This window comes from Arachis hypogaea, chromosome 7 (genome assembly GCF_003086295.3).
Source record: "Arachis hypogaea cultivar Tifrunner chromosome 7, arahy.Tifrunner.gnm2.J5K5, whole genome shotgun sequence".
Classification (NCBI taxonomy): Eukaryota; Viridiplantae; Streptophyta; class Magnoliopsida; order Fabales; family Fabaceae; genus Arachis; species Arachis hypogaea.
Genome location: NC_092042.1, coordinates 58,897,055 through 58,969,143, shown reverse-complemented (window position 1 = coordinate 58,969,143; position 72,089 = coordinate 58,897,055). Strand labels below are relative to the sequence as shown.

The window sequence follows — 72,089 nt, the reverse complement described above, 5'->3', positions numbered from 1 at the left end:
TTTAACGCTGGGAATTCTGAGGGTGACATTGAACACCGGTTTGGGCCATCAAATATTGGGCAAAGTATGGACTATCATATATTGCTGGAAAGCCCAGGATGTCTACTTTCCAACGCCGTTGAGAGCGCGCCAATTGGGCTTCCGTAGCTCCAGAAAATCCACTTCGAGTGCAGGGAGGTCAGAATCCAACAACATCTGCAGTCCTTTTTAGTCTCTGAATCAGATTTTTGCTCAGGTCCCTCAATTTCAACCAGAAAATACCTGAAATCACAGAAAAACACACAAACTCATAGTAAAGTCCAGAAAAGTGAATTTTAACTAAAAACTAATGAAAATATAATAAAAACTAACTAAAACATACTAAAAACATACTAAAAACAATGCCAAAAAGCGTACAAATTATCCGCTCATCACAACACGAAACTTAAATTGTTGCTTGTCCCCAAGCAACTGAAAATCAAATAAGATAAAAAGAAGAGAGTATGCAATGAATTCCAAAAATATCTATGAAGATCAGTATTAATTAGATGAGCGGGGCTTTTAGCTCTTTGCCTCTGAACAGTTTTGGCATCTCACTCTATCCTTTGAAATTCAGAATGATTGGCTTCTTTAGGAACTCAGAATCCAGATAGTGTTATTGATTCTCCTAGTTAAGTATGATGATTCTTGAACACAGCTACTTATTGAGTCTTGGCCGTGGCCCAAAGCACTCTGTCTTCCAGTATTACCACTGGATACATACATGCCACAGACACATAACTGGGTGAACCTTTTCAGATTGTGACTCAGCTTTGCTAGAGTCCCCAATTAGAGGTGTCCAGGGTTCTTAAGCACACTCTTTTTGCCTTGGATCACAACTTTATTTCTTTCTTTTTCTTTTTTTCTCTTTCTTTTTCTTTCTTTTTTTTTTCGAAATTTTTTTTGTATTCACTGCTTTTTCTTGCTTCAAGAACCATTTTAATGATTTTTCAGATCCTCAGTAACATGTCTCCTTTTTCATCATTCTTTCAAGAGCCAACATTCATGAACCACAAATTCAAAAGACATATGCACTGTTTAAGCATACATTCAGAAAACAAAAGTATTGCCACCACATCAAAATAATCAAACTGTTATAAAATTCAAAATTCATGCAATTTTTTTCTTTTTCAATTAAGAACATTTTTCATTCAAGAAAGGTGATGGATTCATAGGACATTCATAACTTTAAGGCATAGACACTAAGACACTAATGATCACAAGACACAAACATAAGCACTAAAATTCGAAAAACAGGAAAATAAAGAACAAGGAAATTAAAGAACGGGTCCACCTTAGTGATGGCGGCTCTTTCTTCCTCTTGAAGATCCTATGGAGTGCTTGAGCTCCTCAATGTCTCTTCCTTGTCTTTGTTGCTCCTCTCTCATGATTCTTTGATCTTCTCTAATTTCATGGAGGATGATGGAGTGTTCTTGATGCTCCACCCTTAGTTGTCCCATGTTGGAACTCAATTCTCCTAGGGAGGTGTTTAGTTGCTCCCAATAGTTTTGTGGAGGAAAGTGCATCCCTTGAGGTATCTCAGGGATCTCATGATGAGTGGGGTCTCTTGTGTGCTCCATCCTCTTCTTAGTGATGGGCTTGTCCTCATCAATAAGGATGTCTCCCTCTATGTCAACTCCAACCGAATAACAGAGGTGACAAATGAGATGAGGGAAGGCTAACCTTGCCAAGGTAGAAGACTTGTCCGCCACCTTATAAAGTTCTTGAGATATAACCTCATGAACTTCTATTTCTTCTCCAATCATGATGCTATGAATCATGATAGCCTGGTCTATGGTAACTTCGGACCGGTTGCTAGTGGGAATGATTGAGCGTTGGATAAACTCCAACCATCCTCTAGCCACGGGTTTGAGGTCATGCCTTCTCAGTTGAACTGGCTTCCCTCTTGAATCTCTCTTCCATTGGGCGCCCTCTTCACATATGACTGTGAGGACTTGGTCCAACCTTTGATCAAAGTTGACCCTTCTAGTGTAAGGATGTTCATCTCCTTGCATCATCGGCAAGTTGAATGCCAACCTTACATTTTCCGGACTAAAATCCAAGTATTTCCCCCGAACCATAGTAAGATAATTCTTTGGATCCGGGTTCACACTTTGATCATGGTTCTTGGTGATCCATGCATTGGCATAGAACTCTTGAACCATTAAGATTCCGACTTGTTGAATGGGGTTGGTAAGAGCTTCCCAACCTCTTCTTCGGATCTCATGTCGGATCTCCGGATATTCACTCTTTTTGAGTGAGAAAGGGACCTCGGGGATCACCTTCTTCAAGGCCACAACTTCATAGAAGTGGTCTTGATGCACCCTTGAGATGAATCTCTCCATCTCCCATGACTCGGAGATAGAAGTTTTTGCCTTCCCTTTCCTCTTTCTAGAGGTTTCTCCGGCCTCGGATGCCATAAATGGTTATGGAAAAACAAAAAGCAATGCTTTTACCACACTAAACTTAAAGGGTTTGCTCGTCCTCGAGCAAAATAAGAAAGAAGAGAGTAGAAGAAGAAGAAATGAGAAAGAAGGGAATGGCTTTGTGTTCGGCCAAAAAGGGGGAGAAGTAGTGTTTAGGTTGTGTGAAAATGATGGAGTGAAAATGGGTTTATATAGGAGAGGGGGAGGGTTGATGTTCGGCTATGTATGGGTGGGTTGGGTGGGAAAGTGGTTTGAATTTGAATGGTGAGGTAGGTGAGATTTTATGAAGGATGGATATGAGTGGTGAAGAGAAAGATGGGATTTATAGGTGAAGTTTTTTTTTTTTTTGGGAAGAGGTGTTGAGTTGATTGGTGAATGGGTGAAGAAGAGAGAGACTGGTGGGGTAGGTGGGGATCCTGTGGGATCCACAGATCCTGAGGTGTCAAGGAAAAGTCATCCCTGCACCAAATGGCATGCAAAAATGCATTTTTAGCCATTTCTGGCGTTAAACGCCGGGCTGGTGCCCATTTCTGGCGTTTAACGCCAGCTTCTTGCCCTTTTCTGGCGTTTAACGCCAGTCTGGTGCCCCTTTCTGGCGTTAAACGCCCAGAATGGTGCCAGACTGGGCGTTAAACGCCCAACAGCTAGCCTTACTGGCGTTTAAACACCAGCACGCTCTCCTTCAGGGTGTGCTGTTTTTCTTTCTGCTTTTCATTCTGTTTTTGCTTTTTTTATTGATTTTGTGCCTTCTCATGATCATCAACCTACAAAAAATATAAAATAACAAAGAAAAATATATAAAAACATAACATTGGGTTGCCTCCCAACAAGCGCTTCTTTAATGTCAGTAGCTTGACAGAGGACTCTCATGGAGCCTCACAGATACTCAGACCAATGTTGGAACCTCCCAACACCAAACTTAGAGTTTGAATGTGGGGGTTCAATACCAAACTTAGAATTTGGTTGTGGCCTCCCAACACCAAACTTAGAGTTTGACTGTGGGGGCTCTGTTTGGCTCTGTTTTGAGAGAAGCTCTTCATGCTTCCTCTCCATGGTGACAGAGGGATATCCTTGAGCCATAAACACCAAGGATTCTTCATTCACTTGAATGATCAACTCTCCTCTATCAACATCAATCACAGCCTTTGCTGTGGCTAGGAAGGGTCTGCCAAGGATGATGGATTCATCCATGCACTTCCCAGTCTCTAGGACTATGAAATCAGTAGGGATGTAATGGTCTTCAACTTTTACCAGAACATCCTCTACAAGTCCATAAGCTTGTTTTCTTGAGTTGTCTGCCATCTCTAGTGAGATTTTTGCAGCTTGCACCTCAGAGATCCCTAGCTTCTCCATTACAGAGAGAGCCATGAGGTTTACACTTGACCCTAAGTCACAAAAGGCCTTTTTGAAGGTCATGGTGCCTATGGTACAAGGTATTGAAAATTTCCCAGGATCCTGTCTCTTTTGAGGTAGTTTCTGCCTAGACAAGTCATCCAGTTCTTTGGTGAGCAAAGGGGGTTCATCCTCCCAAGTCTCATTTCCAAATAACTTGTCATTTAGCTTCATGATTGCTCCAAGGTATTTAGCAACTTGCTCTTCAGTGACATACTCATTCTCTTCAGAGGAAGAATACTCATCAGAGCTCATGAATGGCAGAAGTAAGTCCAATGGAATCTCTATGGTCTCATTTTGAGCCTCAGATTCCCATGGTTCCTTATTGGGGAACTCATTGGAGGCCAGTGGACGTCCATTGAGGTCTTCCTCAGTGGCGTTCACTGCCTCTTCCCCCTCTCCAAATTCGGCCATGTTGATGGCCTTGCACTCTCCTTTTGGATTTTCTTCTGTATTGCTTGGGAGAGTACTAGGAGGGAGTTCAGTAATTTTCTTGCTCAGCTGACCCACTTGTGCCTCCAAGTTTCTAATGGAGGACCTTGTTTCAGTCATGAAACTTTGAGTGGTTTTGATTAGATCAGAGACCATGGTTGCTAAGTCAGAGGTATTCTGCTTAGAACTCTCTGTCTGTTGCTGAGAAGATGATGGGAAAGGCTTGCTATTGCTAAACCTGTTTCTTCCACCATTATTGTTGTTGAAACCTTGTTGAGGTCTCTGTTGATCCTTCCATGAGAAATTTGGATGATTTCTCCATGAAGAATTATAGGTGTTCCCATAGGGTTCTCCCATGTAATTCACCTCTTCCATTGAAGGGTTCTCAGGATCATAAGCTTCTTCCTCAGATGAAGCTTCTTTAGTACTGCTTGGTGCATTTTGCATTCCAGACAGACTTTGAGAAATCATAATGACTTGTTGAGTCAATATTTTGTTCTGAGCTAATATGGCATTCAGAGTGTCAATCTCAAGAACTCCTTTCTTCTGACTAGTCCCATTGTTCACAGGATTCCTTTCAGAAGTGTACATGAATTGGTTATTTGCAACCATTTCAATCAGTTTTTGAGCTTCTGTAGGCGTCTTCTTCAAATGAAGAGATCCTCCAGCAGAGCTATCCAAAGACATCTTGGACAGTTCAGAGAGACCATCATAGAAAATACCTATGATGCTCCATTCAAAAAGCATGTCAGAGGGACACTTTCTAATTAATTGTTTGTATCTTTCCCAAGCTTCATAGAGGGATTCTCCTTCTTTCTGTCTGAGGGTTTGGACTTCCACTCTAAGCTTACTCAATTTTTGAGGTGGAAAGAACTTTGCCAAGAAGGCATTGACTAGCTTTTCCCAAGAGTCCAGGCTTTCTTTGGGTTGAGAGTCCAACCATGTCCTAGCTCTGTCTCTCACAGCAAAAGGGAATAGCATAAGTCTGTAGACCTCAGGGTCAACCCCATTAGTCTTGACAGTGTCACAGATTTGCAAGAATTCAGCTAAAAACTGATGAGGATCTTCCAATGGAAGTCCATGGAACTTGCAATTCTGTTGCATTAGAGAAACTAATTGAGGCTTAAGCTCAAAGTTGTTTGCTCCAATGGCAGGGATAGAGATGCTTCTCCCATAGAAGTCGGGAGTAGGTGCAGTAAAGTCACCCAGCACCTTCCTTGCATTGTTGGCATTGTTGTTGTTTTCGGCTGCCATGTGTTCTTCTTCTTTGAAGATTTCTGTTAGGTCCTCTACAGAGAATTGTGCCTTAGCTTCTCTTAGCTTTCGCTTCAAGGTCCTTTCAGGTTCAGGATCAGCCTCAACAAGAATGCTTTTGTCCTTGCTCCTACTCATAAGAAAGAGAAGAGAACAAGAAAATATGGAATCCTCTATGTCACAGTATAGAGATTCCTTGAGGTGTCAGAGGAAAAGAAAAATAGAAGGCAGAAGTAGAAAATTCGAACTTATCAAAGAAGATGGAGTTCGAATTTTGCATTAAGGAATAGTGTTAGTCCATAAATAGAAGGATGTGAGAAGAAGGGAAGTAATTTTCGAAAATTAAGTAAAAGGTTTTAAAAACCTTTTGAAAAACACTAATTAATTTTCGAAAACCAAGAGTGGGAAAGAGATCAAGTGATTTTTGAAAAAGATTTTGAAATTAAAAATAAAAAAGATTTGATTGAAAACTATTTTGAACAAGATGTGGTTAAGAAGATATGATTAGTTTTAAAAAGATGTGATTGAGAAGATGTGATTTGAAAAACATTTAAAAAAAATTTGATTTTGAAAATTAAAAACTTGGCTAACAAGAAAAGATATGATTCAAGCATTAAACCTTTCTCAACAGAAAAGGCAACATACTTAAAATATTGAATCAAATCATTAATTGATAGCAAGTATTTTTGAAAATGGAAAGAAATTGATTTTGAAAAAGATTTGATTGAAAAGATTGATTTGAAAAAGATTTGATTTTGAAAAATTTTGAGAACTTGAAAAAAAATTTGCATTGAAAACAAAATCTTCCCTCTTGTGCCATCCTGGCGTTAAACGCCCAGAATGGTACACATTCTGGCGTTTAACGCCCAAAACTCTACCCTTTTGGGCATTAAACGCCCAACCAGGCACCCTGGCTGGCGTTTAAACGCCAGTCTGTCCTTCTTCACTGGGCGTTTTGAATGCCCAGCTTTTTCTGTGTAATTCCTCTGCTGTATGTTCTGAATCTTCAATTCTCTGTATTATTGACTTGAAAAGACACAAATTAAAAATATTTTTGAATTTTTAATAATGAGGAATAATCAAAATGCAACTAAAATCAAATAATAATGCATGCAAGACACCAAACTTAGCAAATTGTATACTACTGACACTAATGAGAATGCATATGAGATACACAAACACTCAAGTCAAGAGGAATTAAAGATCAGAGTAATGAAATCATCAAGAACATCTTGAAGATCACTAAGACACATGCAATTGACACCAAACTTAATATGAGACACTAGACTCAAACAAGAAATTTTTGGATTTTATGATTTTGTAATTTTTTTGTGCTTTTTTCGAAAATTAAGTGGAAAAAGAAAATAAAGATATCAAAATTCTTAATGAGAATTCCAGGAATCATGCAATGTTTAGTCTAAGACTCCGGTCCAAGAATTAGACATGGCTTCACAGCCAGCCAAGCTTTCAAAGAAAGCTTCGGTCCAAAACACTAGACATGGCCAAAGGCCAGCCAAGCCTTAGCAGGTCACTGCTCCAACAGCAAGATTGATAGAAATCAACAAGCTCTTGTGATGATAAGTTGAAACCTCGGTCCAATGAAATTAGACATGGCTTCACAGCCAGCCAGATTTCAACAGATCATCATGAAACTCTAGAATTCATTCTTAAGAACTCTGAAGAAAAAATACCTAATCTAAGCAACAAGATGAACCGTCAGTTGTCCATACTCGAACAATCCCCGGCAACGGCGCCAAAAACTTGGTGGACGAAATTGTGATCACTACAATTTCGCAAATCAAATAATCCCTGGTAATGAATCCAAAAACTTGATGTTCAATACCATGGCATAAACACAACTTTGCACAACTAACCAGCAAGTGTACTGGGTAGTCCAAGTAATAAACCTTACGCGAGTAAGGGTCGATCCCACAGAGATTGTTGGTATGAAGCAAGCTATGGTCACCTTGTAAATCTTAGTCAGGCAAACTCAAATGGGTATGGTGATATACGAATAAAACATAAAGATAGAGATAGAGATACTTATGTAATTCATTGATAGGAATTTCAGATAAGCGTATGAAGATGCTTGTCCCTTCCGTCTCTCTGCTTTCCTACTGTCTTCATCCAATCCTTCCTACTCCTTTCCATGGCAAGCTTAAGCAAGGGTTTCACCGTTGTCAGTGGCTACCTCCCATCCTCTCAGTGGAAATGTTCAACGCACCCTGTCACGGCACGGCTATCCATCTGTCGGTTCTCGATCAGGCCGGAATAGAATCCAGTGATTCTTTTGCGTCTGTCACTAACGCCCCGCCCTCAGGAGTTTGAAGCACGTCACAGTCATTCAGTCATTGAATCCTACTCAGAATACCACAGACAAGGTTAGACCTTCCGGATTCTCTTGAATGCCACCATCAGATCTAGCCTATACCACGAAGACTCTGATCTCATGGAATGGCTGGCTCGGTTGTCAGGCGAGCACTCGGTTGTCAGGCGATCAACCATGCATCGTGTATCAGGAATCCAAGAGATATTCACCCAATCGAAGGTAGAACGGAGGTGGTTGTCAGTCACACGTTCATAGGTGAGAATGATGATGAGTGTCACAGATCATCACATTCATCAAGTTGAAGAACAAGTGATATCTTAGAACAAGAACAAGCGGAATTGAATAGAAGAACAATAGTAATTGCATTAATACTCGAGGTACACCAGAGCTCCACACCTTAATCTATGGTGTGTAGAAACTCCACCATTGAAAATACATAAGAACAAGGTCTAGGCATGGCCGAATGGCCAGCCTCCCAATGATCTAAGATAGCATCAGAACAAAGATAACTACCCAGATATCTCAATACAATAGTAAAAGGTCCTACTTATAGAGAACTAGTAGCCTAAGGTTTTACAGAGATGAGTAAATGACATAAAAATCCACTTCCGGGCCCACTTGGTGTGTGCTTGGGCTGAGCAATGAAGCATTTTCGTGTAGAGACTCCTCTTGGAGTTAAACGCCAGCTTTGGTGCCAGTTTGGGCGTTTAACTCCCATTCTTGTGCCAGTTCCGGCGTTTAACGCTGGGAATTCTGAGGGTGACTTTGAACGCCGGTTTGGGCCATCAAATCTTTGGCAAAGTATAGACTATCATATATTGTTGGAAAGCCCAGGATGTCTACTTTCCAACGCCGTTAAGAGCGCGCCAATTGGGCTTCTGTAGCTCCAGAGAATCCGCTTCGAGTGCAGGGAGGTCAGAATCCAACAGCATCTACAGTCCTTTTTAGTCTCTGAATCAGATTTTTGCTCAGGTCCCTCAATTTCAGCCAGAAAATACCTGAAATCACAGAAAAACACACAAACTCATAGTAAAGTCCAGAAAAGTAAATTTTAACTAAAAACTAATAAAAATATACTAAAAACTAACTAGATCATACTAAAAACAATGCCAAAAAGCGTACAAATTATCCGCTCATCACTCCCTCTATGTCAACTCCAACTGAATAACAGAGGTGACAAATGAGATGAGGAAAGGCTAACCTTGCCAAGGCAGAGGACTTGTCCGCCACCTTATAAAGTTCTTGGGCTATAACCTCATAAACTTCTATTTCTTCTCCAATCATGATGCTATGAATCATGATGGCCCGGTCTATAGTAACTTCGGACCGGTTGCTAGTGGGAATGATTGAGCGTTGGATAAACTCCAACCATCCCCTAGCCATGGGCTTGAGGTCATGCCTTCTTAGTTGAACCGGCTTCCCTCTTAAATCTCTCTTCCATTGAGCGTCCTCTTCACAAATGTCTATGAGGACTTGGTCCAACCTTGACCAAAGTTGACCCTTCTAGTGTAAGGGTGTTCATCTCCTTGCATCATGGGCAAGTTGAATGCCAACCTTACATTTTCCGGACTAAAATCTAAGCATTTCCCCCGAACCATTGTAAGCCAATTCTTTGGGTTTGGGTTCATACTTTGATCATGGCTCTTGGTGATCCATACATTGGCATAGAACTCTTGAACCATTAAGATTCTGACTTGTTGAATGGGATTGGTAAGAACCTCCCAACCTCTTCTTCGAATCTCATGTCAGATCTCCGGGTATTCACTCTTTTTGAGTTTGAAAGGGACCTCGGGGATCACCTTCTTCATGGCCACAACTTCATAGAAGTGGTCTTGATGCACCCTTGAGATGAATCTCTCCATCTCCCATGACTCGGAGGTGGAAGCTTTTGCCTTCCCTTTCCTCTTTCTAGAGGTTTCTCCGGCCTTGGATGCCATAAATGGTTATGGAAAAACAAAAAGCAATGCTTTTACCACACCAAACTTAAAAGGTTTGCTCGTCCTCGAGCAAAAGAAGAAAGAAGAGAGTAGAAGAAGAAGAAATAGAGGAGATGGAGATGGCTTTGTGGTTTGGCCAAAGGGAGAGAAGTAGTATTTAGGTTGTGTGAAAATGAGGTGGTAAGGATGGGTTTATATAGGAGTGGAGAGAGGGGTAAGGTTCGGCTATGTGAGGGTGGGTTTGGGAGGGAAAGTGGTTTGAATTTGAATGGTGAGGTAGGTAGGGTTTTATGAAGGATGGATGTGAGTGGTGAAGAGAAAGATGGGATTTGATAGGTGAGGGGTTTTTGGGGAAGAGGTGTTGACGTGATTGGTGAATGGGTGAAGAAGAGAGAGAGTGGTGGGGTAGGTGGGGATCCTGTGGGGTCCACAGATCCTGAGGTGTCAAGAAAAAGTCATCCCTGCACCAAGTGGCGAGCAAAAATGCTCTCTATGCCAATTCTGGCGTTAAACGCGGGGCTGGTGCCCATTTCTGGCGTTTAACACCAGCTTCTTGCCCTTTCCTGGCGTTTAACGCCAGTCTGGTGCCCCTTTCTGGCATTAAACGCCCAGAATGGTGCCAGACTGGGCGTTAAACGCCCATTTGCTGCCCTTACTGGCTTTTAAACGCCAGCAAGGTCTTCCTCCAGGGTGTGCTGTTTTTCTTTCTATTTTTCATTCTATTTTTGCTTTTTCAATTGATTTTGTGACTTCCCATGATCATCAACCTACAGAAAACATAAAATAACAAAGGAAAATTAGATAAATATAACATTGGGTTGCCTCCCAACAAGCGCTTCTTTAATGTCAGTAGCTTGACAGTGGGCTCTCATGGAGCCGCACAGATACTCAGAGAAATATTGGAACCTCCCAACACCAAACATAGAGTTTGAATGTAGGGGTTCAACACCAAACTTAGAATTTGGTTGTTGCCTCCCAACACCAAACTTAGAGTTTGACTATGGGGGCTCTGTTTGACTCTGTTTTGAGAGAAGCTCTTCAGGCTTCCTCTCCATGGTGACAGAGGGATATCCTTGAGCCTTAAATACAAAGGATTCTTCATTCACTTGAATGATCAATTCTCCTCTATCCACATCAATCACAGCCTTTGCTATGGCTAGGAAGGGTCTGCCAAGGATGATGGATTCATCCATGCACTTCCCAGTTTCTAGGACTATGAAATCAGCAGGGATGTAATGGTCTTCAATCTTTACCAGAACATCCTCTACAAGCCCATAAGCTTGTTTTCTTGAATTGTCTGCCATCTCTAGTGAGATTCTTGCAGCTTGTACCTCAAAAATCCTAGTTTCTCCATTACAGAGAGAGGCATGAGGTTTATGCTTGACCCTAGGTCACACAAAGCCTTCTTAAAGGTCATGGTGCCTATGGTACAAGGTATTGAGAACTTCCCAGGGTCCTGTCTCTTTTGAGGTAGTTTCTGCCTAGACAAGTCATCCAATTCTTTGGTGAGCAAAGGGGGTTCATCCTCCCAAGTCTCATTACCAAATAACTTGTCATTTAGCTTCATGATTGCTCCAAGGTATTTAGCAACTTGCTCTTCAGTGACATACTCATCCTCTTCAGAGGAAGAATACTCATCAGAGCTCATGAATGGCAGAAGTAAATCCAATGGAATCTCTATGGTCTCTGAGTGAGCCTCAGATTCCCATTGTTCCTCATTAGGGAACTCATTGGAGGCCAGTGGACGTCCATTGAGGTCTTCCTCAGTGGCGATCTCTGCCTCTTCCTCCTCTCCAAGTTCGTCCATGTGGGTCATGTTAATGGCCTTGCATTCTCCTTTTGGATTCTCTTCTGTATTGCTTGGAAGAGTAAGGAGGGAGTTCAGTAATTTTCTTGCTTAACTGTCCCACTTGTGCCTCCAAGTTTCTAATGGAGGACCTTGTTTCAGTCATGAAACTTTGAGTGGTTTTGATTAGATCAGAGACCATGGTTGCTAAGTCAGAGTGGCTCTGCTTAGAATTCTCTGTCTGTTGCTGAGAAGATGATGGAAAAGGCTTGCCATTGCTAAACCTGTTTCTTCCACCATTATTGTTGTTGAAACCTTGTTGAGGTCTCTGTTGATCCTTCCATGAGAGATTTGGATGATTTCTCCATGAAGAATTATAGGTGTTTCCATAGGGTTCTCCCATGTAATTCACCTCTTTCATTGAAGGGTTCTCAGGATCATAAGCTTCTTCTTCAGATGAAGCATCTTTAGTACTGCCTGGTGCAGCTTGCATTCCAGACAGACTTTGAGAAATAATATTAACTTGCTGAGTCAATATTTTGTTCTGAGCCAATATGGTATTCAGAGTATCAATCTCAAGAACTCCTTTCTTCTAATTCGTCCCATTGTTCACAGGATTCGTTTCAGAAGTGTACATGAATTGGTTATTTGCAACCATTTCAATGAGTTCTTGAGCTTCTGCAGGCGTCTTCTTTAGATGAAGAGATCCTCCAGCAGAGCTATCCAATGACATCTTGGACAGTTCAGACAGACCATCATAGAAGATACTTATGATGCTCCATTCAGAAAGCATGTCAGAGGGACACTTTCTGATCAATTGTTTGTATCTTTCCCAAGCTTCATAGAGGGATTCAGCTTCCTTCTGTCTGAAGGTTTGGACTTTCACTCTAAGCTTACTCAATTTTTGAGGTGGAAAGAACTTTGCCAAGAAGGCATTGACTAGCTTTTCCCAAGAGTTCAGGCTTTCTTTAGGTTGTGAGTCCAACCATATCCTAGCTCTGTCTCTTACAGCAAAAGGGAATAGCATAAGTCTGTAGACCTCAGGGTCAACCCCATTAGTCTTGACAGTGTCATAGATTTGCAAGAACTCAGCCAAAAACTGATGAGGATCTTCCAATAGAAGTCCATGGAACTTGCAATTTTGTTGCATCAGAGAAACTAATTGAGGCTTAAGCTCAAAGTTGTTTGCTCCAATGGCAGGGATAGAGATGCTTCTCCCATAGAAGTCGGGAGTAGGTGAAGTAAAGTCACCTAGTACCTTCCTTGCATTGTTGGCATTGTTGTTGTTTTCGGCTGCCATGTCTTCTTCTTGTTTGAAGATTTCTGTTAGGTCCTCTACAGAGAATTGTGCCTTAGCTTCTCTTAGCTTTCGCTTCAAGGTCCTTTCAGGTTCAGGGTCAGCCTCAACAAGAATGCTTTTGTCTTTGCTCCTGCCCATATGAAAGAGAAGAAAACAAGAAAATATGGAATCCTCTATGTCACAGTATAGAGATTCCTTGAGGTGTCAGAGGAAAAGAAAAATAGAAGGAAGAGGTAGAAGAATTCGAACTTATCAAGAAAGATGGAGTTCGAATTGTGTATTAAGGAGGAGTGTTAGTCCATAAATAGAAGGATGTGAGAAGAGGGGAAGAAATTTTTGAAAATTAAGTAAAAGATTTTAAAAATATTTTGAAAAACACTAATTGATTTTCGAAAACCAAGAGTGGAAAAGAAATCAAGTGATTTTTGAAAAAGATTTTGAAATTAGAAATCAACAAGATATGATTGAAAACTATTTTGAAAAAGATGTGAGAAAAATATATAATTGAAAAGATATAGTTTTAAAAAGATATGATTGAGAAGATATGATTTGAAAAACAATTTAAAAAGATTTGATTTTAAAAATTAATGACTTGGCTAACAAGAAAAGATATGATTCAAACATTAAACCTTTCTCAACAGAAAAGGCAACATACTTGAAATGTTGAATCAAATCATTAATTGATAGCAAGTATTTTTGAAAATGGAAAGAAATTGATTTTGAAAACATATGATTGAAAAGATATGATTTGAAAAAGATTTGGTTTTGAAAAATTTTGAAAACCTGAAAAAAAATTTGAATTAAAAACAGAATCTTCCCTCTTGTGCCATCCTGGCGTTAAACGCCCAGAATGGTGCACATTCTGGCATTTAACACCCAAAATACTACCCTTTTGGGCGTTAAACGCCCAGCCAGGCACCCTGGCTGGCGTTTAAACGCCAGTTTTCCTTCTTCACTGGGTGTTTTGAACGCCCAGCCTTTTTCTGTGTAATTCCTCTGCTGTATGTTCTGAATCTTCAATTCTCTGTATTTTTGACTTGAAAAGACACAAATTAAAAATTTTTTTTGGATTTTTAATAATCAAAATGTAACTAAAATCAAATAACAATGCATGCAAGACACCAAACTTAGCAGTTTGTATACCATTGACACTAACAAAATGAGAATGCATATGAAAAACAACAAAACACTCAAGACAAGAGAATTTAAAGATCAGAACAAAGAAATCATCAAGAACAACTTGAAGATTAATGAAGACACATGCATGAATGCAAGAAGAATAGAAACATGCAATTGACACCAAACTTAAAATGAGACACTAGACTCAACAAGAAACATAAAATATTTTTTTATTTTTATGATTTTGTAATTTTTTTGGATTTTTTCGAAAATTAAGTGGAAAAGAAAATAAAGATATCAAAATTCTTAATGAGAATTCCAGGAATCATGCAATGTTAGTCTAAAGCTTCAGTCTAAAGGAATTAGACATGGCTAGTCAAGCTTCAGCAGGACATTGCATTCAAGAGCTAAATTGATGAGAATCAATCAGCTTTGGTGATGATAAGAACATCACCTTGAAACACTAGAATTCATTCTTAAGAACTCTGAAGAAAAATACCTAATCTAAGCAACAAGATGAACCGTGAGTTGTCAAACTCAACAATCCCCGGCAACGGTGCCAAAAACTTGGTGCACGAAATTGTGATCATCAATGGCGCCATCAACATGGTACGCTCAATTGCAATCTCAACTATTTATCACAATTTTGCACAACTAACCAGCAAGTGCACTGGGTCGTCCAAGTAATAAACCTTACGCGAGTAAGGGTCGATCCCACGGAGATTGTTGGTATGAAGCAAGCTATGGCCACCTTGTAAATCTTAGTCAGGCAGATTCAAATGGTTATGGATGATATACGAATAAGGCATAAAGATAGAGATACTTATGTAATTCATTGGTGAGAACTTAAGATAAGCGTATGGAGATGCTTTGTCCCTTCCGTCTCTCTGCTTTCCTACTGTCTTCATCCAATCCTTCTTACTCCTTTCCATGGCAAGCTGTATGTTGGGCATCACCGTTGTCAGTGGCTACAATCCCGTCCTCTCAGTGAAAATGTTCAACGCACCCTGTCACGGCACCGCTATTCAGCTATCGATTCTCGATCATGTCGGAATAGAATCCAGTGATTCTTTTGCGTCTGTCACTAACGCCCCACAATCGCGAGTTTGAAGCTCGTCACAGTCATTCAATCCTTGAATCCTACTCAGAATACCATAGACAAGGTTTAGACCTTCTGGATTCTCTTGAATGCCGCCATCAATTCTAGCTTATACCACGAAGATTCCGATTAAGGGATCCAAGAGATAAACATTCAAGCCTTGTTTGCTTGTAGAACAGAAGTGGTTGTCAGGCACTCGTTCATAAGTGAGAATGATGATGAGTGTCACATAATCATCACATTCATCATGTTCTTGGGTGCAAATGAATATCTTAGAACAAGGAAAAGCTGAACTGAATAGAAGAACAATAGTAATTGTATTAATACTCGAGGTACAGCAGAGCTCCACACCTTAATCTATGGTGTGTAGAAACTCCACCGTTGAAAATACATAAGTGATAATAGTGATCATTGGCTTTGGCCCCAGAGAGGGAACCAGAAGAACCAAGATCTAATCTAAGATAGCATAGTACTGATCAAAGATAGCTATCAAGATGAAAATACAATAGTAAAAGGTCCTATTTGTAGAGAACTAGTAGCCTAGGGTTTACAGAAATGAGTAAATTACATAAAAATCCACTTCCGGGCCCACTTGGTGTATGCTTGGGCTGAGCATTGAAGCTTTCATGTGTAGAGACTTTTCTTGGAGTTAAACGCTAGCTTTTGTGCCAGTTTGGGCATTTAACTCCCATTCTTGTGACAGTTCCGGCGTTTAACGCCGGGCAGTTTTGAGCTGATTTGGAACGCCAGTTTGTGCCATCAAATCTCAGGAAAAGTATGGACTATTATACATTTCTGGAAAGCCCAGGATATCTACTTTCCAACGCCGTTGAGAGCGCACCAATTGGGCTTCTGTAGCTCCAAAAAATCTACTTCGAGTGCAGGGAGGTCAGAATCCAACAGCATCTACAGTCCTTTTCAGCCTCTGAATCAGATTTTTGCTCAGGTCTCTCAATTTCAGCCAGAAAATACCTGAAATCACAGAAAAACACACAAACTCATAGTAAAATCCAGAAAAGTGAATTTTAACTAAAAACTAATGACAATATAATAAAAACTAACTAAAATATACTAAAAATATACTAAAAACAATGTCAAAAAGCGTATAAATTATCTGCTCATCAATGGTTTAAGTTCTTTATTTATTTATTTTATTCTAAGCTTGAATATCCGTATTCGATGTGAAGTTTTAGGATTTCCTTCGGCATCCCGGAGCCTTACATCTTACATATTGGTCATTGTTACCATATTGAGAACCTCCGGTTCTCATTCCATACTTTGTTGTTCTTTTTCAGATGCAGGTCATAATTCACCTCGGTGAAATTGCGGACATGGTAGCAGAGCAGAGTATGGTTTCTTCCTAGTTTATTTCTATTTTATTTTGTTGTAGTACTTTCTCTCGCCCTTTTTGTTTTAGACTTTATGGCCTTAGAGGCTTACTTGAGAGATAAGTTGTATAAGCTGTTTTAACTCCAAAACTCTGTATTTTTCTATTTGTAACTAGTCGGCTTAAACTCCGCACGCTGCAGCTAGTTCCCTATGATTATTATACTCTTATATCTATATATGTTCTATTCTCTTGCATCTATACCTTGTGTCTTGTGCGTTAGCTTCGTGTGAATGTTTCGCACTTTTGTAATTCTATTTTTGAGCTTAATCCTTCATCGAGCTTCTAGAATATATTATTTCCTTCTATATAAATATGTATAAGCCTTAGAATTGTCGTAACCTCTGATTAACTACCTTTGCTTTACGGATAGAGATAAGGCTTAGGGTAATTAGGGTGTTACAGGTAATCAATTTGCACAGAATTATCTAATACAGTCGTGTTTTCAGTAATATCCTTAACTTCTTCAAAAATTCTTAAAAGATTTATAGCCAATTCCTTTAACAATGATTTTCTTTATCTCAAGTTTCTTTCTTTTTCAGCTGCGCACATTTCTACTAGTTCTTTGATATCTAAATTTGAATTAGATGTAGTTGCCTCTGTAATCATGAGAGATGATATGTCAACTACTTTATATTATAAAAAAATTAATGTATCCTTAGATTTAAAAGTAAACTATATTATATTACCATTGCTATTGGCTATGTTGGTAATGTTTCTACATGACATCATCATATCTGTAAAATGTCCTTACATTCATGTATTACCTGCTGAAAGTATTATGATTTGGTTAAATTTTTGAACCAGCTGAATTATGAATATATATTATGAAGGTAGTATTAAAGGTAGAAAAAGTAAAACTTTAGCTTTGTGATAATTTCAATCTATCATGGTTATCTTACCATGACTCTTTTAAAGTAGCATAGTCTTCCTCTTCAATCTCGCATCCTTTTGCAATCTAGTTCGATTTGTGTACTCCAATGAATCTATAAAAATTATATAGCATATACCAGATTATTTTAGTAGACCAATGAATCATGGGATACTTGACATTTCTGAAAGTATGTGCACATCAGTACGTTGGTTTAGATTAACCACATACTCATGATGGATAGTATTAAAGTTACCTATATTGAGCCTAACACCAAAATATCTTATTTGAGAAGATATTCCTTCTCTTAGCAAATTTACAAATTGAGACACAAGAGCCTTTCTAATTGAGGCGTGTATTTTTTCTTCCTAGAATTGATAAACAAAATTCAAAGAACAATTAAATAGGGATAAACAAACAAATTTAAAATATGAATAATATAAATTTAATATTATTTAAGAAATTGGTAGGAAACTCACGTCTTCATCAAGCCAAACTATCTCAATTGAGTATGGCAACGGAGAATTTCCATTGCTTGGTTGTGTCCATTGTAACACCCTCACTATAAGAATGTCACGCTTCCGGTGGCGTCACTCTGATAGCAAGAAGTATTACGACGACTCTTAAAATATTTAATACTAAAATATGAGCCTGTTTGACACTTAAACTGAATTTTTCAAAAATACATCCATACTTAAAATACAAATTATAATACTCATAAAGAATACATATATATACATATTATTAATTTACAAGCATTACATAATCAAATTCCTATCCCTCTTATAAAAACTTGTACCGATAAAGGCGAGGGAAAAAGTAACTAATACAATATAAAACATCATTTGAACAAAAAAGAAATAAAATAGGCTCTTCCGAACTTCTTCGTCCATAACCTGAAAAGAAAAGACTGGAAGGGGAGTGAGAACATCGTCCTCGCTAGTTCTCACTATAGGTTTAAAGAATTAATATAATAGGATACGTGAAATAAAACTATTTTAAAATACAGTGATTAATAACTGCCTTATGCTTCTTTTCAAAACCAAAGATTTAATGTTCAAAATCTGAAATCCTTTCTGAAAGGGAAAGTTGTTAATTTCTCAAAAATCCAAAAGCCTTTTTAAAAGTTTTTTCTAGACAGTATGAATGACCAAGCTGTTTCAAACATAGGTTTATTAAGTCTATGCTAAACCAGCTTGATTTTTCATACTTTACTAATTCTCAATCAGAAGCCAATCATGCCATCAACCAACACTATCATTAATTCAACACCAAAACTTAATCTCACAGTATTACACTAGAACAAATAAAGGCAAAATAGACAAGAAAAACACAGGTATAGATAGCAATTACAGCAAGTAGCTCAGATAGCAATTAAAGACAGTTAAACAGTTAGGCAAACCAAAACAAATTCAAAACCAAATAAAGCATAAAAATGCATATGATGAATGCCTATCCTATGGCTGATGATATCATCTGTCGGTTATATAGCCAACTGGACATATCCTAGTAGCAAACCATAGACTGAAACATCCATTGCGGAGTAAGTGAGTTTAAGCTACAACCCCTTTGCTACTACCCGCTTAACCCAGAGCCAGTGGAATAACCACTACTGCGGCTACTACCTAGGCGGATGTTTAAGAGCTCAACCTGGAGCAAGTGGAACAAACCACAACTCTTGCTACTGCCCAGGCATCACAATCACTGACCTAGAGCAAGCAGGTCGAACCACCATCCTTGCTACTAAGTATCTCAAGCATTAACCTGGAGCAAGCGGGACGAACCACAATCCTTGCTACTGCCCAAGTATCTCAATCAAATACAATTTCATTTTCACATTCATTCTCATTGTCATTCAATTATTCAAAAATCATACTCAAAAATCAATCTTCATTCTCATACTCATTTTCATCATATCTCTTATTACTTTCTTCAATAATTCAAATTCAAAACATAATTCATTCGTTTCTAAATAAATCAAACTCCAAAAGGTAACCCTTTTCTTGATGCTACAAAAATCAACTTATAAAATCCTTAAAAAACTAAATCTTTCTGAATAACCATTTTAAACGAAGTCTCTAATTTTATAAAAATTTCACCAGCATCTCCTCTAAAATTCAGACTATGCAACCCTTATCGGTCCCATCAAAACCACGTTTCCAACCCCTTCCCAACTAGCTTCAAATATCAAAACCTTTCCAAAATCAAACCAAATTCCTGTTTTGAATATTTTCTAAAATCAAACATTTCCAAAATTAAACTAAATTCCAACATTAAACCTCTTCCAAGGAAAGCCAATTCAATAATGACCAACTTAACAAACCAAAATAGCAAACCAGAATATATATATATATATATATATATATATATATATATATATATATATTTCCTATTATTATAGACTTATAACAACTCTTGAAAGTAAATAAATTCAAGAAAACGCCCCTACCTCAACTCGTCGAAACTCACAAAACCCAAAACGCATCCAAAAAACCTTTTTTTTCGGCCCGCAACAACAACAGTCACCACCACGGCTCCATTCCATTCTCACGGCAACAATAGCGACTTAAATTGCAAGATGCAATATCCAAGATTCAACCCTATGACATTTACGTCTCTAGAACTTGAGCAACATATAACGAAATATTAATTAAAAGGGTTTTCGAAGCAGAGACACTTACTGTTCCAAAAAGGAACCAAGGATGGAGCGGCGGCAGCTCCGATGCACTCCATTATTGGCGGTCTTTGCTGGTGATAGCCCAGACGGCAGCAACGGCGGCAGAACCACCTCGCGATGCCTTGATAAACCCCAATTTTGTGGTTGATCTTGTGCTTAATTTAAAGGAATTTATCAACTTATCTCACATTTATTCTATGAAATAGCATGCTTTTGTAATTCTCCCTAATTTGTGCTTAAGAGTGAAAAACATGCTTTTTGGGCCTTTAATTAGCTAAAGTTAATTCACTTTAATTCCATTCAATTTCTTGATATATTTGTTGAGTGATTTCAGGTTTATAAGGCAAGGATTGGATGGAAGAAGTGATAAGAAAAGCATGCAAAGTGGAGAATTCATGAAGAAATGAGCATTTGGAGGATTCAATGCCACGCGCACCCGTCATTCACGTACACATGAGGAGAACGTTCATGGTCACGCACATGCTTCACCCATGTGTACGTGTGAGGAGAAAATTTGCCAGTGATGAGCGGATATTTTATACGCTTTTTGACATCATTTTCATATAGTTTTTAGTAGCTTTTATTTAGTTTTTATTGAGTTTTTATAGGTTTTAATGTTAAATTCACATTTTTGGATTCTACTATGAGCTTTTGTGTTTTTGGACAATTTCAGGTATTTTCTGGATAAAATTGAGGAGCTGGAGCAGAAGTCTGATTCAGAGACAAAGAAAGCACTGCAGATGCTATCCAAATTTGACCTGCCTGCACTCCGAAGAGCTTTTCAGAAGCTACAAAAGTCCAAATGGAACGCTCTCAACGAATATGGAAATTTGACTTCCAGAGCTTTCCATCAATATATAATAGTTTATACTTTGCTTCGGATCAGAAGGCCCAAAACTGGCATCCAACGCCAGCTACCTACCCCCTTCTAGGCGTCCAGTGCCTAAAGAGCAGAGGCCAATCTACAAACGCTCAGAGAGGTCCCCCTAGCTGGCGTTCCAGGCCCAAGGAGCCTCATAGCACGTACATCTCATCAAAGCTCAGCCCAAACACTCACCAAGTGGGCCCAGAAGTGGATTTTAGCACTAAATAGACTGTTTTACCCTTTCTGTGTAATCCTTAGTCATTAACTTAGTAATTAAAGAACCTTTTACACCTCTCACTGAGGGAGGTCTGCCATATTTTCATTTTTACTTTGTATTTTACTTTCAGTATGAGTTTCTAAACCTCCTAGGTTGAGGGGAGGAGCCTTGCTGAGTCCTATGAATTAATAAAAGTACTACTATTTCTCTTCGATCCGTGTTTGATTAATTCTAAGATATATATTCGTACTTCATCGTGGTGAATAGGATGATATAACCAATTAGCTCTGTTAATCACATTAAAATGAACGTGCCTGACAAACACCTGCGTCTACTTGGGTCAGAATGCGTCTTTCACCAGACTAGGACGACCAACAGCTTGAATATACATCTCTTAGACGGCTAATCCACGACTTCGTTGGGGACTTCTCGAGACATCAGTTCAGCCAATTTGCTGGGAGATTAGGGTCTCTGTGGTAGAGGCTAGAACCCAAAGATGTAGCATTCTCTGATCCGGAAGATCCGACCTTGTCTGTGGCATTTTGAGTAGGATCAAAAAGGAGAATGTACTGTACGCGCTTCACCCTCAAGTAGAAATGGATCCATATTAAACACTACTAAAAACTAGTTATTATAGATGGATATTTTTGATGGATTTTATCCCACAGAAATACAGACAAAATTTCAGAGGGATTTTTGTCGGATAACAAAAAAATAAATTAGCATAAATTATAGAGGGAAAAAAATCCATCGATAATTTTGTCGGAAAAATTAATTTTTTTTGTAGAGAATGGTTACAGACGAAAATTCCATCTGTAATTACATGAACAAAAATGCTGCAATTATTAAATTATTACAGACAAAAAATCTGTCTGTAATTTAAAATATTCCGTCGAAAAATGTTCATTTAAAGTTTAAACCTAACTCTATCTCCCCTCTATCGAGCTCCATTCACATTATACACACCTAAAACGAGCTTCTTCCTCTCTCCTTCCATGAGCTTCTTCCTCTCTCCGTCCACGAGCTTCTTTCGCCGCTGCCGCCACCGCTCGCGTCGCACGATCTCTCTCTGTCATCCCTTGCGTCGCACGAGCCCCCTCCTTGTGATTTTGTTGTTTAGGGTTCAATTTTCTGTGCCAATTTTAGGTTTATTAATTTTTCTTTGTAGTTTCTATCTTGTTGTTGTTGTTGATGCTGATTGAGCTTCTTGTTCCTGTTGCAGTTTCTATCACATACTGGTATCTCGAAACCGATGATAATTTTGCCTTTTCCATTCTCTTTCTTCTGTTTAAATGTTTCTAATTTCCAGCTTAGGGATTCGATCACCTGTACTGAGCTTGTTTCACGATTCTACTCTATTTGTGATTTTTTGTGTGTGGATAAATGCATTGCTTTCAATCATTCATCTTAGTATTTTTCGTTCTTATACAATGTATGAAACACTTGGATTTAAATTTTATATATATAGCTTGAAGAGGCTATTGAAACTTTTTCAGCTTCACCATTGTAACGCTGGTTTAATCTATTTCCTCTCATATTGTATACATGTTTGTTTATTCTGTTTGTTGATTGTTTTTGGGACCCTAGAACTGTGCATTCTTAATTAATCAGTGTTCAATTCCTATGTTTATGTATGATGTATTTTTCAGGTGATTAATGTATTAGTTAGCCTCTTCTGTCGTTCTATTATATCTGCAGAGACGCTGTGTGATGGTGGTTGGCTTCTATGCCAGTTGCTTTCTTACAATGAGTCAGAGTTCAATAGCAACCACCTTAAGATGGTGTTTTGCTCTTAATAGGTACATCAGTGTTTTGTTCTTAATACGCCAGTTGCTCTTTATAGATTTGGGTTCCATGTTTCTTATTTATTTGTTTCTTTATTTACTTATTTGAAGATTGAAATTGGATTGCAAGACAAGTAGAATGCTTGAGGAAAAGGGGTGTTACAAGTTACAGGCAGGAGAGACAAAGCCAAGCCTCTGCCATTCAAGATAAATTCTAGCGGCCCATGGGGCTTTGCCGGAGCTAATGAAGGGAACCCAAGAGCCAGATCTAAGTTTATTGCACCATGTTATTATATGAACAAGTAAGGTACTTACTTTCCTTCTTGCTTTTAAATTCAATTTTGACTATTTAAAAGATTATTAACTGGTTCAAAGTAAGAGACTTAACATAATTTCATGACTAAGCTAGGTTTCTAAAATGGAAGTAAGAAATTATTACGTCTCTGCTGTGTTATATATTTCTCTTAATCTTCCCGAAAATAAAAGCAAACCAACCCATTGATCAAATTTAAATGTTTTTCAAAGTTCAAGCATGCAATGTATGTTTATCCATTTATTTTTATTATCTCTCATCAACAATAATAAGAAAGCAATATTTGAATTTGAAATCAATATCTACAATTTCATGCGGCCAGTAAATCATTTATTCATGATACTATATTACTATATTCCTAGCTAGTATAGGTTTAGTGTTCACTTGATTGCAGGGCTTGTTAAGTTATTAATTAATCATACTTGTCACAGCCTTTTCTAACAAATTTCACTCCTTCTCTGTCTGCTGTAAGTTCTAACACAACCTTTTTAATAAACTGAGATCATAATATATATTTTCTAAATAAATTAAGCGAATGAATATAGTCTTCAACCGTGAACATAAATAGTTAATTAGTTGTTGCTTGTATGATAAATGTAGTACTCATGAAGCTACTTAATTATAAGGATAATTTTAAGATTTGTGTGTTGTTGCTTCACAGAGGAAGTTTTAGAAAAGGATACAAACCACCAAGTTTTACAGAGGAAGAAGACATTTAATGTAGATGTAGCTGCTGCTTTTGATGATTCTAAGGTACTACTTTATTTGATTAAAAGATTTAATTTGCTTATCATAAGAGAGTTTTGATCTGTAGAAATGTCATTAAGTTAATTCTCTTTAATTATTAGTGGAATAAATGTTGCTTCTTTTTCTCAACTAATAAGTACCTATGCTGCAGCACCAAACACACAGCTCTATGATCGTTTAAGCTTAACTGTTTCTCAATTATTTATGTACTAATTGCATTTATTCTTAAATAGGGTCCTCACTGCCCTCCCTAGTTCATTTCCACATCATTTCATTTATTCTTACTTATGTTTATTATTATTAGAATCGAGTTTGGTAGTGCTTACTACTTCAATAGTTTTAGCAAGATAACTGATAAACCCCATTTTTAGGGTTTATCTTGTGTTAAATTTAGAGCATTTTGTAGACCTTTTCTCACATTTGACCAATGAAATAGCATAGTTTTGTGATTGTCTCTTAGTTGTGCTTGAATGTGAAAACATGCCTTTAGACCTATAATTTGATGATTTTTATCTTCCTTTGATTTTACTAGATGCCTTGATATGTTTGTTAGTGATTTCAGATTGGAAAAGGGCTGGAAATGGATCAAAGGAGTGAAGAGAAAACATGCAAAGTGGAAAATCATGAAAAGCCAAAGATTTGAGACGCAACCATGGGCGCGCACGCGCACTAGCCGCTTACGTGCGGATTGCGTAATGTTCCAAGGGCGCGTACGCGCCGATGCCGCACGTGACTTTTTGAGTGAAAACGTGCCTGGTGATTTTTGAGGAGGCTCTGGCCCAATTTAGAACTGAACTTTGGCAGGAAAAGGCTTAAGAGACCAAGGAATGAATGGGAATGGATCATTCACTCCATAATTGAAATTACACACTTTAGATCTAGTTTTTAGTTTAGTTTTTAGAGAGAGAAGCTCTCACTTCTCTCTAGAATTAGGATTAGGATTAGGATTAGGTTTAATTCCTCTTTAGATCTAGGTTTAATTCATGCTTTAATTTACTTCTTCTTTATCAATTCTTGCTCCTCTACTCTTCTTCCATCTAGTTTTGTGTTTTAATTCTTGTAATTCTCATACTTTGTTGTAGATCTACTTTTGTTCTTTTTATTTTCCTTTTAATGCAATTTGAGGTAATTCATGTCAATTGTGATTTTCTTGATTGTTGTTGTTAATCCCTTGCATTCAATTGTTGTTAGGATTTATTCTTGTTATTGAATTACTATGCTTTTTATTTGTGCCTCCCAAGTGTTTGATGGAATGCTTGGAAGGATTTTAGAGTAGAATTTTATGTTCTTGGCTTGGGAAGGTAACTTAGGAATTCTTGAGTTACTAATGTCCAAGTGATTGATGATTGATAGCCATTAACTCTAGTTCTCACTAATTCAATTAGTGGAAAGCTAGGATTTATGGACTTGGGTTGATATAGCTCACTTAACTTTCCTTTACTCTTAGTTAGAGGATGACTTAGTGGGATTAATTCTTGCAATTATCATATTGTGGTTAGTAATAGGGATAGAGATCGTTGATCACCAATCCTTGCCAAGACCGTTTTCTCATTTGAATTCCGTTGTTATTTACTTTTCTTGTTTCTTACCTCAAAACCCCAAAATATATAAACTCATAACCAATAACAAGAACACTACCCTGCAAGTCCTTTGAGAGACGACCCGAGGTTTAAATACTTCAGTTTATAGATTTTAGGGGTTTGTACTTGTGACAAACAAATTTTTGTATGAAAGGATTAGTGGTTTAGAAATTATACTTGCAACGAGATTTCAATTGTGAAATTCTATACCACACAAAAATCCTATCATAACCGTGTTCTAACTTGTAATCTTGGTTGAATCTTTCAGGTTTGCTATGCAGAGATATAAGTCTGGATGGATTTTGTTTCTATATTAACCTGACTTCAGAGATTGCTGAGCAAGCAAAAAGACGTGCTGAGGTTGCAAGGTAAGCTTTCACTTTAGTTCACTACACTTGTATTATATAACGTTGATTAATGATTGAATAAAGGACAAATTACACTTAACTTTCTTGAGATTACACAAGACCCTATGAAAATATACTAAATTAGAGATTTTATTTGAATTGATTAACAGGCTGAGGGAGCTTCACACTCTAAATTATAGTAATTATATCTCTTTCTCTGTATGTTTCCTTTACTTTTCCAATTTAGGAAAGTCCCATCCTTCAAACCACAAGGTGGCCAATTAGGGGAAAATGATATAAACTATGATACTGATGAGAAATCAATGGCAACACTTAGACGTCATCTTCGGGGAGCTACTGAGGAGTACTACATATATAAAAGGTAAGCAATTATCAGTTTAGTATTCTAAGTGTGTTTATTTGGAAAATTGCTCTTGAATCCTTTACATGCTTTGTATATATTCTTCCAAGGAGGATAAACTAGTAATAGAACATTAGTTGTATGTTTAAAATCTCCTTTAGATTGAAGAACACATTACAAATACTTCTACTAGGTTCTTTTTCTTTTTAACCTTATTTGAGTAATCAGTCTTTCTTTCCATATTCATGTTTTTCTTGCCATAATGTCCATTTGACAATGCTTTTATCATCAGCTCTTTCATAGGATAAGAATGATACATCGCAAAATCCACAAATGGGGCAAAGTGGTGGCGGGAAAAGGCAATATACATTATTTCAAGGTCATTCAGGGCCAGTTTATGCAGCCTCTTGGAGAGTTTATTCTTTCTTCCTCAGCAGACTCAACTAGTATGTACTTGATTATTTCATGTTCTTCCTCAATTTGTTTCTTCACTTTAGGTCGTAATGTAGGTTTTGTTTATTTTATGTTTAAATTTGAACCTTATTCTTAGACATGATGTTTTGGCAGGGCACTTGTCTGATGTTGATGTGAGTTATAGAGTCCAATATTTTTCAGTTATAATATGCTTTAGAAGCAAAGCTTACCCGTTTCATGATCTTATTTAGTGTGTGCAATGGCATGCCAACTGCAACTACATTGCAACTGGTTCAAGTGACAAAACAGTTCGACTATAGGATGTTCAGAGTGGAGAGTGTGTCTGAGTTTTTGTTGGTCACAGGAGTATGATCTTGTCATTAGCAATGTCTCCTGATGGACGGTATATGGCATCTGGCAATGAAGATGGCACGATCATGATGTGGGACCTCTCTAGTGGCCACTGTCTCACCCCCTTGATTGGTCACACATCATGTGTCTGGTCACTTGCTTTCAGATGATTCCTACCTTGATGAAAATAGTTCAACTTTATCATTGTTTGGAAGGAAACCAGCTCCAATTATCTTATAATTATAAGAAACTATAAACATACTTAATTGATCATTGGTGTCAACATTTCAAACTTTTCACTTTCATCCCCCCCCCCCAAAAAAATCAAATCTTTTTCTTGCAGTCTTTCTTCGCTTTTTTCTGCATTGGTTATTGAGAGATTTGGCCAGAGGATCGGGTTATTTTGCCTGTTTGCACTCATTTTTCCTACCTTTCTTTGTGTAGTTTATGAATGGTTAGTTCTTCTTTTCCTTACATACTTTAAAATTGCTGTTTCTGTATTTGAATTCATTCTTCAAGTCAAGGTGCTGAAATAGTATCATAGTTTTCGTCTGAATTCTGTCTTCTAGTTGGTTGCAGAAATTATAACGACATTCGATTCTGCATGATATTCCAGTTGACTCTTCCTCTATCTATTCCAGTAATAGCATTTATGTATAGCTCCAAGCACACTCACTCAAGATATTGGTTTCTGGCTACAGGTAATCTCATAGACGTTTGTAATGCTTTAGTTTTAATTTGCTTTATTTAGTGTTTGCTAACTCTGTCGACTGCCATCACTGCCTTGAGGAATAGCAGTAGGAATAGGAAACTCTGTCGACTGCCATCCCTGCCATAACTACTGACTGCCATCCCTGCCGTAACTACTTAGTCAAATGCAATTCATCAAAATTGTACTGTTATTGTGGAGTTTCTCTTTCTGTTATAAATTTGTAGCTGATTCTATTACACTAAACTTCTATTAGTTATACTGCACTAGATGAAGAGAAAAGTCCAAAGAACTTAAAATTGTTGTCCTGTTTTGCTCATTCAAATTGGCAATTAGGTGACTGGTGTCTCTTGCCCTCATCAGCATATTCATCACCGATTTCCATGGAGAAAGGCATGTCAAAATTAGAACTTCATGGTTCTATTTATAATGAACTAAATTCTAATCCAACAGGAAGTGGATGTGATTCAGAGGAAGCTGTTGTTGAGGAATCTAATGGGAATAAGGATGCTATGGACCTTGAGATTCGTTCAAAAGAGAATGTGGTGGGGAAACTAGTAAGAACAAAGCACCATAAGGAAATTACTTTTCCTTTGGTGATCAACTCTTCTGAATCAAAACCTATCAGGTTCAAGAAGAATTTATGCACATATGGCTGATGGATGCTTATTCATGTCCATTTTTTGAGAAAGAATTCAGCTAATCTTTCTGTAATATATGTAAAATTGTGTAAAATTTAGTATGGTTGAACAATATACTAAGGATTATAGTTGATAATACACTTTGTTTATGTTTTGAATTATATTGACTTGCTTGTTTATAATAATTTTCTTTTACTTTTATAATACGATGAATTTGTTTATTTTTTGTAATATTATAAATATTCGAATACAAATTAGATAAAAGTTTGTATTAAATTTATATTTATTTTGTATGAAAATAAGTTTATTTTGTAATTGGAAAAATAAAAAAATTCTATTTTACCTTACTGATGGATTTACAGACAGATTTTCTGTCTGTAATCAAAGTGTGAGATGATTTTTCAAGGTTCAAATTATAGACGAAAAATCCGTCAGAAAATTCGTCTGTAATTACCGATGGAAAATCTGTCGAAAATTTTGTCGTCTTCAAGAAATGGATGGAGAATTTACAGAGGAAAAATCCGTTGGCAATTGGTAAAAATTTATCGGTAATTTTTCGACGGAAAAAAATCTGTCGGTAAATAATTTCTGATGCTTTTACAGAGGGACAAAATCTGTCGGTAATTACGTCGGTAACCAAAAATCCGTCTGTAATAAAGACTAAATCTGTCTGTAAATCTATCTGTGTTAATCCATTTTCTAGTTGTGAAACCTGGGGTTCAGATCCAGAAGAGTATTGGCAGCTGCTCAAACCAGTGTCAATCACTTACAGCTTGCCATAGAAGAAGATCATTCACAAGCAAAGAAGATAGTAGTACCAGAGTTAATTCAGAAACACAAAGCAACTCCGACTCTCAACTCAATTCCCATCATATAATTCCTATTATTTAATCGAATTGATTTTACCCCTGTCAACGTTTATGACATATAATCATTCAAGGTTTACGTAATATTCTAACTCCTTCTGATTCCGCCTGACTAAGACCTGCAAGACAACCATAGCTTGCTTCAAGCCACAATCCTCGTGGGATCAACCCTGACTCACTAAGATATTACTTAGACGACTCAGTGCACTTGCTGGTACTGTTGCTGTATGAAAAGGTGTGGGGGTTTTGCGTACACGCGCACCAAGTTTTTGGCGCTGTTGCCGGGGATTGTTGAGTTTGGACAAACTGCTGGATTGTCTTGCCCCTAGATCAGGTAATTTTTATTTTTTTTTGTTTGAGTCTTTTACTTTTTGTTTTCTTCTTTTCAAAATTTTTGAAAAATTTTAGAAACCTTTTTAAAAATATTTTTCTTTTCTTTGTTCAATTTATGTTCTTGTTGAGTCTTTGATTTTTGCAAGAGTATAACTTTGATTAAAGTCTTCTATTTTTATTTTCTTCTTCTTCAAAATTTTGAAAGTTTCAAAACCTTTTTCAAAAATATTTTTCTTTTCTTTGTTCAATTCTTGTTCTTGGTTTGAGTCCTGCCTGTTCATGCTCTTCAATTCCAAAAATTTTAAAACTTTTCAAAAACCTTTTTCATATAGTTTATTTTTGGCATCATAAGAATTCTTTTTTGAGTCCTTCTTCCAAAAAATTTTCAAAAATAAATTTTCTTTATTTAAATCTTGTTTCAATTTTTAAGTTTGGTGTTTTTTTGTTTATTTTCTCATGTTTTTCGAAAATTTCTTGTTAGTTTTCTAAAAATTTTAAGTTTTGTGTCCTTTTTATGTTCTTGAGTTCTTTGAGTCTTTAAATTTTGTTCTGTGTTCTTATGTTTATTCAAAGTGTTCTTGAGTATTGTATGTGTCTTTATCTTAAAATTTTTAAGTTTGGTGTCCCTTGGTGTTTCCCTCCAAAAACTTTCGAAAAACAAGGGTGCTAGATCTAAAAATTTTAAGTCTTGTGTCTTTTGTGTGTTTTTCTCTTTCATCATAAATTCAAAATAATCAAAAAATATCTTTTTTAACTAATTTCTAACTATAATTTTCAAAAATTACATATAAAATTCAGATTTTGATTTTTAAATTTTTATCTTATCATATCTTAGTTGTCAAGTTTTCAAAAATCAAAATTTTTCAGAAAAAAAATCATATCTTTTTCAAAAAAAAAAAACTTATCTTTGTCAATATCTTATCATATCTTTTTCAAAATTTAAAAATCTTATCTTATCTTTTTCAAAATTCAATTTTTAATCTTATCTTTTTCAAATTTCAAATTTTTAAAAATTATATCTTTTTCAAAATCAATTTTCTAATCTTATCTTTTTTGTTTCTTTTCTAACTTCTAATTTTTAAATCATATATTTTTCAAAATTTTTTAAAATATTGTCTTATCTCTTCTTAATGTTTGAAAATATCTCTCTTCTTCTCTCTCTTCTTTTTCAAAACCACCTAACTAACTCTCTTCTTTCTTAATTTTCAAAAACTTCTTCTTCTCTTCCCTCCTCTATTTTCGAAAATTTAACAATTAAAATTCAAATCTTTTTAAATTAATTTAACTTAATTTTCGAAAAATTAATTAAATAAATAAATAAAAATAAAAATATTTTAATTGTTATTTACTTTTTCTATTTATACTTCTTTTCTTCTCATCTCTATTCATTCAACTCTATTTCTTTCAACTCTTTGCCTACAATTCTTTATCTTCTTTCATTTCTTCTTCACATCTCACTGGAAGTTCTTTGATCCAAGTGGCACAAAAAGCATTGTTGGGATTTCATTTTTTTATCTTCTCTTATTTACTTCTATATTGTCTTTTCAAGGTAATCTTATTTTACTTCTTTTATTTATTTATATTTTTATTTTTTATCTTCTTCTTCTTTCTTTACTTCTGACTCTAAGGAGGAGCTTCTTGTCTATTGGAAGTCTCTTTCTTTTCTTCTTTTTCTTCTCTTCTTGTTTATGACCAGAAACAGGGATAAAGAACCCCTCTTGATTCTTTATCCTAAACCTGAGAAGACTCTAAGGAGGCGTTTACAACAAGCTAAAGCACAACACTCCATAAGAGACCTTTCAGAAAGTTTTGAACAATAACTGGAGGACATGGCCGAACCACAAGAGGAGCTGATGAGCGGATAATTTATACGCTTTTGGCATTGTTTTTAGATAGTTTTTAGTAGGATCTAGCTACTTTTTAGTATATTTTTATTAGTTTTTAAGCAAAATTCACATTTTTGGACTTTACTATGAGTTTGTGTGTTTTTCTGTGATTTCAGGTATTTTCTGGCTTAAATTGAGGGACCTAAGCAAAAATCTGATTCAGAGGCTGAAGAAGGACTGTAGATGTTGTTGGATTCTGACATTCCTACACTCGAAATGGAGTTTTAGGAGCTACAGAAACCAAATGGCACGCTCTCAATTGCGTTGAAAAGTAGACATGCAGAACTTTCCTGCAATATATAATAGTCCATACTTTGCCTGAGTTTAGACGACGCAAACTGGTGTTTAACGCCAGCTTTTTGTCCTATTCTGGTGTTAAATGCGAGAAACAAGTTGCAAGCTAGAGCCAAATGCCAGAAACAAGTTACAAACTGACGTTTAACTCCAAGGAAGACCTCTACATGTGAAAGCTTCAATGCTCAACCCAAGCACACACCAAGTAGGCCCAGAAGTGGATTTCTGCATCATTTACTTATTTCTGTAAACCCTAGTAACTAGTTTAGTATAAATAGAACTTTTTACTATTGTACTAGGGAGCTTTTGGAATATCTTTGGATCATCTTTTGATCTCTTGATCACATTTTGGGGGCTGGCCATTCGGGCATGCCTGGACTATTTTCACTTATGTACTTTCAACGGTGGAGTTTCTACACACCATAGATTAAGGTGTGGAACTCTGCTGTTCCTCGAGTATTAATGCAAAGTACTACTGTTTTCTATTCAATTCATACTTATTCTTATTCTAAGATATCCATTCACACACAAGAACATGATGAATGCGATGATTATGTGACACTCATCACCATTCTCACTTATGAACACGTGATTGACAACCACTTCAGTTCTACATGAAAACAAGCTTGAATGTATATCTCTTGGGTTTCTAATCAACGATTCACATCGACTCCCCTCTGACAATGGGGAATCTAAATCTGAGATTAGAGTCTTCGTGGTATAGGCTAGAATCCATTGGCAGCATTCTTGAGATCCGAAAAGTCTAAACCTTGTCTGTGGTATTCCGAGTATGATCTGGGATGGGATGACGGTGACAAGCTTCAAACTCATGACTATAGGGCGTAGTGACAGACGCAAAAGGATAGTAAATACTATACCTACACGATCGAGAACCAACAGCTGATTAGCCATGCGATATCTGTGCATGGTATTTTTAATCCGAGACGAGCAATCCGACAGTTGATTAGTCCTACAGAAACCGTAGATGACTACTTTCACTGAGAGGACAGGAAGTAGCCATTGACAACGGTGACACCCAACATACAGCTTGCCATAGAAAGGAGTATGAATGATTGGATGAAGGCAATAGGAAAGTAGAGATTCAGAAGGAACAACGCATCTCCATACACTTATCTGAAATTCACACCAATGAATTAGATACGTATCTCTATCCTCATTTTATGTTTATTTATCTTTTAATTTTCAAAACTCTATAACCATTTGAGTCCGCCTAACTGAGATTTACAAGATAACCATAACTTGCTTCAAGCCGACAATCTCCGTGGGATCGACCCTTACTCATGTAAGGTTTATTACTTGGATGACCCAGTGCACTTGCTGGTTAGTTGTGCGAAGTTGTGAAAAGGAGTTGAGATGACAATTGTGCATACCAAGTTGTTGGCGCCATTGAGATCACAATTTCGTGCACCAAGTTTTTGGCACCGTTGCCGGGGATTGTTCGAGTTTGGACAACTGACGGTTCATCTTGTTGCTCAGATTAGGTAATTTTCTTCTTGTTTCAACCTTTATTTTATTTTCAAAAAGTTTTCAAAAATTTTTCGAAATTTTTTTCTTTGTTTTTGTTTCTCCAAAAAGATATTTTCGAAAAATCCAAAAGAAAATCTAATAAAATCATAAAAACAAAAAATTTTGTGTTTCTTGTTTGAGTCTAGTGTCAAATTTTTAGTTTGGTGTTAATTGCATGCTTTTATTTTCCAAAAAAAAATTCTGAAAACTCATGCATGGTGTTCTTCATGATCTTCAAGTTGTTCTTGGTAAGTCTTCTTGTTTGATCTTCATATTTTCTTGTTTTGTGTCTTTTATTGTTTTTCATATGCATTTTTGAATCCTTAGTGTCTAAGCATGAAAATTTTCTAAGTTTGGTGTCTTGCATGTTTTTCTTTTCTTGAAAATTTTTCAAAAATAAGTCTTGCTGTTCATCTTGATCTTCAAAGTGTTCTTGGTGTTCATCTTGACATTCATAGTGTTCTTGCATGCATCATTTGTTTTAATCCAAAATTTTTATGTGTTGAGTCATTTTGTGGTTTTTCTCTTTCCTCATTAAATTCAAAAAAATAAAAAATATATCTTTCCCTTATTTCTCTCATAAATTTCGAAATCTTTGGGTTGCTTAGTCAAAAATTTTTAAAATAAGTTGTTTCTTGTTAATCAAGTCAAGATTTCAATTTTAAAAATCTTATCTTTTCAAAATCTTTTTCAAAATCAAACCTTCTCTTTTTCCTTTTATTATTTTCAAAAATTCTTTAAAATTAATTTTCAAAAATCTTTTTCTTAATTTTATCTTCTATTTTCGAAATTAATACTAACAATTAATGTTTTGATTCAAAAATTTCAAGTTTGTTACTTTCTTGTTAAGAAAGATTCAAACTTTAAATTTTAGAATCATATCTTTTGATTTCTTGTGAGTCAAGTCATTAATTCTGATTTTAAAAATTAAATCTTTTTTAAAATAAATTTCAATCATATCTTTTCAAACATATCTTTTCAAATCATATCTTTTTCAAACTTTAATTTCAAAATCTTTTCTAAGTTCTTATCTTTTCAAAATTGATTTTCAAATTTTTTTTCAACTAACTACTTGACTTTTTGTTTATTTTACTATTTCTTATCTTTTTCAAAACCACCTAACTACTTTTCACTCTCTAATTTTCGAAATTCCTCACCCTTTTTCAAAATTCTTTTAATTAACTAATTGTTTCAAATTTTAATTTTTATTTTATTCCTTTTCTTATTTTTTGAATTCTAACTAAGTTTTAAAATAAAAACAAAAATATTTTCTTTTTCCTTTTAATTATTTTTGAAAACTCCCCCTCTCTCCTTCTACTTATTTTATTTATTTACTAACACTTCTCCTCCACTCATCAAAATTCGAACCCTCTCCCTCTCTCTGAGTTCGAATTTTTCTTTCTTTTCTCATTCTTATTCTTCTTCTCTTCTACTCACATAAAGGAATCTCTATACTGTGACATAGAGGATTCTATACTTTCTTTGTTTTTATCTCTCTCATATGAGCAGGAACAAGGAAAAAGGCATTCTTGTTGAAGCTGATCCTGAACCTGAAAGGACCTTGAAGAGGAAGCTAAGAGCAGCTAAAGCACAGTACTCTGAAGAGGACCTAACTGAAATTTTTGAACAGGAAAAGGATATGGCAGCCAAACCCAACAACAACAATGCAAGGAAGATGCTTGGTGACTTTACTGTACCAAATTCCAACTTCCATGGAAGAAACATCTCAATCCCTGCCATTAGAGCAAACAACTTTGAGCTAAAGCCTCAATTAGTTTCTCTGATGCAACAGAATTACAAGTTTCATGGACTTCCATCAGAAGATCCTTTTCAGCTCTTAAGTGAATTCTTGTAAATCTGTGATACTGTTAAGACCAATGGAGTTGATCCCGAGGTCTATAAGCTTATGCTTTTCCCTTTTGCTGTAAGAGACAGAGCTAGAACATGGTTGGATTCTCAACCTAGAGATAGCCTGAACTCTTGGGATAAGTTGGTCACGGCTTTCTTAGCCAAGTTCTTTCCTCCTCAAAAGCTGAGCAAGCTTAGGGTGGATGTTCAAACCTTCAGGCAGAAAGAAGGTGAATCCCTCTATGAAGCTTGGGAAAGATACAAGCAATTGACCAACAAGTGTCCTTCTGACATGCTTTCAGAATGGACCATCCTGGATATATTCTATGATGGTCTGTCTGAATTGTCTAAGATGTCATTGGACCATTCTGTATGTGGATCTATTCACCTGAAGAAAATTCCTGCAGAAGCTCAGGAACTCATTGACACGGTTGCAAATAACCAGTTCATATACACCTCTAAAAGGAATCCTGTGAGTAATAGGACACCTCAGAGAAAGAGAGTTCTTGAAATTGATGCTTTGAATGCCATATTGGCTCAGAACAAAATGTTGACTCAGCAAGTCAATATGATTTCTCAGAGTTTGAATAGTTTGTAAAATGCATCCAACAATACTAAAGAAGCATCTTCTGAAGAAGAAGCTTATGATCCTGAGAACCCTGCAATGGCAGAGGTGAATTACATGGGTGAAGCCTATGGAAACACCTATAATCCCTCATGGAGAAATCATCCAAATTTCTCATGGAAGGATCAACAAAAGCCTCAACAAGGCTTTAACAATAATAATGGTGGAAGAAACAGGTTTAGCAATGGCAAGCCTTTTCCATCATCTTCTTAGCAACAGACAGAGAATTCTGAGCAGAACCCATCTAGCTTATCAAATATAGTCTCTGATCTATCTAAGGCCACTCTCAGTTTCATGAATGAAACAAGATCATCCATTAGAAATTTAGAAGCATAAGTGGGCCAGCTGAGTAAAAGAGTCACTGAAACTCCTCCTAGTACTCTCCCAAGCAATACAGAAGAGAATCCAAAAGAGAGTGCAAGGCCATAACCTTACTTGCTGTGGCTGAACCTAGGAAGGAGGAGGAGGACATGAATCCTTGTGAGGAAGACCTCATGGGACATCCTATGGACAACAAGGAGTTCCCATTTAAGGAACCTAATGAATCTGAGGCTCATCTAGAGACCATAGAGATTCCATTGAACCTACTTCTGCCATTCATGAGCTCTTATGACTATTCCTCCTTTGAAGAGGATGAAGATATTACTGAATAGTAAGTTGCTAAGTACCTTGGAGCAATCATGAAGCTGAATGCCAAGTTATTTGGTAATGAGACTTGGGTGGATGAACCCCCCTTACTCACCAATGAACTGAATGACTTGGTTAGGCAGACATTACCTCAAAAGAAACAGGATCCTGGTGAATTCTTAATTCCCTATACCATAGGCACCATGACTTTTGAGAAGGCTCTGTGTGACCTGGGGTCAGGCATAAACTTAATGCCACTCTCTGTAATGGAGAAACTGGGAATCTTTGAGGTACAGGCTGCCAAATTCTCATTAGAGATGACAGACAAATCCATGAAAAAGGCTTATGGACAGGTAGAAGACGTGCTAGTAAAGGTCAAAGGCCTTTACATCCCTGCTGATTTCATAATCCTAGACACTGGGAAGGATGAAGATGAATCCATCATCCTTGGAAGACCCTTCCTAGCCACAGCAAAAGCTGTGATTGATGTGGATAGAGGAGAGTTGATCCTTCAATTGAATAAGGACCACCTTGTGTTTAAAACTCAAAGATCTCCCTCTGTAACCATGGAGAGGAAGCAAGAAAAGCTTCTCTCAATGCAGAGTCAAACAAAGCCCCCACAGTCAAACTCTAAGTTTGGTGTTGGGAGGCCACAACCAAACTCTAAGTTTGGTGTTAGGAGGTCCCAACAATGCTCTGAACATCTGTGAAGCTCCATGAGAGCTCACTATCAAGCTATTGACATTAAAGAAGCGCTTATTGGGAGGCAACCTAATTTTATTTATCTATGTTATTTCTTTTTTTTTTAGGTTGATGATTATGTGGAGTCACAAAAACAACTGCAAAAAATTAAAGAAAAATCAAAAATAGCATTAAAAATAGCACACCCTAGAGGAGAAACTTACTGGCGTTTAAACGCCAGTAAGGGTAGCAGAATGGGCGTTTAACGCCAGAAAGAAGCACCAGACTGGCGTTAAATGCCAGAAAGAAGCAACAAACTGGCATTAAATGCTAGAAACAGGTTACAGCTTGGCATTTAACGCTAGAAAAGGAATAAAAGCTGGTGTTTAACGCTAGAAACAAGCAGCAGTCTGGCGTTAAACACCAGGAATGCACACTAAGGGCGTTTACATGCCTAAATGGAGCAGGGATGAGAAATCCTTGACCCCTCAGGATCTGTATACCCTACAGGATCCCCACCTACCCCCACCTCTCTCTATCTCCCTCCATCTCCTCCATTTTCTTCTTCTTCCCCTTCTTTCTTTCTTTTTTTGCTCGAGGATGAGCAAACCTTTTAAGTTTGGTGTGGTAAAAGCATTGCTTTTTGTTTTTCCATAACCATTTATGGCACCTAAGGCTGGAGAAACATCTAGAAATAGGAAAGGGAAGGCAAAAGCTTCTACCTCCAAGTCATGGGAGATGGAAAGATTCATCTCAAAGGTCTATCAAGACCACTTCTATGAAGTTGTGGCCAAGAAAAAGGTGATCTCTATGCAATTCAGCTGGAATTGTCATATAGGAAGACATCCTCATTGAAGAGGACAAGCCCATCACTAAGAAAAGGATGGAGCAAACAAGAGAGCCCACTCATGGACCTCAACAAGAGCATAGGGAATTTTCTCATCAAGAAATCCCTGAGATGCCTCAAGGGATACATTTTCCTCCACACAACTATTGGGAGCAACTAAGGATAGGAGCACCAAAAGCACTAAGGATAGAGCAACAAAGGCAGGGAAGAGACATTAAGGAGCTCAAGCACTCCATAGGATCTTCAAAGAGGAAGAACTAGCCGCCATAACTAAGGTGGACCCGTTCTTTAATTTCCCTGTTCTTATTTTTCTGTTTTTTGAATTTGATGCTTTATGTTTGTCTATGTTTGTGTCTTCATTACATGATCATTAGTGTCTAGTGTCTATGTCTTAAAGCTATGAATAATTCCATGAATCCTTCATCTCTCTTAAATGAAAAATGTGCTTAATTACAAAAGAACAAGAAGTACTTGGATTTCAAATTTTATCTTGAAATTAGTTTAATTATTTTGATGTGTGGTGGCAATACTTTTTGTTTTTCTGAATGAATGCTTGAACAGTGCATATTTTTTATAGTGAAGTTTATGAATGTTAAAATTGTTGGCTCTTGAAAGAATGATGAACAAAGAGAAACGTTATTGATAATCTGAAAAATTATGAAATTGATTCTTGAAGCAAGAAAAAGCAGTGAATAACAAGCTTGCGAAAAAAATGGCGAAAAAAAAGAGAATGAAAGAAAAAGCAAGCAGAAAAGCCAGTAGCCCTTTAAACCAAAAGGCAAGGGTAAAAAGGATCCAAGGCTTTGAGCATTAATAGATAGGAGGGCCCAATGAAATAAAATCCAGGCCTAAGCGGCTAAATCAAGTTGTCCCTAACCATGTGCTTGTGGCGTGAAGGTGTCAAGTGAAAAGCTTGAGACTGAGTGGTTAAAGTCATGATCCAAAGCAAAAATAGTGTGCTTAAGATCTCTGGACACCTCTAACTAGGGACTTTAGCAAAGCTGAGTCACAATCTGAAAAGGTTCACCCAGTTATGTGTCTGTGGCATTTATGTATCCGGTGGTAATATTGAAAAACAAAGTGCTTAGGGTCACGGCCAAGACTCATAAAGTAGCTGTGTTCAAGAATCAACATACTAAACTAGGAGAATCAATAACACTATCTGAAATTCTGAGTTCCTATATATGCCAATCATTTTGAATTCAAAGGATAAAGTGAGATGCCAAAACTGTTCAGAAGCAAAAAGCTACTAGCCTCGCTCATCTAATTGGGACTAAGTTTCATTGATATTGTGAGATTCATTGTATATTCTCTTCTTTTTATCCTCTTTTGTTTTCAGTTGCTTGGGGACAAGCAACAATTTAAGTTTGATGTTGTGATGAGTGGATAATTTTAGTATGATCTAGCTACTTTTTAGTATATTTTTATTAGTTTTTAAGAAAAATTCACATTTCTGGACTTTACTATGAGTTTGTGTGTTTTTTGTGATTTCAAGTATTTTCTGGCTGAAATTGAGGGACCTGAGCAAAAATCTGATTCGAAGGCTGAAGAAGGACTGTAGATGCTGTTGGATTCTGACCTCCCGGCACTCAAAATGGATGTTTTGGAGCTACAAAAACCCAAATGGCGCGCTCTCAATTGCGTTGAAAAGTAGACATCCAGGTCTTTCCATAAATATATAATAGTCCATACTTTGCCTGAATTTAGATGATGCAAACAGGCGTTTAACGCCAGCTTTCTGCCCTATTCTGGCGTTAAACGCCAGAAACAAGTTGCAAGCTAGAGTCAAACACCAGAAACAAGTTACAAACTGGCGTTTAACTCCAAGGAAGACCTCTACACGTGAAAGCTTCAATGCTCAGCCCAAGCACACACCAAGTGGGCCCGGAAGTGGATTTCTGCATCATTTACTTATTTTTGTAAACCCTAGTAACTGGTTTAGTATAAATAGAACTTTTTACTATTGTACTAGGGAGATTTTGGAACATCTTTGGATCATCTTTTGATCTCTTGATCACATTTTGAGGGCTAGCCATTCGGCCATGCCTGGACTATTTTCACTTATGTATTTTCAACGGTGGAGTTTCTACACACCATAGATTAAGGTGTGGAGCTCTGCTGTTCCTCGAGTATTAATGCAAAGTACTACTGTTTTCTATTCAATTCATGCTTATTCTTATTCTAAGATATCCATTCGCACACAAGAACATGATGAATGTGATGATTATGTGACACTCATCACCATTCTCACTTATGAACGCGTGATTGACAACCACTTCAGTTCTACATGAAAACAAGCTTGAATGTATATCTCTTTGGTTTCTAATCAATGATTCACATCGATTCCCCTCTGACAATGTGGCATCTGAATCCGAGATTAGAGTCTTCGTGGTATAGGCTAGAATTCATTGGCAGCATTCTTGAGATCCGAAAAGTTTAAACCTTGTCTGTGGTATTCCGAGTAGGATCTGGGATAGGATGACTGTGACGAGCTTCAAACTCGTGATTGTAGGGCGTGGTGACAGACGCAAAAGGATAGTAAATCATATTCCTACATGATCGAGAACCAACAGCTGATTAGCCATACGATATCTGTGCATGGTATTTTTCATCCGAGACGAGCAATCCGACAGTTGATTAGCCGTACAGAAATCGTAGAGGACTATTTTCACTGAGAGGACGAGAAGTAGCCATTGACAACGGTGACACCCAACATACAGCTTGCCATAGAAAGGAGTATGAAGGATTGGATGAAGGCAATAGGAAACCAGAGATTCAGAAGGAACAACGCATCTCCATACGCTTATCTGAAATTCACACCAATGAATTACATAAGTATCTATATCCTCATTTTATGTTTATTTATCTTTTAATTATCAAAACTCCATAACCATTTGAGTCCGCCTGACTGAGATTTATAAGATAACCATAGCTTGCTTCAAGCCGACAATCTCTGTGGGATCGACCCTTACTCACGTAAGGTTTATCACTTGGACGACCCATTGGTTAGTTGTGCGAAGTTGTGAAAAAGAGTTGAGATTACAATTGTGCATACCAAGTTGTTGGCACCATTGAGATCACAATTTCGTGCACCAGGAGCCCAGAAAGGTTCTTGGTGACTTCACTATGCCTACATCTGACTTTTATGGCAAAAGCATTGTTGTACTTACATTGGAGCTAGTAATTTTGAGCTTAAGCCTCAGTTAGTCTCTCTTCTGTAGTACAACTACAAATTCTATGGACTTTCGCTGGAAGATCCACATCAGTTCTTAGCAGAATTCTTACAGATCTGTGATACTATAAAGACTAATGGAGTTAATCCTAAAGTCTACAAGCTTATGCTCTTTCCCTTTGCTTTAAGGGATAGAGCTAAAAACTGGTTGGATGCCCAGCCTAAAGAGAGTCTTAACTCTTGGGAAAAGCTAGTTAATACTTTTCTAGCTAAGTTCTTTCCTCCTCAAAAGATGAGTAAGATTAGAGTGGAAGTTTAAACTTTCAACAAAGAGAAGGTTAATCCCTCTATGAAGCTTGGGAAAGATACAAGCAACAGATCAGGAGATGATCACCTGACATACTCTCAGAGTGGTCCATCATAGGCGTGTTCTATGATGGTTTGTCTGAGATGTCCAAAATTTCATTGGACAGCTCTGCTGGTGGATCCCTCCACTTAAAGAAAACACCTGCAGAAGCAAGAGAACTCATTGAGATGGTTGCAAACAACCAATTCATGTTCACCTTTGAGAGGAATCCTATAAACCATGGAATCCCTCAGAAGAAAGGAGTTCATGAAGTTGAGACTCTTAATGCCATCTTGGCTCATAATAAGATCCTGACCCAACAGGTCAACATGATCTCTCAACATCTTACTGGGATGCAAACTATAGTTGGCAGTGTTTAGGAAGCTTCTCTTGAAGAAGAAGCTTATGATCCTAATCAACCCACTGATGAGCGGATAATTTATACGCTTTTTGGCATTGTTTTTAGTATGTCTTTAGTATGTTTTAGTTAGTTTTTATTATATTTTTATTAGTTTTTAGTTAAAATTCACTTTTCTGGACTTTACTATGAGTTTGTGTGTTTTTCTGTGATTTCAAGTATTTTTTGGCTGAAATTGAGGGACCTGAGCAAAAATCTGATTCAGAGGCTGAAAAGGACTGTAGATGCTGTTGGATTCTGACCTTCCTACACTCGAAGTGGATTTTCTGGAGCTACAGAAACCCAATTGGCGCGTTCTCAACGGCGTTGGAAAGTAGACATCCTGGGCTTTCCAGCAATGTATAATAGTCCATACTTTGCCCGAGATTTGATGACCCAAACTGGCGTTCCAAATCAGCTCAAAACTACCCGGCGTTAAACGCCGGAACTGGCACAAGAATGGGAGTTAAACGCCCAAACTGGCACAAAAGCTGGCGTTTAACTCCAAGAAAAGTCTCTACACATGAAAGCTTCAATGCTCAGCCCAAGCACACACCAAGTGGGCCCGGAAGTGGATTTTTATGTCATTTACTGATTTCTGTAAACCCTAGGCTACTAGTTCTCTACAAATAGGACATTTTACTATTGTATTTTCATCTTGGTTCTTCTGGTTCCTTCTCTGGGGCCGAAGCCAATGATCACTATTATCACTTATGTATTTTCAACGGTGGAGTTTCTACACACCATAGATTAAGGTGTGGAGCTCTGCTGTACCTCGAGTATTAATGCAATTACTATTGTTCTTCTATTCAATTCAGCTTATTCTTGTTCTAAGATATTCATTTGCACCCAAGAACATGATGAATGTGATGATTATGTGACACTCATCATCATTCTCACTTATGAACGAGTGCCTAACAACCACTTCTGTTCTACAAGCAAACAAGGCTTGAATGTTTATCACTTGGATCCCTTAATCGGAATCTTCGTGGTATAAGCTAGAATTGATGGCGGCATTCAAGAGAGTTCGGAAGGTCTAAACCTTGTCTGTGGTATTCTGAGTAGGATTCAATGATTGAATAACTGTGACGAGCTTCAAACTCCTGAAGGCTGGGCGTTAGTGACAGACGCAAAAGAATCAATGGATTCTATTCTAACCTGATTGAGAACCGACAAATGATTAGCCGTGCCGTGACAGGGTGCGTTGAACATTTTCACTGAGAGGACGGGATTGTAGCCACTGACAACGGTGATGCCCAACAAACAGCTTGCCATGGAAAGGAGTAAGAAGAATTGGATGAAGACAGTAGGAAAGCAGAGAGACGGAAGGGACAAAGCATCTCCATACGCTTATCTGAAGTTCTCACCAATGAATTACATAAGTATCTCTATCTTTATGCCTTATTCGTATATCATCCATAACCATTTGAATCTGCCTGACTGAGATTTACAAGGTGACCATAGCTTGCTTCATACCAACAATCTCAGTGGGATCAACCCTTACTCGCGTAAGGTTTATTACTTGGACGACCCAGTGCACTTGCTGGTTAGTTGTGCGAAGTTGTGATAAATAGTTGAGATTGCAATTGAGCGTACCATGTTGATGGCGCCATTGATGATCACAATTTCGTGCACCAAGTTTTTGGCGCCGTTGCCGGGGATTGTTTGAGTTTGGACAACTGACGGTTCATCTTGTGCTTAGATTAGGTATTTTTCTTCAGAGTTCTTAAGAATGAATTCTAGTGTTTCAAGGTGATGTTCTTATCATCACCAAAGCTGATTGATTCTCATCAATTTAGCTCTTGAATGCAATGTCCTGCTGAAGCTTGACTAGCCATGTCTAATTCCTTTAGACTGAAGCTTTAGACTAACATTGCATGATTCCTGGAATTCTCATTAAGCATTTTGATATCTTTATTTTCTTTTCCACTTAATTTTCAAAAAATCCAAAAAAATTACAAAATCATAAAAATAAAAAAATATTTTATGTTTCTTGTTAAGTCTAGTGTCTCATTTTAAGTTTGGTGTCAATTGCATGTTTCTATTTTTCTTGCATTCATGCATGTGTCTTCATTAATCTTCAAGTTGTTCTTGATGATTTCCTTGTTCTGTTCTTTAAATTCTCTTGTCTCGAGTGTTTTGTTGTTTTTCATATGCATTCTCATTTTGTTAGTGTCAATGGTATACAAACTGCTAAGTTTGGTGTCTTGCATGCATTGTTATTTGATTTTAGTTACATTTTGATTATTAGAAATCCAAAAAAAGTTTTTAATTTGTGTCTTTTCAAGTCAAAAATACAGAGAATTGAAGATTCAGAACATATAGCAGAGGAATTACATAGAAAAAGGCTGGGCGTTCAAAACGCCCGGTGAAGAAGGAAAACTGGCGTTTAAACACCAGCCAGGGTGCCTGGCTGGGCGTTTAACTCCCAAAAGGGTAGTGTTTTGGGCGTTAAACACCAGAATGTGCACCATTCTGGGCGTTTAACGCCAGGATGGCACAAGAGGGAAGATTCTATTTTTAATTCAAATTTTTTTTCAGGTTTTCAAAATTTTTCAAAATCAAATATTTTTCAAATCATATCTTTTCAATCATATGTTTTCAAAATCAATTTCTTTCCATTTTCAAAAATACTTGCTATCAATTAATGATTTGATTCAACATTTCAAGTATGTTGCCTTTTCTGTTGAGAAAGGTTTAATGTTTGAATCATATCTTTTCTTGTTAGCCAAGTCATTAATTTTTAAAATCAAATCTTTTTAAATTGTTTTTCAAATCATATCTTCTCAATCATATCTTTTTAAATATTTTTCTCACATCTTTTTCAAAATAGTTTTCAATCATATCTTGTTGATTTCTAATTTCTAAATCTCTTTCAAAAATCACTTGATTTCTTTTCCAGTCTTGGTTTTCGAAAATCAATTAGTGTTTTTCAAAATGTTTTTAAAATCCTTTACTTAATTTTTGAAAATTTCTTCCCCTCTTCTCACATCCTTCTATTTATGGACTAACACTCCTCCTTAATACACAATTCAAACTCCATCTTTCTTGATAAGTTCGAATTCTTCTACCTCTTCCTTCTATTTTTTCTTTTCCTCTGACACTTCAAGGAATCTCTATACTGTGACATAGAGGATTCCATACTTTCTTGTTCTCTTCTCTTTCATATGAGCAGGAGCAAAGGAAAAAGTATTCTTGTTGAGGCTGACCCTGAACCTGAAAGGACCTTGAAGCGAAAGCTAAGAGAAGCTAAGGCACAACTCTCTGTAGAGGACCTAACAGAAATTTTCAAACAAGAAGAAGACATGGCAGCCGAAAACAACAACAATGCCAACAATGCAAGGAAGGTGATGGGTGACTTTACTGCACCTACTCCCGACTTCTATGGGAGAAGCATCTCTATCCCTGCCATTGGAGCAAACAACTTTGAGCTTAAGCCTCAATTAGTTTCTCTGATGCAACAGAATTGCAAGTTCCATGGACTTCCATTGGAAGATCCTCATCAGTTTTTAGCTTGAGTTCTTGCAAATCTGTGACACTGTCAAGACTAATGGGGTTGACCCTAAGGTCTGCAGACTTATGATATTCCCTTTTGCTGTAAGAGACAGAGCTAGGATATGGTTGGACTCACAACCTAAAGAAAGCCTGAACTCTTGGGAAAAGCTAGTCAATGCCTTCTTGGCAAAGTTCTTTCCACCTCAAAAATTGAGTAAGCTTAGAGTGGAAGTCCAAACCTTCAGACAGAAGGAAGGTGAATCCCTCTATGAAGCTTGGGAAAGATACAAACAATTGATCAGAAAGTGTCCCTCTGACATGCTTTCTGAATGGAGCATCATAGGTATCTTCTATGATGGTCTATCTGAACTGTCCAAGATGTCATTGGATAGCTCTTCTGGAGGATCTCTTCATCTGAAGGAGACGCCTGCAGAAGCTCAAGAACTCATTAAAATGGTTGCAAATAACCAATTCATGTACACTTCTGAAAGGAATGCCATACTGGCTCAGAACAAAATATTGACTCAGCAAGTCAATATGATTTCTCAAAGTCTGTCTGGAATGCAAGCTGCACCAGGCAGTACTAAGGACGCTTCATCTGAATAAGAAGCTTCTGATCCTAAGAACCCTTCAATGGAAGAGGTGAATTACATGGGAGAACCCTATGGAAACACCTATAATTCTTCATGAAGAAATCATCCAAATCTCTCATGGAAGGATCAACAGAGACCTCAACAAGGTTCAACAACAATAATGGTGGAAGAAACAGGTTTAGCAATGGCAACCCTTTTCCATCATCTTCTCAGCAACAGACAGAGAATTCTAAGCAGAGCCACTCTGACTTAGCAACCATAGTCTCTGATCTAATCAAAACCACTCAACGTTTCATGACTAAAACAAGGTCCTCCATTAGAAACTTGGAGGTATAAGTAGGACAGCTGAGCAAGAAAATTACTGAACTCCCTCCTAGTACTTTTCCAAGCAATACAGAAGAGAATCCAAAAGGAGAATGCAAGGCCATTAACATGACCCACATGGCCAAACTTGGAGAGGAGGAAGAGGCAGAGATCACCACTGAGGAAGACCTCAATGGACGTCCACTGGCCTCCAATGAGTTCTCTAATGAGGAACAATGGGAATCTGAGCTCACACAGAGACCATAGAGATTCCATTGGATTTACTTCTGCCATTCATGAGCTCTGATGAGTATTCTTCCTCTGAAGAAGATGAGTATGTCACTGAAGAGCAAGTTGCTAAATACCTTGGAGCAATCATGAAGCTAAATGACAAGTTATTTGGTAATGAGACTTGGGAGGATGAACCCCCTTTGCTCACCAAAAAATTGGATGACTTGTCTAGGCAGAAACTACCTCAAAAGAGATAAGACCCTGGGAAGTTCTCAATACCTTGTACCATAGGCACCATGACCTTTAAGAAGGCTCTGTGTGACCTAGGGTCAAGTGTAAAGCTCATGCCTCTCTCTGTAATAGAGAAGCTAGGGATCTTTGAGGTACAAGCTACAAGAATCTCACTAGAGATGGCAGACAATTCAAGAAAACAAGCTTATAGGCTTGTAGAGGATGTTCAGGTAAAGATTGAAGACCATTACATCCCTACTGATTTCATAGTCCTAGAAACTGGGAAGTGCATGGATGAATCCATCATCCTTGGCAGACCCTTCCTAGCCACAGCAAAGGCTGTGATTGATGTGGACAGAGGAGAATTGATCATTCAAGTGAATGAAGAATCCTTTGTGTTTAAGGCTCAAAGATATCCCTCTGTCACCATGGAGAGGAAGCATGAAGAGCTTCTCTCAAAACAGAGTCAAACAGAGCCCCCACAGTCGAACTCTAAGTTTGGTGTTGGGAGGCCACAACCAAATTCTAAGTTTGGTGTTGAACCCCCACATTCAAACTCTAAGTTTGGTGTTGGGAGGTTCCAACATTGCTCTGAGTATCTGTGAGGCTCCATGAGAGCCCACTGTCAAGCTACTGACATTAAAGAAGCGCTTGTTGGGAGGCAACCCAATGTTATATTTATCTAATTTTCCTTTGTTATTTTTTGTTTTCTGTAGGTTGATGATCATGGGAAGTCACAAAATCAATTAAAAAAAGCAAAAACAGAATGAAAAACTGGTGCACCAAATTGTGATCATCAATGGCGCCATCAACATGGTACGCTCAATTGCAATCTCAACTATTTATCACAACTTCACACAACTAACCAGCAAGTGTACTGGGTCGTCCAAGTAATAAACCTTACGCGAGTAAGGGTCGATCCCACGGAGATTGTTGGTATGAAGCAAGCTATGGTCATCTTGTAAATCTCAGTCAGGCAGACTCAAATGGTTATGGATGATGAATAAAACATAAAGATAGAGATAGAGATACTTATGTAATTCATTGGTAAGAATTTCAGATAAGCGTATGGAGATGCTTTGTCCCTTCCATCTCTCTGCTTTCCTATTGTCTTCATCCAATCCTTCTTACTCCTTTCCATCGCAAGCTGTATGTAGGGTTTCACCGTTGTCAGTGGCTACCTCCCATCCTCTCAGTGAAAATATTCAACGCACCCTGTCACGGCATGGCTAATCATCTGTCGGTTCTCCATCAGGTTGGAATAGAATCCAGTGATTCTTTTGCGTCTGTCACTAACGCCCAGCCTTCAGGAGTTTGAAGCTCGTCACAGTCATTCAATCATTGAATCCTACTCAGAATACCACAGACAAGGTTTAGACCTTCCGGACTCTCTTGAATGCCGCCATCAGTTCTAGCTTATACCACGAGGATTCCGATTAAGGGATCCAAGAGATAAACATTCAAGCCTTGTTTGCTTGTAGAACAGAAGTGGTTGTCAGGCACTCGTTCATAAGTGAGAATGATGATAAGTGTCACATAATCATCACATTCATCATGTTCTTGGGTGCAAATGAATATCTTAGAACAAGAATAAGCTGAATTGAATAGAAGAACAATAGTAATTGCATTAATACTCGAGGTACAACAGAGCTCCACACCTTAATCTATGGTGTGTAGAAACTCCACCGTTGAAAATACATAAGAACAAGGTCTAGGCATGGCCGAGAGGCCAGCCCCCAAAATGTGATCAAAAGATTCAAAGATCTAAAGATGAAAATACAATAGCAAAAGGTCCTACTTATAGAGAACTAGTAGCCTAGGGTTTACAAATATGAGTAAATGACATAAAAATCCACTTCCAGGCCCACCTGGTGTGTGCTTGGGCTGAGCATTGAAGCATTTTCGTGTAGAGATTCTTCTTGGAGTTAAACACCAGCTTTTGTGCCAGTTTGGGCGTTTAACTCCCATTCCTGTGCCAGTTCCGGCGTTTAACGCCGGGCAGTTTTAAGCTGATTTGGGACGCCGGTTTGGGCCATCAAATCTCAGGCAAAGTATGAACTATTATATATTTCTGGAAAGCCCAGGATGTCTACTTTCCAACGCCGTTGATAGCACGCCAAGTGGGCTTCTGTAGCTCCAGAAAATCCACTTCGAGTGTAGGGAGGTCAGAATCCAACAGCATCTGCAGTCCTTTTCAGCCTCTGAATCAGATTTTTGCTCAGGTCCCTCAATTTCAGCCAGAAAATACCTGAAATCACAGAAAAACACACAAACTCATAGTAAAGTCCAGAAAAGTGAATTTTAACTAAAAACCAATAAAAATATAATAAAAACTAACTAAAACATACTAAAAACATACTAAAAACAATGCCAAAAAGCGTATAAATTATCCGCTCATCACAACACCAAACTTAAATTGTTGCTTGTCCCCAAGCAACTGAAAATAAAATAAGATAAAAAGAAGAGAATATGCAATGAACTCCAAAAAATCTATGAAGATCAGTATTAATTAGATGAGCGGGGCTTTAGCTTTTTGCCTCTGAATAGTTTTGGCATCTCACTCTATCCTTTGAAATTCAGAATGATTGGCTTCTATAGGAACTCAGAATCCAGATAGTGTTATTGATTCTCCTAGTTAAGTATGATGATTCTTGAACACAGCTACTTTATGAGTCTTGGCCAGGGCCCAAAGCACTCTGTCTTCCAGTATTACCACCGGATACATACATGCCACAGACACATAACTGGGTGAACCTTTTCAGATTGTGACTCAACTTTGCTAGAGTCCCCAATTAGAGGTGTCCAGGGTTCTTAAGCACACTCTTTTTTCTTTGGATCACAACATTATTTTTTTCTTTTTCTCTCTTTTTTTCGTTTTTCTCTTTCCCCCTTTTTTTGTATTCACTGCTTTTTCTTGGTTCAAGAATCATTTTTATGATTTTTCAGATCCTCAGTAACATGTCTCCTTTTTCATCATTCTTTCAAGAGCCAACATTCATGAACAACAAATTCAAAAGACATATGCACTGTTTACGCATACATTCAGAAACCAAAATATTGCCACCACATCAAAATAATTAATCTGTTATAAAATTTAAAATTCATGCAATTCTTCTCTTTTTCAATTAAGAACATTTTTCATTTAAGAGAGTTGATGGATTCATAGGACATTCATAACTTTAAGGCATAGACACTAAGACACTAATGATCACAAACATAGATAAACATAAGCATGATTTTTTTCGAAAAACAGAAAAATAAAGAACAAGGAAATTAAAGAACGGGTCCACCTTAGTGATGGCGGCTTGTTCTTCCTCTTGAAGATCTTATGGAGTGCTTGAGCTCCTCAATGTCTCTTCCTTGCCTTTGTTGCTCCTCTCTCATGATTCTTTGATCTTCTCTAATTTCATGGAGGAGAATGGAATGTTCTTGATGCTCCACCCTTAGTTGTCCCATGTTGGAACTCAATTCTCCTAGGGAGGTGTTCAGTTGCTCCCAATAGTTTTGTGGAGGAAAGTGCATCCCTTGAGGCATCTCAGGGATTTCATGATGAGTGGGATCTCTTGTTTGCTCCATCCTTTTCTTAGTGATGGGCTTGTCCTCATCAATGAGGGTGTCTCCCTCTATGTCAACTCCAACTGAATAACAGAGCTGACAAATGAGATGAGGAAAGGCTAACCTTGCCAAGGTAGAGGACTTGTCCGCCACCTTATAAAGTTCTTGGGATATAACCTCATGAACTTCTATTTCTTCTCCAATCATGATGCTATGAATCATGATGGCCCGGTCTAGAGTAACTTCGGACCGGTTGCTAGTGGGAATGATTGAGCGTTGGATAAACTCCAACCATCCCCTAGCCACGGGCTTGAGGTCATGCCTTCTCAATTGAACCGGCTTTCCTCTTGAATCTCTCTTCCATTGAGCGCCCTCTTCACAAGTGACTGTGAGGACTTGGTCCAACCTTTGATCAAAGTTGACCCTTCTAGTGTAAGGGTGTTCATCTCCTTGCATCATGGGCAAGTTGAATGCCAACCTTACATTTTCCGGACTAAAATCCAAGTATTTCCCCCGAACCATTGTAAGCCAATTCTTTGGGTCCGGGTTCACACTTTGATCATGGTTCTTGGTGATCCATGCATTGGCATAGAACTCTTGAACCATTAAGATTGCGATTTGTTGAATAGGGTTGGTAAGAACTTTCCAACCTCTTCTTCGGATCTCATGTCGGATCTCCGGATATTCACTCTTTTTGAGTTTGAAAGGGACCTCGGGGATCACCTTCTTCAAGGCCACAACTTCATAGAAGTGGTCTTGATGCACCCTTGAGATGAATCTCTCCATCTCCCATGACTCGGAGGTGGAAGCTTTTGCCTTCCCTTTCCTCTTTCTAGAGGTTTCTCCGGCCTTGGATGCCATAAATGGTTATGGAAAAACAAAAAGCAATGCTTTTACCACACCAAACTTAAAAGGTTTTCTTGTCCTTGAGCAAAAGAAGAAAGAAGAGAGTAGAAGAAGAAGAAATGAAGGAGATGGAGATGGCTTTGTGGTTCGGCCAAAGGGGGAGAAGTAGTGTTTAGGTTATGTGAAAATGAAGGAGTGAAGATGGGTTTATATAGGAGTGGAGAGAGGGGTAGGGTTCGGTTATGAATGGGTGAGTTTGGGAGGGAAAGTGGTTTGAATTTGAATGGTGAGGTAGGTGAGGTTTTATGAAGGATGGATGTGAGTGGTGAAGAGAAAGATGGGATTTGATAGGTGAGGGGTTTTTGGGGAAGAGGTGTTGAGGTGATTGGTGAATGGGTGAAGAAGAAGAGAGAGGATGGTGGGGTAGGTGGGGATCCTGTGCGGTCCACAGATCCTGAGGTGTCAAGGAAAAGTTATCCCTGCACCAAGTGGCAAGCAAAAATGCTCTCTGTGCCAATTCTGACGTTAAACGCCGGGCTAGTGCCCATTTCTGGCGTTTAATGCCAACTTCTTGCCCTTTCCTGGCGTTTAATGCCAGTCTGGTGCCTCTTTCTGGCGTTAAACGCCCAAAATGGTGCCAGACTGGGCGTTAAACGCCCATTTGCTACCCTTACTAGCGTTTAAACGCCAGCAAGGTCTTCCTCCAGGGTGTGCTGTTTTTTTTTCTATTTTTCATTCTGTTTTTGCTTTTTCAATTGATTTTGTGACTTCCCATGATCATCAACCTACAGAAAACATAAAATAACAAAGGAAAAATAGATAAATATAACATCGGGTTGCCTCCCAACAAGCGCTTCTTTATTGTCAGTAGCTTGACAGTGGGCTCTCATGGAGCCTCAAAGATACTCAGAGCAATATTGGAACCTCCCAACACCAAACTTAGAGTTTGAATGTGGGGGTTCAACACCAAACTTAGAAGTTGGTTGTGGCCTCCCAACACCAAACTTAGAGTTTGACTGTGGGGGCTCTGTTTGACTCTGTTTTGAGAGAAGTTCTTCATGCTTCCTCTCCATGGTGACAGAGGGATATCCTTGAGCCTTAAACACAAGGGATTCTTCATTCACTTGAATGATCAATTCTCCTCTGTCAACATCAATCCCAGCCTTTGCTGTGGCTAGGAAGGGTCTGCCAAGGATGATGGATTCATCCATGCACTTCCCAATTTCTAGGACTATGAAATTTGCAGGGATGTAATGGTCTTCAACTTTTACCAGAACATCCTCTACAAATCCATAAGCTTGTTTTCTTGAATTGTCTGCCATCTCTAGTGAGATTCTTGCAGCTTGTACTTCAAAGATCCCTAGCTTCTCCATTACAGAGAGAGGCATGAGGTTTACACTTGACCCTAGGTCACACAGGGCCTTCTTGAAGGTCATGGTACCTACTGTACAAGGTATTGAGAACTTCCTAGGGTCCTGTCTCTTTTGAGGTAATCTCTGCCTAGTCAAGTTATCCAGTTCTTTGGTGAGCAAAGGGGGTTCATCCTCCCAAGTCTCATTACCAAACAACTTGTCATTTAGCTTCATGATTGCTCCAAGGTATTTAGCAACTTAATCTTCAGTGACATACTCATCCTCTTCAGAGGAAGAATACTCATCAGAGTTCATGAATGGCAGAAGTAGATCCAATGGAATCTCTATGGTCTCAGTGTGAGCCTCAGATTCCCATGGTTCTTCATTAGGGAACTCATTGGAGGCCAGTGAATGTCCATTGAGGCCTTCCTCAGTGGCGCTCAATGCCTCTTCCTCCTTTCCAATTTCGGACATGTAGGTCATGTTAATGGCCTTACATTCTCCTTTTGGATTCTCTTCTGTATTGCTTGGAAGAGTACTAGGAGGGAGTTCAGTAATCTTCTTACTCAGCTGACCCACTTGTGCCTCCAAGTTCCTAATGGAGGACCTTGTTTCAGTCATGAAACTTTGAGTGGTTTTGATTAGATCAGAGACCATGGTTGCTAAGTCAGAGTGACTCTGCTTAGAATTCTCTGTCTGTTGCTGAGAAGATGATGGAAAAGGCTTGCCATTGCTAAACCTGTTTCTTCCACCATTATTGTTGTTGAAACCTTGTTGAGGTCTCTGTTGATCCTTCCATGAGAGATTTGGATGATTTCTTCATGAAGAATTATAGGTGTTTCCATAGGGTTCTCCCATGTAGTTCACCTCTTCCATTGAAGGGTTCTCAGGATCCTAAGCTTCTTCTTCAGATGAAGCTTCCTTAGTACTACCTGGTGCATTTTGCATTCTAGACAGACTTTGAGAAATCATATTGACTTGCTGAGTCAATATTTTATTCTGAGCCAATATGGCATTCAGAGTATCAATCTCAAGAACTCCTTTCTTCTGATTCGTCCCATTGTTCACAGGATTCCTTTCAGAAGTGTACATGAATTGGTTATTTGCAACCATTTCAATCAGTTCTTGAGCTTCTGCAATCGTCTTCTTCAGATGAAGAGATCCTCCAGCAGGGCTATCCAATGACATTTTGGACAGTTCAGACAGACCATCATAGAAGATACCTATGATGCTCCATTCAGAAAGCATGTCAGAAGGACACTTTCTGATTAATTGTTTGTATCTTTCCCAAGCTTCATAGAGGGATTCACCTTCCTTTTGTCTGAAGGTTTGGACTTCCACTCTAAGCTTACTCAATTTTTGAGGTGGAAAGAACTTTGCCAAGAAGGCATTGACTAGCTTTTCCCAAGAGTTCAGGCTTTCTTTAGGTTGTGAGTCCAACCATGTCCTAGCTCTGTCTCTTATAGCAAAAGGGAATAGCATAAGTCTGTAGACCTCAGGGTCAACCCCATTAGTCTTGACAGTGTCACAGATTTGCAAGAATTCAGCTAAAAACTGATGAGGATCTTCCAATGGAAGTCCATGGAACTTGCAATTCTGTAGCATTAGAGAAACTAATTGAGGCTTAAGCTCAAAGTTGTTTTCTCCAATGGTAGGGATAGAGATGCTTCTCCCATAGAAGTCGGGAGTAGGTGCAGTAAAGTCACCCAGCACCTTCCTTGCATTGTTGGCATTGTTGTTGTTTTTGGCTGCCATGTCTTCTTCTTGTTTGAAGATTTCTGTTAGGTCCTCTACAGAGAGTTGTGCCTTAGCTTCTCTTAGCTTTCGCTTCAAGGTCTTTTCAGGTTCAGGGTCAGCTTCAACAAGAATGCTTTTGTCTTTGCTCCCGCTCATATGAAAGAGAAGAAAACAAGAAATTATGGAATCCTCTATGTCACAGTATAGAGATTCCTTGAGGTGTCAGAGGAAAAGAAAAATAGAAGGAAAAGGTAGAAAATTCGAACTTATCAAGGAAAGATGGGGTTCGAATTGTGCATCAAGGAATAGTGTTAGTCCATAAATAGAAGGATGTGAGAAGAGGGGAAGAGATTTTCGAAAATTAAGTAAAAGATTTTGAAAACATTTTAAAAAAACACTAATTGATTTTCGAAAACCAAGAGTGGAAAAGGAATCAAGTGATTTTTGAAAAAGATTTTGAAATTAGAAATCAAAAAGATTTGATTGAAAACTATTTTGAAAAAGATGTGATTAAAAAGATATGATTTAAAAGTTATGGTTTTAAAAAGATATGATTGAGAAGACATGATTTGAAAAACAATTTAAAAAGATTTGATTTTGAAAATTAATGACTTGACTAACAAGAAAAGATATGATTCAGACATTAAACCTCTCTCAACAGAAAAGGCAACATACTTGAAATGTTGAATCAAATCCTTAATTGTTAGCAAGTATTTTTGAAAATGGAAAGAAATTGATTTTGAAAACATATGATTGAAAAGATATGATTTGAAAAAGATTTGATTTTGAAAAATTTTGAAAACTTAAAAAAAATTTGAATTGAAAACAGAGTCTTCCCTCTTGTGCCATCCTGGTGTTAAACGCCTAGAATGGTATCCATTCTGGCGTTTAACGCCCAAATCACTACCCTTTTGGGCGTTAAACGCCCAGCCAGGCACCCTGGCTGGCGTTTAAACGCCAGTTTGTCTTCCTCACTGGGCGTTTTGAACGCCCAGCTTTTTCTGTGTAATTCCTCTGCTGTATGTTCTGAATCTTCAATTCTCTGTATTATTGACTTGAAAAGACACAAATTAAAAATATTTTTGGATTTTTAATAATGAGGAATACTCAAAATGCAACTAAAACCAAATAAACAATGCATGCAAGACACCAAACTTAGAAGTTTGTATACTACTGACACTAACAAGTTGAGAATGCATATGAGAAACAACAAAACACACAAGAGAATTTAAAGATCAGAGCAGGTAAATCATCAAGAACAACTTGAAGATCACTGAAGACACATGAAAAATGCAAGAAGAACAGAAACATGCAATTGACACCAAACTTAAAATGAGACTCTAGACTCAAACAAGAAATATTTTTTTGGTTTTTATGATTTTGTAATTTTTTTTTCGAAAATTAAGTGGAAAAGAAAATAAAGGTATCAAAATTCTTAATGAGAATTCCAGGAATCATGCAATGTTAGTCTAAAGCTTCAGTCTAAAGAAATTAGACATGGTTAGCCAAGATTCAGCAGGACATTGCATTCAAGAGCTAAATTGATGCAAATCAATCAGCTTTGGTGATGATAAGAACATCACCTTGAAACACTAGAATTCATTCTTAAGAACCCTAAAGAAAAATACCTAATCTAAGCAACAAGATGAACCGTCAGTTGTCCAAACTCAAACAATCCCCGGCAACGGCACCAAAAACTTGGTGCACGAAATTGTGATCATCAATGGCGCCATCAACATGGTACGCTCAATTGCAATCTCAACTATTTATCACAACTTCGCACAACTAACCAGCAAGTGTACTGGGTCGTCCAAGTAATAAACCTTACGCGAGTAAGGGTCGATCCCACGGAGATTGTTGGTATGAAGCAAGCTATGGTCATTTTGTAAATCTCAGTCAAGCAGACTCAAATGGCTATGGATGATGAATAAAACATAAAGATAAAGATAGAGATACTTATGTAATTCATTGGTAAGAATTTCAGATAAGCGTATGGAGATGCTTTGTCCCTTCCGTCTCTCTGTTTTCCTATTGTCTTCATCCAATCCTTCTTACTCCTTTCCATGGCAAGCTGTATGTAGGGTTTCACCGTTGTCAGTGGCTACCTCCCATCCTCTCAGTGAAAATGTTCAAAGCACCCTGTCACGGCACGGCTAATCATCTGTCGGTTCTCAATCAGGTTGGAATAGAATCCAGTGATTCTTTTGCGTCTGTCACTAACGCGCAGCCTTCAGGAGTTTGAAGCTCGTCATAGTCATTCAATCATTGAATCCTACTCAGAATACCACAGACAAGGTTTAGACCTTCCGGACTCTCTTGAATGCCGCCAACAGTTCTAGCTTATACCACGAAGATTCCGATTAAGGGATCCAAGAGATAAACATTCAAGCCTTGTTTGCTTGTAGAACAGAAGTGGTTGTCAGGCACTCGTTCATAAGTGAGAATGATGATGAGTGTCACATAATCATCACATTCATCATGTTCCTGGGTGTAAATGAATATCTTAGAACAAGAATAAGCTGAATTGAATAGAAGAACAATAGTAATTGCATTAATACTCGAGGTACAGCAGAGCTCCACACCTTAATCTATGGTGTGTAGAAACTCCACCGTTGAAAATACATAAGAACAAGGTCTAGGCATGGCGGAGAGGCCAGCCCCCAAAACGTGATCAAAAGATTCAAAGATCTAAAGATGAAAATACAATAGCAAAAGGTCCTACTTATGGAGAACTAGTAGCCTAGGGTTTACAAATATGAGTAAATGACATAAAAATCCACTTCCGGGCCCACTTGGTGTGTGCTTGGGCTGAGCATTGAAGCATTTTCGTGTAGAGACTCTTCTTGGAGTTAAACGCCAGCTTTTGTGCCAGTTTGGGCGTTTAACTCCCATTCTTGTGCCAGTTCCGGCGTTTAACACCGGGCAGTTTTGATCTGATTTGGGACGCCAGTTTGGGCCATCAAATCTCAAACAAAGTATAGACTATTATATATTGCTGGAAAGCCCAGGATGTCTACTTTCCAACGCCGTTAAACGCGCGCCAATTGGGCTTCTGTAGCTCCAGAAAATCCACTTCGAGTGCAGGGAGGTCAGAATCCAACAGCATCTGCAGTCCTTTTCAGCCTCTGAATCAGATTTTTGCTCAGGTCCCTCAATTTCAGCCAGAAAATACCTGAAATCACAGAAAAACACACAAACTCATAGTAAAGTCCAGAAAAGTGAATTTTAACTAAAAACTAATAAAAATATAATAAAAACTAACTAAAACATACTAAAAATATACTAAAAATAATGCCAAAAAGCGTATAAATTATCCGCTCATCAAAAATAGAAAGAAAAACAGCACACCCTGCAGGAAGACCTTGCTGGCATTTAAACGCCAGCAAGGGCAGCAAATGGGCATTTAACGCCCAGTCTGGCACCATTCTGGGCGTTTAACGCCAGAAAGGGGCACCAGACTGGCATTAAACGCCAGGAAAGGGCAAGAAGCTGGCGTTAAACGTCAGAAATGGGCACCAGCCCGGCATTTAATGCCAGAATTGGCATAAAGAGCATTTTTGCTCGCCACTTGGTGCAGGGATGACTTTTTCTTGACACCTCAGGATCTGTGGACCCCACAGGATCCCCACCTACCCCACCACCTTCTCTCTTCTTCTTCACCCATTCACCAATCACCTCAACCACTCTTTCCCAAAAACCCCTCACATATCAAATCCCATCTTTCTCTTTACCACTCACATCCATCCTTCATAAAACCCCACCTACCTTACCATTCAAATTAAAACCATTTTCCCTCCCAAACCCACCCTTACATGACCGAACCATACCACTCTCTCCACCCCTATATAAACCCATCTTCACTTTTTCACACAACCTAAACACTACTTCTCCCCCTTTGGCCGAACCACAAAGCCATCTCCATCTCCTCTATTTCTTCTTCTTCTACTCTCTTCTTTCTTTTTTTGCTCGAGGAGGAGCAAACCTTTTAAGTTTGGTGTGGTAAAAGCATTGCTTTTTGTTTTTCCATAACCATTTATGGCATCCAAGGCCGGAGAAACCTCTAGAAAGAGGAAAGGGAAGGCAAAAGATTCCACCTTCGAGTCATGGGAGATGGAGAGATTCATCTCAAGGGTGCATCAAGACCACTTCTATGAAGTTGTGGCCATGAAGAAGGTGATCCCAGAGGTCCCTTTCAAACTCAAAAAGTGTGAATACCCAGAGATCCGACATGAGATTCGAAGAAGAGGTTGGGAAGTTCTTACCAACCCCATTCAATAAGTCGGAATCTTAATGGTTCAAGAGTTCTATGCCAATGCATGGATCACCAAGAGCCATGATCAACGTGTGAACCCGAACCCAAAGAATTGGCTTACAATGGTTCGGGGGAAATGCTTAGATTTTAGTCCGAAAAATGTAAGGTTGGCATTCAACTTGCCCATGATGCAAGGAAATGAACACCCTTACACTAGAAGGGTCAACTTTGATTAAAGGTTGGACCAAGTCCTCATAGACATTTGTGAAGAGAGCGCTCAATGGAAGAGAGATTCAAGAGGGAAGCCAGTTCAACTAAGAAGGCATGACCTCAAGCCCGTGGCTAGGGGATGGTTGGAGTTTATCCAACACTCAATCATTCCCACTAGCAACCGGTCCGAAGTTACTATAGACCGGGCCATCATGATTCATAGCATCATGATTGAAGAAGAAGTAGAAGTTCATGAGGTTATAGCCCAAGAACTTTATAAGGTGACAGACAAGTCCTCTACATTGGCAAGGTTAGCCTTTCCTCATCTCATTTGTCACCTCTTTTATTCAGTTGGAGTTGACATAGAGGGAGACATCCTCATTGATGAGGACAAGCCCATCACTAAGAACAGGATGGAGCAAACAAGAGATCCCACTCATCATGAAATCCCTGAGATTCCTCAAGGCATGCACTTTCCTCCACAAAACTATTGGGAGCAAATCAACACCTCCCTAGGATCTGAAAAATCATAAAAATGATTCTTGAAGCAAGAAAAAGCAGTGAATACAAAAAAAAGGAGAAAAACGAAAAAAAAGAGAAAAAAAGAATAAAGTTGTGATCCAAGGCAAAAAGAGTGTGCTTAAGAACCCTGGACACCTCTAATTGGGGACTCTAGCAAAGCTGAGTCACAATCTGAAAAGGTTCACCCAGTTATGTGTCTGTGGCATGTATGTATCCGGTGGTAATACTGGAAGACAGAGTGCTTTGGGCCACGGCCAAGACTCATAAAGTAGATGTGTTCAAGAATCATCATACTTAACTAGGAGAATCAATAACACTATCTGGATTCTGAGTTCCTATAGAAGCCAATCACTCTGAATTTCAAAGGATAGAGTGAGATGCCAAAACTGTTCAGAGGCAAAAAGCTAAAAGCCCCGCTCATCTAATTAATATTGATATTCATAGATGTTTTTGGAATTCATTGCATATTCTCTTCTTTTTATCTTATTTAATTTTCAGTTGCTTGGGGACAAGCAACAATTTAAGTTTGGTGTTGTGATGAGCGGATAATTTATACGCTTTTTGGCATTGTTTTTAGTATGTTTTAGTTAGTTTTTATTATATTTTTATTAGTTTTTAGTTAAAATTCACTTTTCTGGACTTTACTATGAGTTTGTGTGTTTTTTTTTGTGATTTCAGGAATTTTCTGGCTGAAATTGAGGGACCTGAGCAAAAATCTGATTCAGAGGATGAAAAGGACTGTAGATGCTGTTGGATTCTGACTTCCTTGCACTCGAAGTGGATTTTCTAGAGCTACAGAAACCCAATTGGCGAGCTCTTAACGGCGTTAGAAAGTAGACATCCTGGGCTTTCCAGCAATGTATAATAGTCCATACTTTGCCCGAGATTTGATGGCCCAAACTGGCGTTCCATTTCAGCTCAAAACTGCCCGGCGTTAAACGCCGGAACTGGCACAAGAATGGGAGTTAAACGCCCAAACTGGCACAAAAGCTGGCGTTTAACTCCAAGAAAAGTATCTACACATGAAAGCTTCAATGCTCAGCCCAAGCACACACCAAGTGGGCCCGGAAGTAGATTTTTATGTCATTTACTGATTTCTGTAAACCCTAGGCTACTAGTTCTCTACAAATAGGACCTTTTACTATTGTATTTTCATCTTGGTTCTTCTGGTTCCCTCTCTGGGGCCGAAGCCAATGATCACTATTATCACTTATGTATTTTCAACGGTGGAGTTTCTACACACCATAGATTAAGGTGTGGAGCTCTGCTGTACCTCGAGTATTAATGCAATTACTATTGTTCTTCTATTCAATTCAGCTTATTCTTGTTCTAAGATATTCATTTGCACCCAAGAACATGATGAATGTGATGATTATGTGACACTCATCATCATTCTCACTTATGAACGAGTGCCTGACAACCACTTCTGTTCTACAAGCAAACAAGGCTTGAATGTTTATCACTTGGATCCCTTAATCGGAATCTTCGTGGTATAAGCTAGAATTGATGGCGGCATTCAAGAGAGTCCGGAAGGTCTAAACCTTGTCTGTGGTATTCTGAGTAGGATTCATTGATTGAATGACTGTGACGAGCTTCAAACTCCTGAAGGCTGGGCGTTAGTGACAAACACAAAAGAATCAATGGATTTTATTCCAACCTGATTGAGAACCGACAGATGATTAGCCATGCCGTGATAGGGTGCGTTGAACATTTTCACTGAGAGGACGGAATTGTAGCCACTGACAACAGTGATGCCCAACATACAGCTTGCCATGGAAAGGAGTAAGAAGGATTGGATGAAGATAGTAGGAAAGCAGAGAGACGGAAGGGACAAAGCATCTCCATACGCTTATCTGAAGTTCTCACCAATGAATTACATAAGTATCTCTATCTTTATGCCTTATTCGTATATCATCCATAACCATTTGAATCTGCCTGACTGAGATTTACAAGGTGACCATAGCTTGCTTCATACCAACAATCTCCGTGGGATCGACCCTTACTCGCGTAAGGTTTATTACTTGGACGACCCAGTGCACTTGCTGGTTAGTTGTGCGAAGTTGTGATAAATAGTTGAGATTGCAATTGAGCATACCATGTTGATGGCGCCATTGATGATCACAATTTCGTGCACCACCCACCATGGAGGAGGTGAATACATAGGAGAACCCTATGGAAACACTTATAATCCTTTATGGAGGAATCATCCTAACCTCTTATGGAAGGATCAACAGAAACCTCAGCAAGGTTTCAATCAAGATGGTAGGAACCAAAATAGGTTCAATAACAGACCACCATTCCCATCTTTTCAAGGGAATATGGAGACCTCTAAGTAGAGCCTTTCTGACTTAGCCATTCTGGTCTCCAGCCTCACTAAGACCATCCAGAGTTTCACTAATGAAACTAGGTCCTCCATTAGAAACTTAGAGGTACAAGTTGGTCAACTGAGCAAGAGGATCCTTGAGATCCCTCCTAACACTCTTCTCAGTAACACTGAGGTTAATCCTAGAGAAGAGTGCAAGGCCACAACTATGGAGGTTGAGGCCGAATTGGAAGAGAATGGAAAGGCGTTAAATGCCACTGAAGAAGCCTTCACTGGGCGTTCAACACCCATAATGGCAGCAAGCTTGGCACTAAACACCAGTGAGGAAGCCCTCACTGGGCGTCATCCTGGCAGAAAAGCTGGTTTTGAACGCCAGCCAGGGAGCACTGGCTGGGCGTTCAACGCCCAAACAGGAAGACTTTCTGGTGTTAAACGCCAGTGAGGAACCCCTCACTGGGCATTCAACGCCCAAGTAGGTAGCCATTCTGGCGTTGAGTGCCAGTGAGGAACCCCTCACTAGGTGTTCAACGCCCAGAATGCTAGAGGGACTGGCATTTAACGCCAATCAGGGTGGACAGCAAGGGCGTTTAACACCCAATAATCTGACAGAGCTGGCGTTGAACGCCAGCCCAAGCACACCCTTTGAGAGCTTAAAGCCCACTCAATAACCCTCTAGTCCAGAACCAAAGGAAAGCATAAAGACTATTGAGGTTCCTTTGAATGCACTTCTACAATGCATAAGTTCTGATGACTACCCATCCTCAAGTGAGGATGAAGACACTAGGGAAGAGCAAGTTGCTCGGTACCTAGGAGCTCTTATAAGGCTAAATGCCAAGTTATTTGGTACAAAGCCTCTAGAGGAAGAACCTCTACTGCTTACCAAAGAACTCGATGCTTTGGTTCAGTAAGAGCTACCTCAGAAGCTTCTAGATCCTGGATGCTTTCTGCTTCGTTGCACCATAGGCACTATGACCTTTGATAAGGCTCTGTGTGACTTAGGTTCAAGCATCAACCTCATGCCACTCTCTATAATGGAGAAGTTGGGAATTCTTGAGGTACAAGCTGCACACGTCTCTTTAGAGATGGTAGACAAGACCATGAAGAAGCCATATGGCTTAGTGGAGAATGTCTTGGTTAAAGTTGAAAACCACTACATCCTGCAAACTTCATTGTCCTGGACATAGGAAAAGATAAGGATGACTGTGTCATCCTTGGAAGACCTTTCCTAACCACAGCCAATGCTATCATTGATGTGGCTAAGGGAGAACTAACCCTAAAGTTAGGGGAGGATCACATCTTATTCAAGATGCCTCAAACCAATTCTCCCTCTAAAAGAGAAATAACTGTCCAACACCTAGTGTGCCAACCCTATCTTTTCGTGCAGAGCTCTGCAGAGCCCCCAGACATCAATTCTAAGTTTGGTGTTGGGCGATCCTCAACAAGCTCTAAGAACAAAGGTACTAAAAGGAAAGTACCTAAAGGCTGGAGGGACAAGAAAGTTCCTACTAAAGGCCTCTCACCTGGCATGAGAGTTGTCTTCACTAAGAATCTAGTCCTACGACATACAGTGAGTCGTGTCCTATCTTTAGAGCATGTAGAGCTCATTCATGAGAGGACAGGAAGGAAATTCACTGTAAGGGGTGAAATCTGAGGCCATATTCACCTCCATAAGGAGTTAAAGGTCAAGCTAGTGACTTTAAAAGATCACTTATTGGGAGGCAACCCAACTTTACTCAACCATTTATTTTTATTTTGTTTTTTCTTTCAGTTGTCAGTATCATGATCATGTGCATTAGTCAAGAGACAGGATTCACAGCAGAAAAAATAGAACATTCCATGTGGAGTGTCAAAGTTGAATGCCAGCCAGGAGGCCCTGCTAGGCGTTCAACGCCCCAAGAGGGGAGCATTGCTGGTGTTGAACGCCAGCCAGGGAGCAGTCCCTGGGTGTTCAAACGCCAGTGCAGAGAAGTAGGGAATCTGGAATTCCCTAGCCTCTCAGGACCAAGAGGTCCCACAAAAGCTCCACCTACCCCATCTTTTTCTTTCCCGTTGATCATATTTGCTCGAGGATGAGCAAAACTCTTAAATTTGGTGTTGCAAAAGCTTTGCTTTATGACTTCTACCACTCTTAAGTATAGAAGAAGAAGATGGAGCAAATTAGAGAGCATGTACATGAGCCTGTGCAGCCGCCTCAACAAAGGCAAAAGGAGTGATATTGAAGAGATTAAGCACTACATGGGATCCTCAAGGAGGAGCACTAGCCACCATCATTCAAGTGAAATCGTTCTCTTTTACTCCTCTCCTGTTATTTTTCTATTTTCTGTCTGTTTATTTATCTGTTCTCTTGTTCTAGTTGCATGATCATTTGCATTGATGTCTTTAAGTTGTAAAATGTTCCATATGTCTCTCACCTTGCTTAAATGAAAAATTTTTATTGAAAAGAATTGAGAGATGCATGAATTTCAAGTTTAAAATAAGATTAGTTTAATTAGTTTGATGTGGTGTCATTTGCTTTTGTTTTCTGAATGTATGAAATAAACAGTGCATATTTGAAGTTGAAATTTATGAATGTTGTCTCTTGAAAAAATAAGGAAAAAGGAAAAGTATTATTGGTGATCTGAAAAATCTGAAAATTGATTCTTGGAGCAAGAAAAAGCAGCAAAAAGCAAAAGAAAAAGCATGTTGCAAAAGAAAAAAAATGGCGAAAAAGAAAAAAAATAATAAGCAGAAAAATCCATTACTGCCCAAAAATGCGGGAAAAGGAGGACATATTGAAAAAGCCAGTAACCCTTTAAACCAAAAGGCAAGGGTAAAAGGACCCAAGGCTTTAAGCATCAGTGGTTAGGATGGCCAAAAGGAATAAAATCCTGGCCTAAGCGGCTCAACCAAGCTGTCCCTAACCATGTGCTTGTGGCGTGAAGGTGTCAAGTGAAAATCTTGAGACTGAGCAGTTAAAGTCGTGGTCCAAAGCAAAAAGAGTGTGATTAAGAATTCTGGACACCTCTATCTGGGAACTCTAGCAAAGTTGAGTCATAATCTGAAAAGGTTCACCCAGTTAAAGTGTCTGTGGCATGAATGTATCCGGTGGTTATACTAGAAAACAGAGTGCTTAGGGTCACAGCCAAGACTCAGAAAGCTGAGTTCAAGAATCAAAATAAGCTTAATTAGGAAAGTCAATAATATCATCTGGATTCTAAGTACCTAAGGAAGCCAACATCTTGAGTTTTAATGGATAGTGAGATGCCAAAACTATTCAGAAGTAAAAAGCTACTAAGTCCCGCTCATTTGATTTTAACTAAGCTTCATTTGAAACTTAAAAATTTATTGTATCTTAATTTTCTTTTTATCCTCTATGTTTTTAGTTGCTTAGGGACAAGCAACTGTTTAAGTTTGGTATTGTGATGAGCAGATATTTTATACACTTTTTGACATCATTTTCATATAGTTTTTAGTAGTTTTTATTTTAGTTTTTATTGAGTTTTTATAGGTTTTAGTGTTAAATTCACATTTTTGGATTCTACTATGAGTTTTTGTATTTTTGGGCAATTTCAGGTATTTTCTGACTGAAATTGAAGAGCTGGAGCAGAAGTCTGATTTAGAGACAGAGAAAGCACTGCAGATGCTGTCTAGATTTGACCTGCCTACACTCGGAAGAGCTTTTCTAGAGGTACAGAAGTTGGAGCGCTCTCAACGAATATAGAAATCTGACTTCCAGAGCTTTCCAGCAATATATAATATTCCATACTTTGCTTTGGATCAGAAGACCCAAAACTAGCGTCCAACGCCAGCTACCTGCCCCCTTACAGGCGTCCAATGCCCAAAGAGCATAGACCAATGTACAAACGCCCAGAGAGGTCCCCCTAGCTGGTGTTCCATGCCCAAGGAGCCTCATAGCACATACATCTCATCAAAGCTCAGCCAAACACTCACCAAGTGGGCCCAGAAATTGATTTTAGCATTAAATAGACTGTTTTACCCTTTCTGTGTAATCCTTAGTCATTAACCTAGTAATTGAAGAACTTTTTACACCTCTCACTGAGGGAGCCCTGATGAGTCCTATGAATTAATAAAAGTACTACTGCTTCTCTTCGATCCGTGTTTAATTAATTCTAAGATATATATTTGTATTTCATCATGGTGAATAGGATGATCTAACCAATTAGCTCTGTTCATCACATTAAGATGAACGTGCCTGACAAACACCCACGTCTACTTGGGTCAGAATGCGTCTTTCACCGGACAAGGACGACCAACAGCTTGAATATACATCTCTCAGACAGCTAATCCATGACTTCGTTGGGGACTTCTTGAGACATCAGTTCAGCCAATTTCCAGGGAGATTAGAGTCTCTGTGGTAGAAGCTAGAACCCAAAGATGCAGCATTCTCTAATCCGGAAGATCCGACCTTGTCTGTGACATTTTGAGTAGGATTATAAAGGAGAATGGACTGTACACGCTTCACCCTCAAGTAGAGAGGGATCCACATTAAACATGGGGTTCAGATCCAGAGGAGTATTGGCAGCTGCTCAAACTAGTGTCGATCACTTACAGCCTGCCATAGAAGAAGATCATTCACAAGCAAAGAAGACAGTAATACCAGAGTTAATTCAGAAAGACAAAGCAACTCTGACTCTCAACTCAATTCCCATCATATAATTCCTATTATTTAATCCAATTGGTCTTATCCCTTTCAACATTTATGATATATAATCATTCAAGGTTTACGTAATATTTCAACTCCTTCTGGTTCCGCCTAACTAAGACCTGCAAGACAACCACAGCTTTCTTCAAGCCACAATCCTCCTGGGATCGACCCTGACTCGCTCAGGTATTACTTGGACGACCCAGTGCACTTGCTGGTACTGCTGCTGTACGGAAAAGTGTGGGGGTTTTGCGTACACGCGCACCAGCTAGCGATGCGCACGTGTCGACTACGCACACGCATGACGTTGGTCACGTGACCTCATTAAAGTTAATATGCTAGGGGCAATTTCTGAGCTTTCCAGGCCCAAATCCAACTCATTTCTGAAGCTATTTGATAAAGAATTCAAGAGAGAACAAGGGGGAGCAATTAGGTAGTGTAGGAAACATGCATTAGGTTAGTTCTAGAGAGATAAGCTCCCTCTTCTCTATTAGGGTTCTTAGTTTAATTTCCTTCTAGATATAGGTTTTGATTCTTGTTTTTAATTAGTTTTTCTTATAGTTTCTTGTTCCTACATCTTTGTTCTCTTAGTTTACATTGTTAATTTCTCTTTTATGCCTCTTTTTATGGTGATGAACTCTTGTCAATTTCAATTTCTTTTAATGAAATTTGATGTTTTATGTTCCTTTTAATGTTTGTTTGAGTTGTTAATGTCATTTTCTTGCATTGGGTAGTTGTAGAATTTATTATTCCTTGCAATTTTACCATGCTTTTCTTTTTTGCCTACCAAGTGTTTGACAAAATGTTTGGCTTAAGTTTACAGTAGTTCCTGAGCATTCTTGGCTTAGAAAGAGAAATCGAACAATCTTGAGTCATTAATACCCAATTTAGATTGGTGATCTAGAGTGATTAGTTAGTCTTGTTTCCATTAACATTACTTATGGATTGGGATTAACTAGTCCTATTTGACTTTCTCTCAATATGAAGATAACATTATACCTTCTTCCGATGTTGGAGATGACGAAATAGGATTAGCTCTTGTTAATTATTGTACTATAGTTAATGAGTTGGATAGAAAGCCATGATTCTCAATCCTTGCCATGAATGCCTCTTTCTAGTATTTGTTATCGTTATTTTTTTTATTTATTTTATTGTCATTTAATTTCAAGTCTTATTTAGATTGTAGTCTTCTTATTGCAAACTATCCCTTGGAACCTCATAACCAATAACACGCATACCTCACTACAATTTGACCTAATATGTATATGAATTAGAAGCAAAAATCAGAAATTAAAAAATGCAAAATGTAAATAATTTGAAAATAGCGCCAAAAGTGAAGAACAACAAAAATAGTACAAAATCAAAAATTATATACCTGTCAGCTTCACCGGAGGATTCAGATGATGAGAAATGGCAGATCTGGACGGCGATGCAATGATCTGTGACAAAAATAATAATTTGAAATTAAAGCACATAATAGACAAAAAGACAGAGAAATAGATAAGCAACAATAGATTAGGGAGGCTTAATTAATATCCTAATAGATAAAACTAAATCAAAATCAAAATCAAAATAGTGAGAAATTCTCTGGATTTATAGTGAGAAATCAAAATTAGAAATACGAAGATAAAGTACTTGACTGAAGGAGAAAATCTGCTTAACCAGAAGATTGCTATTGTTATTAGAGAAGAAGTTGCTACAGGAGGCGGCGCTAAGAAAAGAACGATGCGATGCGAGTGATGGCAGATCTAGACGGGGATGCGACGATCTGTGACAATGGCTGAACGAGCAGAGGAAGAACGCCGTGAGGGGGCAGATGATGCTGAAGACTCGAGGAGGCGAGATGGCACCGACGAGAACAGCGCTAACAAGAATGGCGCCGACCAGGACTCGCCGGAGAGTGAGGGAGGCAGCAAGAGGGACACTGTGAGGAGAGAGCTCAATGTAATTAGGGTTCCAAAGTTATGTTTTCTTTTAATTTATTTTGAAATTTAATTTGTTTAATATATTGATTAGTCAAAAAAAGAATAGTGACCAATTTAACAACCAATTAATTTATAATTTATTTGTTAGTGGTCGCAAATCCAGTTGCTAAGAATTATAATAGCAACCGATTTAGTGACCAATTGTTCTAACCCATGATTTTATAGTTGGTCGCTAAAGTCGGTTGCTATATTATCCCTAAGCAACCGATTTAGCAACCACTGCCTTAGCAACCAACTACTTTCTCAGTCTATTTTTATATCGGTTGCTAATTCGGTCACTAAATTATAAAATAGTAACCAATTTAGCGACCAACTACTTTAAAATCAGCATTTTAAAGTTGGTCACTAAATCAGTTGCTATTTTAACACTTAGCAACAGATTTAGTGACCAACTTCTTAGTGACCGATTTAGTGACCAACAATTATTAAGCTTCTTTTTATATTAGTCACAAAATTGGTCGCTAAATTAAAAATAGCGGCCGATTTAGTCACCAACGAACCCCAAAAGCCCTTTTTATTTTGGTTGCTAAATTAAAAAAAAACAACCGATTTTAGGGACCAAGAGTGGGTGGTCACTAATTCAGTCGCTAATTGAAATTTAGCTACCGACTTAGCAATCAATATATTTTCCTAAAAAATGTTGATTGGTCGCAAAATCGGTCGCTAATAGAGACCGATTTTGTTGGTCACTAAAATCGGTTGCTATTCTGAAACTTTCTTCTAGTGATCCAACAAGGAAACAAACCAAACTAACACAAAAATGAAAACAAACAAGCACAATTAGAAGCCAGATTCGGAGCCTAGTACCCTGTGCATCAAAACAGCAGCAACCCTAAAGCAAGCATAGCAATAACCCACTAAAATAACCTCAAACTTGCAATCTTTGCATATTGTCTAATTGCCACATCTTTATATTCAAATTTATGTCCCTCACCAGCCCCTCCTTCTTAATCCCTTCCTTTATAAAAATTTTATGATTCCTAGCCTTCCACAAGTTCCAAACAACCACAAAGAAAGTAATAAACTATAACTACTTGTTGGGTTTTAAAATCGATGTCTCCATCCACAAAAGAAAGCACTCCATTGCCTTGCCTGGCCAAGATGACAACAAATCCCAACCCAATAGATAGACACCCTAAATTCTTAAAAACCCTTGTTTGTTGGAAAATTGCAGAGTAAAAAGAGAAAGTACACTAGAACGGTTAGGATTTGATGTTTATTAAATATGCATTTATTTTAATTTATCTCTGCAATTATTTTCTCTATGAAAATTGATAAGTCTTTTTGGCGGAGACCTCTATATTAATAAAAAATTCTGACAAATTTTCATTAAAATTGTGTAAAAACATGTTTGGGTTGTGAAAAATTAAAAATTACATTTGGTGAAAAATTCTATTTATAGACAAAATTCTGCCAAATTTTTTTAAAAAATTTAATAAGTTATGTTGTTGGCTGAATTTTAGGCTATTTGTTATAAAATGATTCCAACTACATTGATGACACCACCTCCAGTGATAGACATCATAGTTCTAGAATCCTCTCATGGATCCAAGCCAGATGTGCCAGCACTGCCGCCATTATTAGGACAATTATTTGGCTTGATTGTTTGACCGCGTGAGTAGTATTTTAATTAGTTTTAAATACATTTTATTTTAAAATTGTTAAACAATGTTTGTGTTATTAATCTTAGGTTTTCCATTGATTTGTTTTCACCAGATAATAATTCATGTACATAGAAGTGTACTAATATCATTAAACTAACATATGACTTCGTATGGCCGAGCTACAAGAAGATCCCTAGCTACTATGACTAGAGAGCGATGGTTTCATAAGTACAGTAAAATCTCTACTTGTTACAACTTTAGTTAGATTCTATCTTCTATTTTGTTTATGTATTTAGTTTTGATTAACTAATTCTAATTGTTTTCTTGTGTAGGAGAAATTTATATGAGAGAAGACTCACGATACCATGATCAAGAAGATTTTTTACAACCGCATGGCTAAACGGCTTCAGCAGATGCTTGAGGATGTATGTTAGCAGCGTGAACACCTTACTCAGTGGCTCCTGTCAGACATTAAGAGAATGATGAAGGGTTCAAATGTCGCCAAGCCACAAACAAGACCAACTGGCTAGGCTGGTATGTAACTTGTTTTAATATGTTAAGTGTAATACCCCGTTACCCTAAGCCTTACCTCTAGCCATAAAGCAAAGGATAATAAAGTGTCATGATAGTTATAAAGCCTATAATATGTAATATATGTCCAAGAATTCATATAACTAGAAGTCCGATGAAGGAATAAAGCTCGAAGTCGCGTAAATGGAATTACAAAACGCGAAGCATTCACACATGATAACTAAATACGTAGGCACGGACAGAACAAGACATAATACATATAAAACCTTGTAGTTATCTCTAGGATACACAAGGTAGTACTTAAAGTAAACAAGACATATTTATAAGCATGATATACAAAAAAGAGGACTAGTTACAGCCTACGGAGTTTAGGCCGGCTAGTCAAACTAAATACAACAGAGTTTTGATGTTTAAAACAGCAACAACCTATCTCTCAAAGTTTTCAGAAATAAAGCCTCTAAGGCAACAAGGTTATATAAATATAAAGGCTGAGAGAGCGACTATATCAAAATAAACCATAAAAAACAAGGATAAAACCATACTCCGTTCTGTCACCATCTCGCAACTCACTGAGGTGGGTTATGGCCTGTATTTGAAAAACAATGAAAACATATGGTATGAGAACCGGAGGTTCTTAGTACGGTAACAGTGCCCAGTATATAAGATGTAAGGTTCCGGGATGCCAAAGGCAATCCTAGAACTTCACACCGATACAGATATTCAAGCTTAGAATAAATAAATAACTTAAATCATAAACAGGGTATTCTATGTTAAGGGATTTCTAACTAACATAGCACCACTGTCCAACAGCCTTCGCTAGCCTAACCTCCATGCTATCCCATCGCCACCGCCTTCCAAACCTCCTCAATCCCAAAAAAAAAACATAGATAATGCAGACAAGTAAAGCACAAGTAATATGCATTTACAGCAAGTAAATAAATAGCAAGTAGACATGTGATTCATTTAGGCAAAACTGAAGTTAAGCAAAATAAACAAGCATATAGAAGATGCATATGAGGAATGCCTTTTCTATTGACTCGTGATATTACTTGTCGGTCTATAAATGCCAACCCGACACATCCTTCTGGACGTAGCCTTCCTGCTATGCCCAGAGATATAGGCTTTGCACACTCATGCAGCAGAGAAATCTGCCACGCCAAACATATAGGCTCTGCACACTCATACAGCAGGGAGTCTGCTATGCTAGAGATATAGGCTCTGCACACTCATGTAGTAGAGAAGGAAACAACAACAACTGTCTCATCATAAATCATTTCAAAGATATAGTGTTGGGCATACTCTTGCAGCAGAAAAATTACCACGCCAGAGATATAGGCCCTGCACACTCCCATATAATCTAATAATTTCATCATTTCTTTCCAAGTTCTCAACTTACCATAACCATCACTGGTTTCCAACTTCTCAAATTCATCATAAGCATTCCTATTTCTCAAAAATCTCTTCAATCATATACCTCACAACTCAACATTCACCAACTCAAGCTAGAAATTACATAAACCTTCCAAAACCTATGTCACCAGCTCTAAACTCATAACTGAAAATACCCTTTTTATTCCTTTATTGTTTTTTCCCTTGATTTAAGACCCTAAAACTGACAAGAAGGTTTTAAACAAGTGTTACAGAAGTTTGCAAGCTTGCCGGGAAGTTAAAACAGTTAAAAACAAGGTTTTCATTGAAACACAGGGCAGTGTGCATACACATAGAGTTGTGCATACGCACTCCCAGAAAAGTTTTTCCCAGCTTGTGTGTATGCATGATATTGTGCGTACGCAAACTTGCAAATTTCATAGAATGTCTGTGTGTACCAGAGTGTGTGAACGCTCTGAACAGTAGGCATATTCCTATGTGTGC

At 38.1% G+C, this 72,089-nt stretch overlaps 1 protein-coding gene, 1 long non-coding RNA gene and 2 other non-coding genes across 7 annotated transcripts; 3 read left to right on the top strand and 1 right to left on the bottom strand.

Annotated features, from left to right (window-relative positions):
- The first annotated feature begins 22,048 nt into the window (after positions 1-22,048).
- LOC112703184 (uncharacterized) lies at positions 22,049-25,092 on the top strand. 4 transcript variants are annotated; one of them, XR_003154509.2, is made up of 5 exons: positions 22,049-22,255; positions 22,759-22,908; positions 23,005-23,195; positions 23,868-23,959; positions 24,516-25,092. It is a non-coding gene; the product is annotated as an uncharacterized lncRNA (long non-coding RNA). The 4 variants fall into 4 exon arrangements; XR_011864046.1 differs by having other exon boundaries at positions 24,507-25,092; XR_003154507.3 differs by lacking the exon at positions 22,049-22,255 and having other exon boundaries at positions 22,361-22,908.
- Positions 25,093-25,764: 672 nt separating this feature from the next.
- Positions 25,765-28,541, top strand: LOC112703183 (uncharacterized). The gene is made up of 5 exons (XM_025754518.2): positions 25,765-25,901; positions 26,128-26,262; positions 26,534-26,687; positions 27,648-27,707; positions 28,052-28,541. Exons 3-5 carry the CDS (start codon positions 26,552-26,554, stop codon positions 28,372-28,374), a joined length of 519 nt encoding a protein of 172 aa, XP_025610303.1. The 5' UTR covers positions 25,765-25,901; positions 26,128-26,262; positions 26,534-26,551; the 3' UTR covers positions 28,375-28,541.
- A 6,759-nt stretch (positions 28,542-35,300) lies between these two features.
- LOC112704722 (small nucleolar RNA R71) lies at positions 35,301-35,408 on the bottom strand. Its single transcript, XR_003155332.1, has one exon. It is a non-coding gene; the product is annotated as a small nucleolar RNA R71 (small nucleolar RNA).
- Positions 35,409-53,653: 18,245 nt separating this feature from the next.
- LOC112704182 (small nucleolar RNA R71) lies at positions 53,654-53,761 on the top strand. Its single transcript, XR_003154819.1, has one exon. It is a non-coding gene; the product is annotated as a small nucleolar RNA R71 (small nucleolar RNA).
- The last annotated feature ends 18,328 nt before the right edge of the window (positions 53,762-72,089 follow it).

Coding starts and splice junctions, on each gene's coding strand:
- LOC112703183 (XM_025754518.2), top strand. CDS start 26,552: ATGATACATCGCAAAATCCACAAATGGGGCAAAGTGGTGGCGGGAAAA. Junction 26,688..27,647: donor TTCCTCAGCAGACTCAACTA/GTATGTACTTGA, acceptor TATCTATTCCAG/TAATAGCATTTATGTATAGC. Junction 27,708..28,051: donor ATATTGGTTTCTGGCTACAG/GTAATCTCATAG, acceptor ATTGGCAATTAG/GTGACTGGTGTCTCTTGCCC.